Consider the following 71,499-nt stretch of genomic DNA (forward strand, 5'->3'; position numbering starts at 1 on the left):
TTTTGGCGTTGGTGAAAACTGTTGCAGTATCTCAGCACAAAAGATAACGAAAGAAATCTTTGTCAAGATTTGTTGGCAATGGAAAACACCGACTCAGACTTAAAAGTGCATGCGCTGCACTATGCAAATGAGCTACCCGTATGCGTCAGACTTTCCTATCAAAAACGTTGGCAGATTCGCCAAACAAGCAGAAACAATACGAAACTATCGAAAACAGATTTGGCTACGGTTAAGCATTGTTATAAGAAACTCACAGATTAGGTCCATTCCATAGTAGACAGTTGTCTTTCATAAGCTTTATTCATAAGTCAGAAGAAATGCACAAGCTTACGCATACAACTAGCGCGAGCAGATATAATTCATTCACAGCGCGAAGTCTTGTTTTTGACCCTAAAAAACTCACCTTTTCTATTAGCTCAGAACAAAAAATGCACAAAAAAGGTTGCTTATTCATATAGATTGAAGTTTACAAGCGCAATTTCCCCATATTAGTTGACCCCAGTCTCTTGCATCACACCTTTTTGCTCGCCGCCCTACAATCCGCCCTACATATAAGCGCCCTGGCTCTCATTCCCTACCATCGCTGTGAAAAATCCGCAAGAGAATCTCCCAACTCTCACCATTTGATCAAGCAACATGATAACATCCACGTGAGAGCCCATGTCTTGTGCGTGGATCCGCGAGTATACATATCGTCATGGTGGCGCAATTTGTTCTAAATAATGGTAATAGGACTGAGTGGAGTCCAATTCGGTCTGTAATCATACGAGTGATTAACAAAATCGCACGACCGCGAAGCGGGAGTCCGATTTGCTAATCACGAGTATGATTACAGACTTTATTAAATCCATTTTGAAATCACTGGTTATCCTTGCAATCTGATTGGCTCTCAGTGGTTCGATTTATTCACGAATCGCACTATTTTTTGCTCTAAATCGCATCTTTTTCTCAGCCCATGAGAATGGGCCAGTAAAACATAACAACCCATCAGATTTCAAGATTAGTTTACAGTAATCAATAAAATTTCTGGAAAATGAAAGGCAAAAAGCCACTGTGTGGAGAATTTTGCAAATACTATTGCCAAGACTTTGTTGTTATTGTAGCTTTTTTTCCAAAAAAATTGACAAATTTAATTAATTAGTTTCTGAATGACGATTATGAGCTCCTTTAGGCTGAAGACCTACTTTAATGGAAGTTCCCAGCTTTCAGTGTCCATTTTGACGAATATTTTGGCGATTTTTCTTCAACATCTGCTTAAGATCCGTATGATACTGAGTCCAGTAAAACATAAACAAACGAAAACCACACAACAACAAATTCAGAGTCATCTCAAGAAGGTAGATGTTTCCAGGTTTCCGGTAGTTTCAAACGAAGCAACAAAACAGCTCAACTCTGTTGCTGTGAATAAACATAGTCAACATACGCCACACTGCACAAGATAGTGAATGGACGAACGTCTTACGAAGCCGGTGCCAGTCCCGCCATCTTGGAAATATCTTTAGTTAAAACAAATGGCGCTGCCAGAACTTGACAAGGTCCTGAGTATTGAGTCCTACGCCGAGGTTACAAAAAGAAACGGAGATGATAACGAGCTGGACCCCTTAAAATCATACCATTGAACGGCATTTAAAAGAAAAAAAACGTACTGTCCACTTGGCATCGTACACTCGAGGGAGTTTCACAACTCAAAAGAAATCGATGGCAGAATTACACAAGATATGCACCTTCAAATTTCTTCTCCAAAGACAATGAAAAGTCGCAGCCTCAACCACAGAAGAAAGGTAGGCCTTCCATAATTGATTCAGGCGACAAGAATTGCACTTTTATACCTGAAGTAGACTATTTTCGACTTCAGATCAGAATTGCTTGTTTCTTTGTCATGCTCGAATGAGTTTTCGTCACATGACATCGTTTTCCATACTAAATTAGACGTAAAGGCGTTTCCGGTTCCGCTTTTTTTAACAAACCGGCTACTGGAACAATACACCAAAAATTTAAAAATTTAAGGCGATAAAATTATGCGATTTCAAAATGGATCTAATAAAGTGGCAATTGAACTTCGTGTCGTGCAATTTTGGTCTGAAATCATACTTGTGATTTCAAATCGAACTCGCGCTGCGCGTTCGTTCGATTTTGAAATCACGCGTATGATTTCAGACCAAATTGCACTCCACTCAGTTCAATTACCATTATGAATTGGACGACGCGAAGCCCTGTTACCAATTAATCAAAACTATGACAAAATCCGAGAAACGAACAAACCATCGATTGAGCGCTGAACGATTGAACGTCGTTATGAATACTGAAAAACACAGCAGTTTACTCAACAAAGTGCACCGCAACAGCGCGTGCAAAATGACGCGTACTGTCTAATTACAAGCATGACGCGCACACTGTCCAAATAATTCTCTAATCTAGCTGCTGATAGCCAATCACGTTCGAGAATTTTGTTACAGTTTTGATTAAAATAGAAAAATTATCTCATACCATAGGTGCGCGCGGATCCCAAGAACTACGGTGTCCGTCCTCGATTATGGCTCATATCAAGACTTAGAATTTGATGGGTCATGTTGCTGTCAATTTTGTAGGACAATAAGTTATCACAGCAACAATATAACCTGCTAACAACACACTTTATTTTAGCTATAAGCGCTTCTCACTCAAAAACAAGCTCGGTGACCAGCGTTTTTTTTTTTTTTTTTATCGAATTGTAATAGGCACAATAAGATGCAACTTTTTGCAAAGTTTATGGTGGCTCAAAACAGTAATATTTCAGTGAGAAGCCTGGGCTCTAACGCGGACTTCAGCGCGAGGCATCACGTCATCATCCGAGGGGTTGCGAGAGTGCGTGCAAGATTTAAAGTTTGCAAAACTCACAACAAACATGGCGGCGCGAGGTCTCCTTCGTAAAACTTTGTTTCCGCCAAATTTAGAGAGCTGTTTGCGATATCGCTTATTTTTTCCCTCGAAAACATCCATCTTGTAGACAATTTCAAATGAAAAAATCCTTTTTTCGTGATGTTGATGTAGCGATCGATCGAGCCGGCTTTCAATCTAAAAAACAGCAGGAAAGAACTACTCTTCAAGTTTTCTTCGTTCTTTTTACTAGGTCAGCCTCACCTTCGGGTATTTATGGTGCTCTTTTACTACCGCTTATGCTGCTAACGACAACAGCAAAAATGGAAACACTATTCGCGTGTATTCACTTTTATTCGCATGGAATTGCGGGCTTTGCTGAGCAGCGGACTGCCTTCACGCGTGCGCAAAGTACAATCTTGCAAAGTCGAGATTTTAATTTGCGCTTACAACGCGCGCTAAAAATTCCTTATATACAAAGCAAATATCTCAAAAACTGATCCTGTGACCCTACTTTTTTAATACAAAAATTATTCAATAGCAAAAGCGGAATGCATTTGTGAAATTGTAAAAAAAAAAAAACTGTGGAATGGAATTTTTTCAATCTTGGAATTTTTTTTTAATTTAAGCAAAGTCTACTTCACAGATTTTTTTCTATTTTTCCCTGTTTCTTCTTCTGTATATAATAAAAGATTTTTATAAAAAAATATGAGGTCACCAGCTTAGTTTTTGAAATAGATGCAATTGATGGTAGAAAGTGGGTCAAGTTTGTTGCTATGCAACAGAGCAGTGCAGCCTTAATTTATGACTTAAACACAATGAAAGGTACAGTGGAGAGTTACCTTAAAAAATAGCCCAATCATTCAAAACAGTACAGTTTCAAACCTGAAAAATCGCACCTAGTTCTAAAAGTCTCAAAAAAAAACAAACAGAAAACTGTTTTGAGCCACCTTAAAAAAATTCTGCTGAGTGGGCTCAGAGCCACCTTAACTTGTGTGAAGGTGGCTCTGAACCCACTCCGCAGAGTTTTGTATCTTATCGTGCTTACTACAATTCGATAACAGAAAATTGGGGTAACCTTGCTCGTTTTTGAGTTATAAGCGTTTAAAGCCAAAATTAAGGGTTTTTAGCATGTCACATTGTTGCTATGGTAACCTGTTATATTAAAAGGATGACCGCAACTTGTTTACTAATGATTGGGAATTTGTGTGAAACCATTATTGTAGTATAACTTTTTAAACAGTGGTAGTACTCATTCTTCAAAGTATAGCTGTTAGAAAAGTGCTGGAAACTATTGCCAGCCTTCCAAATCGGGCTTTGAACCCGGCACAGGAGCTCCGCTTTTATGCTTGGCTAAATCTATATATGATGAATGGTTTGGCACGAAGACTCGTTTTGACACGGAGGCAAAAGGTAACTCGAGGAAGTGGCCTATTGCGACTGAGTTCATAAAGGATTTTTTTATGCGAAACGAACATACAACTAACCATGGCGTCAATGCGGGTTCATTTAAAGCCTAACTATTAGAATTATTTTAGTATTTGTTGATTAATTTCGTTGTGCTCTCCCGATTAACATCAGTAAACTTTTGAAACTTTCGTTTTAAGTTTTTGGTTCAGGATTTTCCAAATCGAGATCGCGCAAACAGAACATCCAAATATTGAGAAAGAATAGTAACTTTTAGACTACTTTTTAGAGTTTTTAACTTAATTTTTAGAGTTGAAACAGACAAAAATAGCTCTACAAGTGGCCTAGCAATAAAGAATGTTCAAGAAGGAATATTAAGTAACCTGATGGTGGTAATGTGTACGTCGTCAAAATGTATAAATAATTAAACTGATAAACCACCAGTCGTTAATTTTAACCTAGGAAGTGGTCTTTTAACACAGTTGTATTGTACACTGAGAGATAAATAACCATTAAAGATTCTAATCAACATTTAATTGAATTTATGTCTGAATGTTTTCCGTTCTCCTACTCTATCAGTGATGGCTTTGACGTGTTATGAATGCAGGGGCACTCAAGATGGCTGTGCAAAGAGTACTCTGGAAGGCAACAAGGACGTGTATCTGAAAACGTGCCCAGTTGGAGCAGACAAGTGCATGAGGTCCTTTCTCAAGGAAGATAGAAAAATCCAAGTGATAAGCCACTGCACTAATGAGCTAGGCTGTGATTTTGCGCAAGCAGTAAAGTACAGTAAAGACGGTAAAGACTTGCAAAGTTGGCTGCTGTGACGACGACGCGTGCAACGTGGGCTCACATGTCTCCTTCAACGTCATCCTGTTGACCGTATGTTCTGCCCTGGGCCTGCCACTACCGGTGTAAGCCTCGGACCAAGCCCTTTTACTGTTTGATGTGTTCTCAACCTTGTTCGCATTAGAATTAAGAATAAAAGGTAACTAGTGTTGTTGTCATTAGAAACTGTATTTCGTTTAGGAAAACAATGTAAGTCAAGGAAGTTGTCAATAAATTGAAAAACAACAGCTTTTGTAGATTTTACTTCATTTCAGTTTGTAACTTTTTACAATTTCATTTAAAACTTCAAAAAAAAAAACTGAACATATTATTTAGCGTTGTCACTGAAAGAAGGTGGGTGATGCATACCTGGTTCCGCAGGGCTCCCGGTTTGAAAGATTTATCAAAAGAACTGAGTCGTTTTGCGACTAAACTGACTGGTGTTTAATGGCCCATTTATGAGATGTTAGTCCATCCATGGTTACCTTTAAGCGATTGGGCGGTACCCATCTATACACGAAGATGGGCACGGACAGAGGTAAGTGCCTTGCAGGACAACACAACAAAATGAACTTGGCCAGGATTACAACAAAAACCCTCTATTTCGAGACCGGCGCACTTAATATCGGGTGTTTCCCCGGGGAGGTGGGGGGGAGGTGATGGACTTTCCCGTATGAAAAAATTGGAAAATGGAAAATTTAAATTAAACCCCTGCTATTAAGAATACCACTTAAAACGGAGTAGGCTTGATTACCAACCGCTGTTCAGGACCGGAGCCTGCACTAGTAGCCCGGACTCGAGAAACCGGCGGAATTCGAGCCTAGAAACGTCATGAATACCCTAAGTGAGACCAGAAACGTTGATTTATACCCCTAAGCGAGACGAGAAGTTTGCATTAAAAGAGAGCTCATTTCCCAAATAATGAGAACTTTTTAAAGTTTGTCTAGGAATATCAATAGACCTTTCCCGCATTCCAACAAACAATGGCACCGAGTCGAAGTCAGGGTGGACAAAAATACTGTAAATGTATGAAAATGGCCACCCCAACCTCGCTGTGGTACTAATGTTCGAACGCCCTTAAGTGGAATGTGGTAATGGTCTACATATGCCGGACGCCGTAACGTCTGTGTGGACACTCTATAAGGCTGTGTAGCCACTCCTTTTATCCTTATCAGTACTCTCGGGTATGTAAAACATTGCTTATTCTTTATTTTAGAATATAGCTACGGAAGTTATAGAGCAAGTAAGTCTCAGAATTTCCGCCTTTCTGGCCTCTGCGATATGCTGGCGGAAGATTCTTTCAATATGTTTGCTATGTTGGCAGCCATTTGGGTTGACGCCGCTTCCTTTTGGGGAAGAGCGACAGTTTCAATGCATTGTGTAGAGAGCGACAGTTTCAGTACGATGTATTTAGGACACTAGTGCTAAATACATCGACACTTAAATAAAGTGATTATTATTGTAATGCACCGCGCTCTTTCGGCGTGCTTTTCTCTGGTGATTTTTCATGCACGTCTTTCTCGGTATTACCTGTGGTTGTTTTTCCACCGGCAACCTTTACAGTTTCTCTTTTTAGGGATTGAGGGGGATCTTTGGTCCCCACAGACTCCTTGTTAAGCGATTCAAGCAAGCGGAGCCGCCCGTTATCGTACCGAAGCTGTGGTGTTTTTCTCTTTGCTAAGCGTGGCATTCCACTCGCTAAACACGTCGCTCGGATCTGTTTCATTAATTGTGTGGTTGCTAGTACTTAATACGTTATCCGGCTCAACTGAATCCACTATAAAGTAAACGAATAAAGGTATTTCGTGAAGTATATTTCACTGTTCGGCGATAAGTGCTGCACTGCTTGGAGCATGCGCTTGCTATCCCATGGGATCACTCAGCATGGTAACGAGGTAGAGTCAGATTTCAAACTACAAAAAAAAACACTCGTTCGTGAGAGGTCACACTCTCTGGGTTTGGCTGAAGCTTCATTTGAAAAGGAGACATATTCGCAAGTTTCGAAAACAAGACATGCGCCGCTTATTTGTTTGTTACACTAACTCGCGATTGGGACGGTTTCCATGGAAACGTCGTTTACAGACTCTCGCACCCCTAGAATCGCTCCTGTGGCAAGAGCAAGCACCGGATCATGCTCGCTTGTTTTCCGCTATGTGAATAGGCGGTAATTTCTTACTACCAAATATCAAAGTCATTGCCCACAAAGTAGGACATTTGATATTGGTGACTCTTACATGAAGGTGGCACTATTGCGCATGCTCGGTGTGACCAAAATCCAAGGCAGCTCGTCCAAAAAGAGAATCGCGACCACCAAAGAGTTTTATCGACGAAGTTGAACAACCAAATCCTTGTGCTATGAAGATAAAAAGCCAAAAAGGAAAATAACCTCTATGATATTGAAGTGACCGAGGTGGACAAGCACAAAAAATGCACAAAGATACATTTTGTCAGCTAAGGAAATGAATTTGATGAGTGGCGTGGTTTCGAAATCGACAGTGAGCAGTTACCATTTGTCCGTCTCGAAAAAATTTATGTTCCAGACGAAGAATCGTTAGAAGACAGAAAGCAAATGTTTCACGGCAATTTATATAGAGCGATTAAGCGAAAACTGTGGTCTGGCAGCAAAGAAGGGCCAGGACGGCTGGAGTTCAGGATAGAATAAGAATTGCCAGTAGAACAGGATGTGTTTGACACTGGAGTTGGTCAGGCACAGGGTCCGAAATTGCGCTTTCCTGGTCGCCAATGCGACTAAAAATTTTGCACTGGCGACCAGAATTTCGCAGCTGGTCGCCAGCGGGCGATGAACTATTTCAAGCCACGATAATTACACAAACTTAGGTTTTCAGCCAAATCGATTAAAATAAAATTCAAAGCCGCCCGCCAATTGGTCACTTACTTTTTACCTTTCCGCTGCTTTTGAAGTATAAAACCGATTTTCCTGTCATTATAACTCTACCACAAGGTTCCACAGCTACGATCAGTGCGAAGCTTCGCCGCCATGTTTTTCCAGCGGTTTCCCATAACATACGTATTGCCGGCGCAGAAGGCCACGTGCGTTCTTTCGCCATGAATATTTATTCAGGCGATGTGGTGTCCAAAGACTGATGTCCTGAACTCTTTCCGTAATTTATTACAAAGTAGAGACGGACTGGAACAACTTTTTCTGTAATGTCGTTGAGCCCGAAGTACGCCACACTGAACAGCGGTATGCACCACTAAAATGTGTACTAGACGTATGCCGCACGATAACTAACAGACTCGATGTCCGGGATTTCTGGCCATGCTGTATGGCAAATGCCGCAATGACTTTGATATGATGACTCTCGCACCCCTGAATAGTTCCTGTGGCAAGAGCAAGCACCGGATCATGCTTGCCTTTGTTCCGCTATGTGTATAGGCGGTAATCATCCTGCTTCCAATGGCTTTGTGCCCTGTCAACCAATCAAAGTTGACCAAAAGAAATACATAAATACATTTACAAGTAGCTAGTAAATGTATTGGGAGTTGTCTGTTCATCTTGATACACTGAGCCAATTCTCATTAGCAACGAGGGAATCGAGGAACCACAATCATGGGCCGCTTTTTGCTGACAGTCGCTGTTTTTCTTGTGCTAGTAGCAGCAGGTGAGTAGTAATCTTGTCAGGATTCTTCAGCTGAGTGACTAGTCTTCTATGAATTGATCATGAATCTTATCGTAAGTTTGTCGAAGACCCTTGGACCTGGAAAAGCTCGTCAAAAAGCTTTCTTCTCGTAATGCCTTAATTATTCCAACTATAATCTTACATTATTTCAGATAAAGCAGGAACCGGTTAACTTTCATGGCACGAAAACTTTAGTGGTGCAATTACCAAGAATATGTTATTTTACGTTTGCAAATGATTTGGCAATGAATTGCTTTAATGATCAGTCAACAAACTAATTCGCCCGGATATCGCATGTCGTGTACTCTTTGTATCCACAAAGAATTTCTCTTGCCTGAGTCAAGATCGACATTATTGCCTGCTGCAAAATGCTGCCCAAAAATTCTGTCGCATTTCAAACGTCTGCTTCATTGGTGCGTAGTCAATGAAGAATAGAGAGTTCTAGCTTCGTTACTAAACAGAAATTGGCGCCAAATCATGAAAGCTACATTTCATTTTCTTGTATGCTTTAGAATTTATTAAACAACCAAAGGAGCATATCACTACCAAATGATCACCGTAGAGATAGTAATGTCTAACATAAACTTGACGTACACGATGTAAATAACTTATGTAAATGAGTTGGTGGGAAAAAATAAGCAAAATTGTTCCCAGCAGATCTGTTTGATGTTTGCCATATTTTAAGAAAGGTGAACTGTCTTTCCGGTCTCCAAAGAGGGCCTTACCCAATACTGTTGAACACAGAAAAAAGCACTGATTTAACCATAACCTGTGAAGTCCTGAAAGTTAGCGTAGCAGCTTTCATTTAGTTCAGACGATGGCTTCAATCTCGGCGAGTGTGATAGAAAAGAGTCAATTTGTAAATTGATAACTGTTCACGTCCTTGCCGTAAAACGTAGCGAAAGGTAGCCAAAACGCATAGGATTTGAACCAAATCTTTCCGCTATCCAATTAAGAGCATATATTGCTGCTAAGCAGCAGACGTGGGTTAAATCCTGGTGGAAAACCGTGTGTTTTGATATTTTTCGCTGCCTTTCACTACATTTTACAGCATAAACATCAACAATTATGAATTCACACTTAACAAATAAATATCTTACCAGTTTTTACAGAAGAAATGCATAACCGATCAAAAATCATAAAATCTGCCTCCAGCCGTGAGGGGTAATGACTTAAATTACTCCGCCATCGCAGACAGCGAAAGTAAGGTTACAAGAACATTATTAAACAAACTTCTGCATATAAAAGAGTCCATTTGAAATGTTATCGTCACTATGATAGAAACGCGATTTTATTTGCTAAATGAAGTCGTATTTCCGAATCGTGGCCATTTTCTCATAGATAATACAATCAAACCAAGTGAAGCGAACCCCTCAGGTTCTATTATTGAATTGATTATTTGAATATTGAACCCGCTTGTCGTTTCAAGGATGCAATAATGAGTTGATTATTGGAAAACTGGATTCACTAGTCGTTCCAAGAATACGGCTAATGGGTTTAATGTTCAAAAAAATCAATTTACTATTAATTTTTGAAAAGACTAATGAGTTCACTGATTCAAATAGTCAATTCATTATTGCATTCTTGAAGCGACTAGCGGGTTCAATATTCAAATAATCAGTTCATTAATGTAATCTTGAGGGGTACGTTTCACTTGGTTTGACTGTAATTATATTCCTTTGATAATCAAATGTCCAGGTCTGTAGTTGTTGCGCCGACATTTTGAACTCGGATTATTGCAATAAAGTTCAGACAAGAAATGCCTTGTTGCTGTTCAAAGATCGTCACTTAATTCAAGGTAAACTGTTTATGACAAATACATTCAATCGCGTGAGAGAGAAACAAACAGGTCACGCTCGGATTGCGGAGAAGCATCGTTGGTGTTTCAAGCGTGAAAGTCAAAAAAACCGTAACAACAACAACATCCAACCATTTTATTTTGCTTAATACAGATAATATCATATAGCAAAAGTATACATTAAACTTAAATAAGCAAAAAACTACTCAAAATAGTAAGAACTAAACGAGCTGAGTGGTTACAAGAATTTTTACGCTTTAAATCGGTTGTAGGAAAAATAAAGAAAAGAAGAGGTAAAAAGAAAGAAAAAAATATATATATAGATATAAATATAAAGAGAAATATAAGTAGTAACACTACCAGTTACAGACAGAGTATTGTTTAATTAAGAGCGATAGTAACTTAAAGAAAAATACTAACCCAGCATTAAGCATAAGAACTTAGAAATTGCTTAGTCAAGGTTTTTTTAAACGCAGAGATAAACTTTTTATCTCTTCATCCAAATTGCTCCGGATAGAAGGACCAGAGAAATGTACATTGAATTTACCATAATTAGTTCTAACCTGATCGATATAATATGAACACTTTGATTTGATTTTGACATGTCGATGATCTTTGGCAGCCGCCCGATGATCCGTAGGCTATCTGATTTTAAGCTTCCGCTACTCGGAAAGGAACTCTTGCCGTCAGAGTCCATTAAAGATCTTGGTGTAACATTCGACCCCACTCTGTCATTTGACAATCACATTTTAGCGACAGTTTCATCCTGTATAAGTAGATTAGCCCAGATTGATCGAGCAAAGCACGCATTTAACTCCGGCGTATTAGTGACTATCATCAACGCGCTCGTTTTCAGTAAGTTGTACTATTGCTCTACTGTATGGTCCAGTACCACTGCTTGTAATGTGCAAAAACTTCAACTCGTTCAGAACTTCGCTGCTCGGATAATTAGTGGTACATATAAAGCATATAACTCCATCACTCAAGAATTTGAGGTGGCTTCCCGTAAAAAAAGCAGCTTTACCTCCGAGACGCTGTTTCCGCTTTTAAGTGCATGACGGGCTGCGCCCCGACCTATCTGACATCACAATTTGTCAAAAGGCAACAAATATAAAGCAGAACCACAAGAAACTCACAACAACTGAATATTCCCCTGTGCAAAACCACTGCTGGTCAGAGATCTTTTTATTACAGAATAGTAAAACTATGGAACTCTTTAGACAAAGACTTAAAACTATGCGAGAGTCATGCAAATTTTAAGAAAACTCTGAAGACAAAGCTTCTCAGCGAGTTCTTAAATTAAATTTTTCTTATTTCTTTTATTTTTCTTCCTTTCTATTTTTTTAAATATAATTAGTGTACTTCATACATAATATATAACAAGTGTACTTTGTACTTATCTCACCTTATGTATTATATTGTTCACTGAAAAACCTTTTAAAGAGTGTACAATAAAATTTTATCCTTATCCGTAGCCACCAATCAGATGCGCGATAAATTCGCATTAACGGTGTCTCCATCAGTCGCAAAACCCCACTTCGATCGTTTTTCTTTCCAAAAAATGGCCGTTACCCTGTAGTTTTATAATTACCAATTTAACCTGTTCTATTTGTGTAAGCAAACTAGAAATTCGAGGGACTTTAAATGACGTGTGGAATTGCACGCGCGAAATTGCAGCCTAAGGCTACAAAATCAGACAGCTCTTCTATATTCAACTTCATCCGTTGCTATATTTGGCTAAAAATTAGCTCCAAACTAAAAAGATCAATCTTCATAGAAAGTGGGAAGGTTTAAAAATAAAAAAACCAGGGTAAGGAGCAAAATAAATAAAGAGCAGAATATTGTTTTTTGTAAACAATATGCAACTACAATACAGTACATTATTGTCCAACTGCAGCGAATACCGTCCAAATATCGCGCGAAACGAGTAAAATATAAATATGTCATTGCCGGCTGGGAGGTCAGTATAGTGAAAAACTGTGACCGAGGTCTTGAAAATGCTGCCCGAGGTCACAGTTTTTCGCTATACGGACCGACCCTAAGCCGGTAAATAACATGTTTATTTTTTTTTCCTGCAGTAAATTGGCTTTACAGATTACAAATGGGTTTGTTTACCAACTCTTGTCATTGAATCGGCTTGCGCGCCGTCTACTAACGATTTGTACAAAATCTCGGCAACGAGCGAGTAACTCAGATAGTAGACAAAGAAAAATGTATTAAAGAACAGATTTTTTTCGAACTACTTTAGGTTATAGTTGCATTTATTTCACCAGTTAAGTTCTCCTGAATTGTTTTTGCGGTGTGAAATTCCGTGCGAAGTTTGAAGTTTTACCACAAAAATAATTTCTCTCAGTCGTTGCTTTTAAAATTACTTGAAATCAGACTTTTCCATCGTAACTTGCATAGCAGAAAGCGAGGAAATTTGTTAAGTGTATTCCATGGAAATTCTCCTAAATACAGGAACGATCAGAGAGGTAAACTCGACTGAAATTGACTCAAATTTTACGGCGAGAGAAACACAGGATTACGCGCTATTACAGCGCCAAGCTACAAACAACCAAGCAAATTCTAACAACTTCAAAACACTCATGTGAATTTACTTACAGTGACTTTCCTTGCCATTTTAAAGTGAACAGAGATAAACTTGCGTTGACTGATCGTCGATGAACGTGTAAAAAAGGCAAAAGATTGACGATTCCCGCTAACTTTTAGGAGCGAAATTTAGGCAGCGAAGAAAACATCCGGCCCGTGGGCCGTATCGTAAAAATCTGGACCGGTCACGTGCTTATGATTAGCCAATCAAATTCGAGGATTTAGGAATCTGGCCCGCTCAGATGCTTGAGAAAAAACATAAACAGAGATATTGTACAGTTATTTGCACAATAGAAAACCTGTTTGCCGTACAGGTCGGCGCGCTCATGCAAAACTATCACACTCTTTCTCTTCCACTGATAAATTTATTGACTATAGCAACTGGATAATAAATCTCTTATTAGATGTTTTGATATGTAGTATCGCTGTATATTTTTACTCGTTGTCTGTATTTTGACTCGCCCTGTGGGCTCGTTAAAATACGGCACATCTCGTAAAACTATATTGAGGATATTACAAGGTGGCGAGAAGATATGAATTTTATGTTCTCGTGGCAAGAACAATATCTTACTCATTCGCTGCGCTCACTCGTGAGATCCTGTTGTTGTCACGAGAACATAAAATTTATATATCTTCGAGCTAACGTGTAATGTTCTTTTTATTATATAGGCGTACCGATGACGGCGTTTTTGACGATTTTCCGAAGATTTCCGACCACTTTTCGAAGATTTCCCGAGGGTTCTCCAAAACTTGTTCGAAGGTCACACGAACGTTGCCGAACATTTTCCAAACGTTTCCGAAGATTAACGAAGATTGCCGAAGACTTTCGAGGAAGACCTGAAGATGTTTTGATGATACACCAACGAATTTAAGTACAATTTAAGAGACAAACCTGATATCAGTGAAATCATCGATATCTTCACTAGTGAGGATATGGAATATACGCCACTCGAGTCCCGGATGTGGTTTCGTATGAATTTTACGAGTGGTGTATTTTCCAGTGAGACACTCGTGTCTATATAATAAAGAGCGATACTACATATCGAAATATCTAATTAACAAATAAAGAAACCTCGACTGTGCTCTGTTTTGTTGTAAAGCGCGCAGGAAGCGGTAGAGCACGAAAGAAGTGCTCTGTTCTGTTGTAAAGCACGGAGGAAGCGGTAGAGCACGAAAGAAGTGTTTTCCCCACTTCTTGAGTGCTCTACCGCTTCCTAAGTGCTTTACAACAGAACAGAGCACAGTCGAGGCTTCTTTATTTGTTTTATGATAAAGAGTCCAATAATTCCCCCACGCATTTGGAAGAATTTTCAAACCAAACTTTATTTTCCAAACGAACAGAAGTGGCGTCAACCGTGCACTGTTCTCTGATAAAGCACGCTAAAATAAGCCAATCACAATCCTTGTTAGAATTGTTCAAATAATTTGATCGGCTAACGAAGCGATAGCTGTCAATCACAAACTGGACTTCGGCTAAGCTCTCAGTTTCGAGTAGTTTGGGCGGCTTTTGAGAGAGGAACGATGCCTTAGAAGTTGGCTTTTAAGTTAATTTTTAAATACGGATCTAAAGGCATGCGAAGGTTTATAGTCCAGAGGAACCCGCTCGTATTGTGACCCATGGAAACGTGCACTTTTCCAGTGGAAATTACGAAACACGGAGCTCAAAGCTTGCGGATGAAAATGCGAAATGCCGAGTTGAATTTGAAAGGAGCTACAGTTATTTACGGCTTGTAGCCGCATGCAGCAAGACTGCCTGTACTAGCGTAAAAGTTAGAAAGACTAAACGGCTCCCACTGGTTCTACTCCGAGCACAGAACAGAATATCAGAGCAAGCTTTACACTGACCACTCGTCGGTTCACTTCGCTGAGATGACCGGAGAACGAGTGTTACTACACTGCATGGAAGTGTTATTTGAGCAATTGGGCATTTTTACAAAAATGAAGTTTCTCATCATAAACAGAGACAGTTCAATTGTTGTTTTCTATCGTTGTTTTACTTCTTAAGTATAATTTCTGCCTTCGTAACAAATATAATGTCTTTTATCGAAGCACTGTTTGGGTTGAGAATTTGTTTATTTCGTTACGTGTTTTGTCGGCGGGAATCTAGCAAAACTTGTTATTTTAGTACAGTTTTAACACTACTGTTGCTAACAATGGTCTCTGTGAGCCATATTTACTACAGACAAATAGCTCGTTTACATTGCGTTTGTCTGAATCACAGGGGATGTTTAATTTGGGGCAAATTTGTCAAAATTCCGACGCAAAAATTTGAAAGCCAACTTACCGTCATGAATCCGTGCTCTGTTCTCTGATAAAGCACGCACTTTCAGCCAATCAGAGCGCGCGTTATATGGAAACTATTTTATAATAAGATATATATATATATATATATATATATATATATATATATATATATATATATATATATATATATATATATATATACATATATATATAAAATCGTTACCAGAACTCTCAGGCCAACAAAGGTGTCACAGCGTCAGGAGGATCAGTGGATTCCCAGTCCAAACCTCGCAGCATAAACGAACGTAGACAACTCTGAGGAGATCGATAGGCTTCTAATTACAAAAGAGGCTTATTGGAGTGCTCAGCTGTTCTCTTTGGCACCCCATGGCTTGAATAAAAGAAAGGAATTTCATTCGAAAAATAGAATTTGTTATAATTAATTAAATCCTCTCCTGTATTGTACGTTATTGATTGATCGTTCAAAGGCCCTTTTCTTGGATTTTGTCAGCCGTTTAGGTGTTGATTAGACTCAAGGGCCCTATCAAGGGATCTTATTATGATAAATATTATTTAAGGGCCCCTCCAGGGATTTTGTTGCTAATTTGCCCTTTCAGGCTCCAAAGGCCTCGTTTTGGGATTTTGTTACAGTTGATGTTTTCAGTTATACGTAGGGGAGGGTTTCACTTTTTCCCATGCTTGCCGCGTTGCCTCTTCGGTTATTTTATTTGTTTTAGCCAGTTTGGTCTTTTAGTTTTTAGCTTTTATCTCTCAGACTCTGCCGATTATTTTCATAATAGTTTGTTTTTGACTTATTCAATGTTTTTGCGCTTTGTTGATTTTGTTTTTTGTTCTTCGTTAATTAACACCACTTCTTGCTCTTTCACGTGATTTTGTACTTTTATTAATTTTCACTTGTAATTACGTAATCACTAGCACCTTAATCTTATTTAAAGCTCGTTTTTATTCAAAAGTTGTAATAACTGAAGAAGGTCTCTGACCGAAACCTTTTTTATTAAATTTTTAAATCTTTTTTACGTCAGAAGTTGTCCGTCCTCACAATTTCTCAAGTCGCACTTTAGAAAACTAGGCTTCACACCTGATGCCAAAGTATATTACTTGAAGCAAAAGCCATCAAACATTTCTCACAGTAAAATCAATCATGCATATCACAAATACGATTGTTTGGCAGTAAAATCGTGAGGCCTTTGTAATGAATGAGAGTTTTTTGCAGTTCCTTTAATTTATCTTTTCTTTTAACTCCTTTAACTTTACAAAAAATCCATATAGGTGCTTTGCTTCTATTATAAACGAGTACATAGCAACAACACAAAGGAACAAACTACACCACATGAATTTCTCTAGAACAGCTCAACAACACGGTTTTCGGCAAAGAAATTACTGTAACGCTTAAGCTAGCCAAGACATGGATCCGCTATGGAAAATGCATTTTCGAGTGACTCGTCCAATGTTCGAAGGAGTTGTTCGGGTACAAAGAAGTAACCCTGTTGAAACTTGAAACAGTGGCTGCTTTGCAGTTTGCAGAACCGCATTTGGTGTCGGATGATATGAAAAGCGATGGATCAAGCTGTCTATGAAAATGAAATTCAAGCAAGTTGTTCGTCTGTCCGTTAATCAGATTTGTAGCACCGCTGCACATCGCTTTCAGTTGGCTTCCATTTCCTATTGGTCAGTTGTGTTCTCAAGTGTGGTGTAGACCATACTTGGCGGCGAGATTCGGCTTCTTTCAACTTCGTTTCCTCGGCTACTAAGTGAAGATGAAGTAATGGCAGAGTTCTATGTATTTTCCGAGAACGTGAACCACTAGGGCTAATTGTTCATACTGTCATGTGGAATTGAATCCCAGTATGTGCTGAGATATTTGAATAAATTCCATCGTTTTAGTCACAAACAATGCTGTCATTATGATACGAAACGTTAGTGGCTAAAATCTTCAAATAGTTAAATAAAGAGTAATATAGACACTTAGAAACTTGCGACTGAGTTCAGGGATTTTTCACGTAGAAGGACTTGCAACTCATCACTTAGACGTCAACATTGATGGTTCATTTAAGTGTAATCAGATTGGTATTCTTTTAGTATTCATTAGTCTCGTTGTACTATTCTGTAACATCAACACTTTTTCAATCTAATCTCAGTTCAACTTTTTCGTCAGGATTTTCCAAATCGAAATCATACAAACTTTTCTTGCAGCAGTAGCTGACAGAATATCGGAACATCGAGCTGAGAAAGATAAGTAACTTTAAGTCCACACTCACTAGCTATTAATAGTAGACACTGAGGCGTACATCAGCCGGGAATAACACTTTATTAAAGTGTCAATGTGTTTTAAAAGTGTTTTCTTGTTCCTCTTCTTCCTGATCAGTGGTGACTTTGGAGTGTTATCAATGCAGTGGTAGTGAAGATGACTGTAAAAAGAGCACTCTGCAAGGCAACAAGGACACGTATTTGATAACGTGCCCCTTTGGAGCAGACAAATGCATAAGAACTTTTCTCAAGAAAGATAACTCGACCGCAGTGTTGAACGACTGCACTAATCAGTTGGGCTGTGATTTGGCGCAAGCAGTTTGTGACAACTACGCTGACGACATAACTTGCAAAGTTGGCTGCTGTGACGAGGACGCATGCAACGTGGGCTCACATGTCTCTTTCAACGTCATCCTGTTGACTGTATGCTCCGCCCTGGGCCTGGCACTACTGATGTGAGCCGCGGACCAAGCCTTTTTGCTGCTTGATGTATTCACTGCCTTATTACATATATAGATTGCCATATTCGAACAAGAATTAAGGACAGCCAGTATTACTCATTGCACTTCTTAGTTGTTATAGAAGAACTGCATTTTGTTCGACAAAAAATTTCAGTCAAGGAAAGTTGTTACTAGAAAACATTTTTTTTTTGTAGCTTTAAGGTCATTTCAATTTGTAACTTTGTACAATTTCATTAAACATTTTCTTAAACTGAACATTTGTGTTAGCGTTTTCACTGAAAGAAGGTGGGCTATGCATACTTCGTAGAGGCTCCGATTGTGAGAGATTTACAAAAGAAGAGCCTTTTCAAAAGCTATACTGACCGGTGTTTGATGGCCCGTTTATGAAATGTCAGTCCTGATCCATGGTTACCTTTCAGCACTTGGGTGGTACCAGGAGCCATAATCGGGGACAGAGACCGTAAGCGCGCGCCATTTCAAGTATTGGGGTTGTCCCCATGATATGGGACAATAATTAATTCTATTTTTAGAACAGATTGCGCCCTCGCCTGCAGCACACGCGCGTACATGCTACGAGGATTTTTGCGGATATCGCGCGGGGGAAATGGCGTCCGAAATTCCCGACATTTTTCATGTTTTTGGCCCACAACTTAACGCGTTTACGTCTGTTGGAATTTTGCTTAATTAAGTATTTTCGTCGTAAGTTGCTCCAGTGTGAGCGATAGGGGTTGACACATTATGCCGACATAATTTCGAGCACAATACTATATGTGGAGCATCGAGCATAATGCCGACATAATAGTGCATTTTGCCGGCATAATAGTGCTTTTTTGGCGGCATAATAGTGCCATTTTGCAACATAACAGTTATTTCCTTTTTTAGAGCTACTATTGTCCATTTATTAAGTTAAAACTACAAAATTTCAAGCTATTTTAATGTTCTACATGGTTTCCATTACTATTATCGTACTTCACGGGGGTCCCGGAAAAAATTTTTACGGCACAATTATGACTCACCGGGCTCCGGGAAAAAAATTTTTACGGCATAATTATAACTCACCGGGGTCCGGGAAAAAAATTTTGCGGCATAATTACGATTACAATAGTTACAGTCGAGCATAATTTGGAGCATAATAGTCCGTTTTGGGGGCAGTGCCAAAAAGCATAATGCTCGATTTTAGGAGCATAATGTGTCAACCCCTAGTGAGCGAAGTAAGACAGTGTCGAATTTAGTTATGTTCCGCTTCAAGCTTATATATATCCCTGATCAAGTTGTGTTCCGACGGATGCTTCTTTTACATGAGCTGTACATTACTCCACTTTAAATTTCACATATGTTGAAGACTAACAGCTTTTACATTACACAGCGAAAAACTAGCTGGATATGTTCAGATATAGCAGAGCTTCAGGACTTCATAGTTTCCTAGCTCCTCTTACCACACGCTTGCGAGAAATTTGCCAGTCTATCGCGACCGAAAAGTAAAACAAAATAATTGCTATTTTGAGTTTCGTCTGAATTGTAAGCAACGCTTGATGTTTCATCAAGGCCCAATAACTTTACGTCCGTAGATACTGCTCAGTCTTATTTGTGTAAAAATCCAGTAAAGTCTCTGTTATCGATGAATGAGAGCGCCCGCCGATGCGTGTTTTGTACAATCAGTAAACATGACAAATTGTACTTTCGCCGCACTTTCGTGTGAAAGCGTACATCGAACTCAAACAATAACTTTATAGTTTTTAAATATGTTTAAGACTGATAAATGTTTGAGAACATATTAAAAGCTTAGCTGAAAATATGTGAATAAAGCAGAAATAATCAGCAAAGTTACGATGACGCTTTCTTTAATCAACTTCGAATAACGATTTCGATTTTGTTGATCGAGTTATCAAAACTCCTTGCCTATTTTCATTTTCGAAGTGTAAAACTTCACTATGCTTATGTTGAAGAAACACACGATGTTAGTAGCCTTTTTTGCGTTCGTGAAATTTGTTGCAGCATCTCAGCACAAACGATAACGAAAGAAATCTTTGTCAAGATTTGCTGACAATTGAAAATGTTACACTCTACTCAATCTCGCACAGGAACTACTACAAAACTACAATGACAACACGTTTTCTCATCGATCCTCGTTTCGTTTTCATTCTCGCCAACGCGTGGGATTTTCGATCCCATAATAATAAGTAACCTGGGGCTGGGCCCAGTCCCTTACGTTCTACTTGTAACACACTCCCCTCCAACAGAAATGTCGTCCCGACATTATAACAGGAAATACAAAACCAAAAAGAACAATGGTTAGGAGGGAGCGTCAGTTCTCATCATGTTTCAAACTGAATACTTATTGTGGCAGTTCCATTATCCGCAGGTTTTGTCTTTAACAGTTTGTAACTACAGGGAAAATCCAACACAAATTTCGCTTATGAGTTAAGTCACAGAAGGCGAGCAACAGGTCTGCTTGTCCATGGTTAATACTCGGAGTAATCAGTTGTGACTTCAGGAGTGTTCATTACTGGTTTGTCCATATGGGCTGTGGTATATACTGCAGCTGTGGAATAAATGGGATGTGCGGGGTGCAGTGAACACACCGGCAGTGAGGTACAAGCCAGTTGGCCATGACTTGGTAGGGAAGTATCACCTGAGGGCATTGAATTGCGTTTACTACTGGGTTTAAACGTTGGTACTCGGGTACCCCCATCTGACTGTAAGTCAGAATCCGAGGGGGTCGTCTCTCCCTTCTAGGTCGCGTAGCTCCCTCTAGGTGTTCCTCTGAATCTGAATTGTCACTTTCCTCAGGGGCCATATCAGTCACATCTAGAACGGATGAATTTGGCACTGATGGATCACCAGTGTCCACTTGTGGGTCAGGTTGGTCCCTGGTATCTGACATAGTGGCACAATCTTCATTATCACAGTGGTCCTGTGGGTCCATAGGAGGGGTGTCTACTTCCGCCGGAAAGGCTATTTCATGGGTGACTGGAGAGGACAGTGTGTTCATCTCATACTCATCATCGGAACTCTCTCCAATGTCTTCAGGCTGAGGTGGCACTCTAGGTCTTAGTTGGGTGGTCTTGGATGATGCTCTCGTTGGTTTAGGCAGTGGTAAAGCATCACAAGGAAGTAGCAAGTTACGGTGTAACACTCGTTGTTTCCCACGGCCAAGTTCTGGCTTTACTCGATAGACTGGACTATCAGATATGCGTTCCTCAACTACATAAATTTGCTCTTCCCAGTGTGAACGGAGCTTTCCAGGTCCTCCCCTTTCTGAAAGGTTTCTAACAAGTACGCGGTCGCCGGGGAGTAGGACTGCTGCGGAAGCCTTCTTGTCGTAATACACTTTACTCCTGGCTGACGATTTCTGGGTGTTCCTAGATGCTAGGTCGTAGGCCCGTCTCATATCTGCTTGCCACGTCTTTACATAGTCCTGGTAATCACCCTGTTGAAGGTCGTTGTCTAGGTCAAACAGCAAATCAACTGGTAATCGTGGGGAACGGCCAAACATCAGGTAAAATGGCGAGAACCCAGTCGTTTCGTGTCTTGTGCAGTTGTACGCATGTATAAGCTTGTTTAAGGAATCTTTCCAGTTCGATTTCTTTTCCTCCGGGAGGGTCCTTAGCATCGAGAGTAACGTTCGGTTCATGCGTTCTACCTGGCCATTGCCCTGTGGGTGGTATGGAGTGGTTCGCGAGCTGGTAACTCCACTGAGACGTTCTAGGTTGTGGAACAATTTGTTTTCAAACTCACCACCTTGGTCGTGATGTATTCGTGCTGGGAAACCGAACCTTGGGATAAACTCATTGTAGATCTTCTCAGCAGCAGTGCGGGCCGTCTTGTTGCGCGTTGCATAGGCTTGGGCATATTTGGTAAAGTTATCAACAATCAGCAGTACATATTCATATCCACCTTTGCTCTTGTCCAGATGCAGAAAATCAATGGAAACTACTTCAAAGGGTGCTGATGTCATCAGGTGCATCATAGGTGCTTTCGTGACTGTGTTTGGTTTCTTCTGTTTGATGCATCTGCAACGTTGTGTCACAAAATACTCTATGTCACGGTACATATGTGGCCAGTAGAAGCGGGACCTTGCAAGTTCTGCGACTCTCTCCACTCCAAGGTGTCCCATCTCTGTGTGTAGTTCTTTAAGTACCACTGGGATGAAGTTGTGTGGCAGAACTAATTGTATCTTAGAGCTTGTTCTTCGTCGCAGGATACCATGTTCATCAACTTCCAGTTTCTTCCATTCTCTCATAAGGTTGGTAACTCCATGGGGTGATGAACGCTGTTAGATGTCGGTGTTCTTCTGCTACGAATCCTTGATGATATGCCTTTCCTTGGTCTAACACTGAAAAGTAAGTGTTCCCACTGAGACTATTCAGGATGTCTTGGATGCGAGGGATGGGCTGGCGGTCATCCTCAGTTTTGCTGTTTAACTGCCTATAGTCAACACATAGTCTCAGACTGCCGTCTTTTTTTCTCACACACACCACTGGGGAAGAGTAGGGTGACTTTGAGTTGCTTATCCAACCACGATTGATCATATCCTGCAAGTGTGACTTTACCTCTTCGTACAAGGGCTTTGGAATTGAATTGTATGTTTTTTGTACTGGGACGTCATCTCTCAGGTTGATTTCCAATTTCAAATGTTCGGCACATCCAATGTCACCATCATCTATAGCGAAGGCCCCGGATTCTTCCCTCAACATCTCCTTGACAATCACCCGTTGCTCACTTGACAAATGGCTCAAGTCAACTGGGGGAGTCCACTTTGCTTTACTTTGTTCGGGCTGACTTGGCTCCCACTCATAACTGGTTGCCTCACTCCAAGTTTCACCTTCCTCTTTCTCTTGTTTCTGTTCAGCTTCGACTGGCAGTGGCGTGACGGACTGCACTAACTGTATAGTGCCCAGTTCTGTCCGCCTACGTAAGGTCATCTCTCGTTCGGTGTTGTTGCATACTGGAACATACATTCCGCTCGAAGACCTCGGGGAGTTTCGGTGGAGACAGCCCTGAACTTCTAGCCCCTCAGGCCACGCCCCTTCCTCTTTGGGTTCGAACACAACAGGCAAATCTTCTTCTAATAGTCCAAAGTGTACCTGACATTTGACTCTCACAGTCTCTCCTGGTGGGACACGTATGTCTTGTCTGCCGACTCTGAGCATACCGGTGTCAGCTTCATCATCCATACTTTGGATGAAATTAACCAGCGCTCTTGCTTCGCCCTCTTTCACAGATAGGAACGAGTCATTCACTATTCGGGGCAATAGGCTGGTTGTGTTGGGGCTACTACTCCTCTTAATGACCTCTTCAATGACATTAAAGCCGATGATGGGATACTCCTGATTATCTTCACTTCCTATTAGTATGGGTACTGTCAATGGCTCCGAGTACCCGTCCTCCCCAACCAACTGGAACTCTACCTCAATCCAGCCATCATATGCGATTTTTGTGCCGTTCACGGCCTGGAGATTTAATCCATCTTCCCCCAATAACTCGCTTATGTCTCTTACTGGCTCGTTTGGTAGGTTAATTTCTTTCCAATGTTTGGACACAACACAAACTTGAGCTCCGGTATCCCACAGGGCATCCACCTTTTCCCCTTGAATCAAGCAGGAAACCACACATTTTCTCCCCACTAATTTGGTGAGTTTAGAGCGTTGTCTCGCGGTTAGGTGGGAACTGAACGACGTTTTCAATGTTTCAACACTTGCCCTTTCCCTCAGTTCAACTTCGCTAATGGCTTGACATAGTTTCTTATGCTTCTCCCAATGTTCCCTTTGACAAACTTTTGAACAATAGTGGCTAGTATGGCACTGTGAACACCGCAAGTATTGATGTGCCCAATCCTCCCTCTTTCCACAGTTCATGCATTGTTGGGACTGCTCATGAATCGGGGGGGCTGCTCCTTGTCCCGTGGGGGCAACCCTTGTCTGTTTCCCTGGGGGCTTGCTGAGTTATAGCCCCTTCGGCTTGACCTTAGGCATTGGTAACTGAAGTGGCCGACATCACCACAGTTGAAACAATGGTTGCAACGGAAACCCCTTCCTTGTCTTTCACAATTCCAGCACCCTCTAGGGCGAACCCTCCCTTGCTCTACAGGGTTGTACTGTGGGTAAGGGCTAGCGCGGCTTTGTTGTTCCATGCCCTCCCGGATAGCAGCCAATTCCGCTTTCAACTCTCTAACTTCAGTAAGAAGGTTAACTTTTGGTGGCTTTTCTGGGGTTTTACCTTCAACTGAGGCATGGCTGTCGTCATGGGTGGCCAATTGAGCTACAAGCTGTGTGGGGGTTCGGTTTGTGAGCTGGTCATGACGGGAACCAAGCTTCTGCATTCTTTCTGTTTCATTACTAACTGCTGCATTCAATTTCTCAAAAAGTTCTTCATCTTCCACTTGGGTGTTTTGTAGGCATGGTTTTATCTCCATTTTAATGTTATCATTCCGTAACCCAGTTAATAATGAATGCAGAAACATGCACTGTACCAGCTTTGGGTCATACTTCAAATCAGATCCTGCTTCTTGAGATGCAAACAGTACTTTCTGCTTTAGATCAAGGAGGCGAACAAGAAAGTCCTGAGGGGTCTCCCCAGCTTCCTGTACTGCCGAACTGAGCAGCTGATACATTTCCGTAGCCCCCCTTTCTTGGTAATGTGACCGGAGTATTTTACGTAATCTGGCAAGATCTAGATCGGGCTTACCTTCCAAGTAGCTCCTCAATCTAAGGCCTGGATTGATGGCTCGAATAACGGCCTCGACAATTTCTTCTTCTTTATAGCCCCGTTTCAATCCAGCGTTAATTTGGTGAGCAAGACTGGTAAAGCTCAAGCGATCTTTCTGACGTGAATCTCCAATCTGTCCCGATATTTTAAATTCCTTCCTGAACGGTGGAATCGCTGTGGTTTCTTTAGGCGTAACTGCATTTGTGCTTGACTTGACAGCAGACTTCTGATCCACATGTTCGGTTTTCACACCACCCTCTTGTTCACTCTTCGCGTCCTTCGTTTCTTTTCTTTAATTGTTTCTCTGAGATTCGTTAGTGCTTCAGTTCCGAGTTCTTCGGCGTCTAAATATTTCGTTAAGATTTGTATTAACGCCAGACGTCCCGTATCTGTCTCTTTAACTTCGATATGTAGCCCCGCACAGATTTCTCGAAGACTCGCTTCGCTAAGCTGACAAATTGCTGTTCTCACCTCTATCTGAATCTCTTCGACGACTTCTATAGACATTTCGATGGTTTCTTTGTCACGTCGGGGTCACCAAATGTTACACTCTACTCAATCTCGCACAGGAACTACTACAAAACTACAATGACAACACGTTTTCTCATCGATCCTCGTTTCGTTTTCATTCTCGCCAACGCGTGGGATTTTCGATCCTATAATAATAAGTAACCTGGGGCTGGGCCCAGTCCCTCACGTTCTACTTGTAACAAAAACACCGAGTCGTACTTGAAAGTGCACGAGCTGCACTATGCAAATGAGCTAATTGTACGCGTCAGACTTTCCTTTCAAAAACTTTTGCAAACTCACCAAACAAGTAGAAACAATAAGAAACCATCAAAACAGGTTTTGGTTATGATTACCATTGTCTGAGAAACTCACAAATTAACTCGATACCAGAGTAGAGAGTTTTCTTGCTACATTCTTAAGTCAGAACAAACGCAAAAACATACACGTAAGCTTACAACTAGCGCGAGCAGACCTTATTATTCATTCCCAGCGCGAGATTGAAGTCTTGTTTTCGACCCAGGAAAAACCCACCTTTTCCGTTAGCTCAGAGCATAAAACTACATATAAGCGCCCTAGTTCGTATTCCCTGTCTTATTCCCTGCCATCGCTGTGAAAAATACTCAACTCTCACCATTTGATCACGCAACGTGACAACATCCACGCGAGAGCCCCCGACATGTGCGTGGATCCGCGCCGGATATATGACGTCAGGATGGCGCAATTTGTTCTAAAAATAGAAAAATTGTCCCATATCATAGGTGCGCGCGGATCCTAAGACTTACGGTCTCCGTCCCCGATTATGGCTCCTGGTGGTACCCATCTATACACGTACGTAGAGAGGGTCACAAAGGGATTTAAGTGTCTTGCCGTACAACACAATTCAATCATAATTATATAGAACAAGGTATACATGTATATTTACCTTGTTTGTTGTAGCAGTAGCCCGCGGTTGATATTTCTGTCGCTGCAAACGCGTCATTTTGTCGGTCACGCTTCAAGAACGAGGCATGCACATATACCTGCCTAGTTTGTTGGTGCCGTAGCCCCAGGTTGATAATTTCTTTTGATTCAAACGCTTCATGGCATGCAAGTTTGGGATGGTATTCGGACCATAAACTGCGGTTACGATCCCTTCAAACCGTACGGATCGACAAAGCGTTTCACCGCCTGGCTCAAGTATGGATGTCGTTTATATTCTAAATCCCCTTAATGAGATGCAATTTTGCGATCGTATACGGACCGAAAACAGTCTTTGACGATCTGTCAAGATGTGCGGATCGTAAAATTGTATTTTCAAACCCTTCCGATTTATTGAATATTGCATGGGCAAGACTGTGTTTTTACGAGATTTGAATCGCATCGGAACCGACCCTACCAAGTTCGACTTACATTTCCTGTGTTTTGAGGGTGTCAAAACAACTGTAAATGATGGGGCAGCGACAGGGTGCTCGTTTTTAGCGACACGGTCTTTGGAAGTCTGTGTCTGTGCCAGCAAAAGATACATGATGATCCAGGAAAAGGCCGTGCAGTTTCAAATTTTCTTCGACCCCGAGGATTCTGAACAGAATCAAACATGCACCCAATTCTTTGTCTTTCCAAAAGGTTGTAAGGGTGGGTTCTCGCCAGGCCCTCTCAAATAAACTTATTTGGCTTGACGCAATGTATGTTCATTGCTGTTGCCTTAATATGCCCCCTTCCCCCTCGAATATCCAGGCCAGGGCTTTGCAATCATTAGAAAACATGTTACCATAATTCTCTTTATATCACAAGTTGCCCTAACAATGGTATCACCTCTTAGGGTAATGGTAATGTCTGCATACGAGCCAAATAGCCCATCAGGCCGGAGCTTATCCCGGTTTCTGTAGCACGAAGCCACTAGGAGTATGTCTGCTATTCCCTGGATGGGATGCTAGTCCATCGCAGGGTTATCCCCAGCATTAAGTTTGTCTGTACCCATTTATACACCTGGTTGGAGAGAGGTACTGTGAGCGTTAAGTCCGCTAAATGGTTTCCATGCTTCTAAGAGTCTCCGGCAGACCGGGACTCAAACTTGGACCGCTCGATCCGGAGACGAGCACACTAACCATGAGGCCACCACGCCTCCCACATCACCTATTAGACACACCCTCGATGTTTGCTCTACGCTATATGAAGATCTTTATAGTACAGAAACGAAAACGCAAACGAAGCGAATCTTGGTCACATCACACTATGCTGACCCAAGTACAACAAAGCAATAGAAGGGGATAAAATTAACCTTCTTAGCTACATCAACACTTTTATGGAATTTAACACCTGTCATTATAAAATCCAGTGGGATACATCTGTAACAAGTGGGTAAAATCGATCAGCTTGCCTTTCACTACAAACCTTTGTCCATTTTTTAAGCAATGACGTATTGTGTGACGTCATCGCTTTATGCTGGCATGCATGTATTCCTTTGGATAGTGATTTCGCATAATTTGTCGCGGTTATGTCCGTGCGCAAATGTCGCACACGATTTATCCCCCTGTGGAAGCGAAACGCACTCTGGGAGTTCCTTTGCTGCTTTCCTTTGCTGTTTGTAGGTTCAGCGGAGTGCTTTTAATTGTAGCTTTTAAAAGAAGATTTAGGGGTGGATTTTGGTTTAAACAGTATCGGATAAATTTGCGTTCACCGGCAAACTCATACTGAATAAGAACATATCCTCTATACATACAAGTTTAGATAGACAAGTAAGTTGCACAGACGATAGGTGAAGGTTTTGCGGCTTTCCTTTGCTGTTTGTAGGATCAGCAGACTGCTTTTAATCGATATGACAAGTATACAGTTAAAACAACAAATTAATTTCCGGTGAGGTAATTAGTGTTGCCAAATATTCTTAAAGATAATATGGTGTCGATTTCTGAGAGAGGAACATTCCTTTGCGAGTTTCCTTTGCGGCTTTCCTTTGCTATTTGTAGGATCAGCGGAGTGCTTTTAATTTCAGCTGTTAAACGAAGATTTGGGGGTTGATTTTGGTTTATACAGTGTCGGATAAATTTGCGCTCACTGGCAAACTCGTAATAAGAACATATCGTCCATACATACAAAGTTAGATAGACAAGTAAGTCGCATACGCGATAGCTGAAGGGTTTACATAAAATTTACGGATTGGTAACGCAGCTGTCTTGAAGCGAATTGAATGAGTATTGCATGAGCACTGAAATATACAGTTTACAGTAGTGATAATGAAGTCAGGCTACGATTCATTTGCAGTTTTCAGTTTTTTATGAAGTTTTGGAAATGTGCTGTTTTATATTTTCCGTCAACGAAAGAGTGGTTGTGATTAAACAATCGATAATCGTTTTGTCAGGGTAAAGACAATACGAATGTTCATTGATGACAAGTATACGGTTAACAATAAATTAATTTTCTGTGAGGTAATAAGCGTTGCCAAAGATCTTTAAAAATAATAAGGTGTCGATTTCAGAGAGAGAAACTTGTACTTTGCGGCTTTCCTTTGCTGTTTGTAGGATCAGCGGAGTGCTTTCAATTTCAGCTTTTAAACGAAGATTTGGGGGTGGATTTCGGTTTATACAGTGTCGGATAAATTTGCGCTCACGGGTAAACGCATAATAACATATCTTCGATGCATACAATTTTAGATAGACAAGCGGGTCGCACACGCGATATGACAAGTCAAGAGAAAATGATTTTCTCTTGGACAAGTATATGGTTAAAACGACAAATTAATTTCCGGTGAGGTAATTAGCTTTGCCAAATATCTTTAAAGATAATAAGGTGTTGGTTTCAGAGAGAGGAACTTTTCAGCGGAGTGCTTTTTATTTGGGTTGGTACATTTCGCTGACCCCTAGCACATGGACTGACAAGATGGACCTGGTACATGAACAACTTGAATAAACCACCAATGGACTACCCTAAATGTAAACCCCTAAAATTTCTAACCCAAAAGTTTAAGAATCAGTTTGTCTGCTCATGTTCCAATCTTCTAGGAACAATTTTTAAACGTCATCGCTTCTGCATGCATTGCGTGCCGTTTATTATAAACATATGATACTACTTTTTGGGACCCTATCTCCAGGACGCCAGGAGTAGTTTGGCAGGCGATGCTGAAATTCCTCGTGTTTGATATAATTCCCTGACATGCCACTATCTTTAGCTTGTTCCTTAGGGAGATGTTGCGTCCCTTTGCGAGGAAGTGTCAATAATATAAGTCCTTGTGCTGGGGTAGAATAACATGAGTATGGAGTCAAAAATAAAACCGAAGGATTCTTTTTAAGGTTTTGTCGGCTGCAACACAGATTGTCGGCTGCAACACAGATTTCTACTTCTTAATAACAAAACCTAGTTTCTCAAAAAGGCATTTGGACTCCATATACTTGAGAGTGTGTCTCACACCTTCTCTAATGAGTGTCTGGCAGGCTGAAACAACTCTGTCCTGTTTTTGTCTGGTGTGAGGTATTAGGTACGTAATATATCTTCAAATGTAACTTAGATTATTCCAATAAGTGCTATTCTTAGAATTTCTAGAATTTCATGTTGTGCAAAAATGAGCACAGTGACCCCTACTTTTTATTGCATTTTTCTAATATAACGTGATTACCAACTCGATGGAGTTTGAGAATTTTTTTAATACTCCTTATTTTTAAGTGGAATCACCTAAAAGAGCTCAATAAACTATATCTGGTTCTTCGGCCAAGCCATTGGGCAGGCAAGTATACTGAAATAATATGCCTCTCAGCGCGAACTGCAAATAATCTCAGTGCTCAGATCAGATGGCTCATTGTAATAAGCATCTGTCAAGTCGATTGAGGACATGTGACAAATTTTTTCTCATTAATTATAAACACAGCACAGGATAAGCTCAACTTTTTGAAATGCGTAAATTCGATAAACTCATTTAAGCTTTTAAGATCAAGTAGTAATGGACGCTCATATAGGCAGTAACGGCCACAAATTTCAGCCAATCCGGAGCCGAATTAAGAAGTCAAGATGGCGGCGCCCGCGAAAGTCGGCCATGCTGGAAAACAGCCCACAAAGCCTCGACAGAGGACCTGGGATCGGTCTCACGGATTTCCATGGCAACACAAATCACGGCAAGGTCACGCCAAAAATGTCATGCAACTTCAAACTCGATACAGTGTCCTGTGGTCCTAAACGACAAAAGTCCTTCCGGCAAGCGGCCATGATGAAGACTGAGAGAGAATTGGGTCCGAGGTCTGACTATAGGGAGGCTAGTCCAAAGCATCATGGGACGATGATATCATCGGGAACCAATCAAAGGAAAGAAATCAGAATGAATCAAAGTACTTACAGCTGGGCTTCCCCAGTCCCCCTCTCTTAAGGAGAGTATTAAACCAAACATCACACAATGTCAAATGTCACGAACTTTAATATCAAAACTTTTACTTTTGCCATGATGATCGAGTAAAAAGACCGGTTTCTATCGTCATTGCACAATTTTTTAAATGAACCTTAATGTCCAAAACGTTTGCGCTAAAATTACAGAAAGCTGGTCATCGTGTCTCAAATAAGATAACACTACTAAAACAATGGAACAGAAATAACTTTATCTAGCGTGAATGCAATCCTTGACGGGTAACGAATAATAAGCGAAGGCAAAAATATATAGGGTAAAAGGTGAAAAGGAAAAAAATACAATTGAAATACTTCAAGTGGAAATGAATTGCCAATGGCAGTTTGCAATAAAATCTAAACTCCTTGATCTCGACTGTTCCCTTGTGAAAAGTATCATTCAAAGGAATCTTAATTGAACAAACAAAAGGCATTTTGGGCGACCATTGAAGAATTAACATAATTAGTCAGGGATGAAAGATAGAATAAATTAAAACCGGAAAGCACGTGTTTAGAGGCTGACATTATGTTAGACTGTATCTTAACCCTTGAGAATAACATCGAAGGAGTTTCAAACAAACATTTCGCGCTTGAAATAAAGATCTAACTTCATTTACAAACACTGCAAACTAAACGCTTCCAATAAAACAGCCGCTCGAATAATAAGTAGTTTTAGACAGGTATAAAATCACTTGCATTAACCATAGTCCTTTCCTCCAAAGCGTCGCACAGCTCTTGATCGCTTAGATCCATAATCGCCAAGACAAGAATGAGAATCTTAAGATGTGTCCAACTTTGTCACGAGTAAAATGACTTCTTTCAAAACTGTTTGACTTATAAACGGGTATTCACGAAAGAATAGACAATGTCACGTGGTTAACAACCAATGAGAAGACGAGAGATAGGGGGTACGCGATATCACGTGATTAAGAGTCAATGAGAATACGGGGATAGGCGGTATACCTCCAGTTATGTCATTAAATTGTTTAAAATTAAACAAAGAGTCTGGTGTTTACTTTATAACGTTTATTGAATAATAACAACTCCAAAGGGAGAATTGATTACAACTTACACTTTTTCTTTGCCTGTACAAATCTCTTCTGTCATGGTTTGAATCCTGGCTTCTCATCTACTTTCAAGGCTTCTCGCAAGTTGTTGTAGAACTAGTCTCGGCTGTTGGTATACCATTTTAGTCCATGATCAGACATCCTCTCTCTTTCTCCGATGCCAGCACGGGTATCCTTCGTACGTCAGGAGGTGACTAAATACGCGTTTCCTGTCATCACTGGCGGGATGTAAATCCAGGACCGTGTACCCAAACGGTCGTTCGGTCACTTTTTGATACACATCCATCATGTCTTGCCAGCAAGTGAGAAAAGCTTGAGGCAGTAAATTCTTCATCCCTAATTGATCTCTTGGATTTTTGAAGGCTACGATGTAGTGCGCGTTTCTGGAAATACTCTTGGCGTATTTCCCTGGTGGAGACATGTCTTGGCACAAGCACAACACGGTGATATTTTGATGATGAGAGTGTTTGGTAAATAAGTCCAGCAACTCTTTGTCCTCACCTCCCTCTGCCATCAGATCGTCTAACACGAGTAATCCACCCTTCGGAAACCATGACTTGAGATGACCTGACTCTGGAATCCCTTCGTGAAATCGCACACCAGCGTCTTTCATGTCTTGAAATCCATCTTGCCACGCCCCATAGCAATAATGAATCGTAGGGGGAGGGTCTACAAACAATTCTTCCAAGTGATCCAAGAGAAACGATTCACTAAAGCAAGTCTTTCCGCAGCCAGAGGGACCCACAATCAAAATACTGGAGGGTGTCTTAAAGCGAAACGCTTCTCCCATTTCTATTCCACTAGGGATCCCATGGTGCTTTTCGGTAGGAAATGGAATATTTGGCACATCTTCTCGTGCTTTTTTCTGATGCACTGCTTTGACAACTGTTTCTCATGACGAATTCTACTGTCTACACGAGAGAATAATCTATGACAATATCGGCAATAAATGGACATGACTCCTTGCTAGCTTGACTCAAAATGAATTGAGGCAGTTTAAGCTTTATTTTTATAGATGGTGGAGGATGGAATTGGTGGGTGTGGTGGAGGTGGTGGTGAATGTGGTGGCGGTGATGATGAATGTGGTGGTGGAGGTGGTGGTGGTGAATGTGGTGGAGGAGGTGGTGGTGGTGGAGGTGGTGGTGGTGAATGTGGGGGTGGAGGAGGTGGTGGTGGTGAATGAGGTGGTGTTGGGTGTGGTGGATATGGTGATGAATGTGGTGGTGGAGGTGGTGCTGGTGAATGTGGTGGCGAATGTGGTGGTGGAGGTGGTGGTAGTAGTAGTGGTTGTACAGGTGGTGGTGGTAAATGTGGTGGTGTTGGTGGTGGTGGTGGTGTTAGAGGCGTTGGCGGTGAATGTGGTGGATGTGGTGATGTTGTGATGTGGTGGCGTTCTTGGAAATACTAACAGCGTATTTCCAGAACTTGATATCACCACTACATCCACCACCATCGCCTCCACCACCACCACCACCACGTCCACCACCACATTTACCACCATCACCTGTACCACCACCACCGCTACCTCCACCTCCACCACCACGTTCACCACCACTACCTCTACCTCCACCACCACCACCATACCACCCCCACATTCACCACCATCGCCTCCACCAACACCACCACATTTACCACCATCACCTCCACCACCCCCATATTCACCAAAACCACCTCCACCACCACATTCATCACCACATTCACCACCACCACCTCCTCCACCCCCACATTCACCACCACCACCTCCACCACCATTACCACCACCACCACCTCCTCCACCACATTCACCACCACCACCTCCACCACCACCACCTCCACCACCACATTCATCATCACCGCCACCACATTCACCACCACCTCCACCACACCCACCAATTCCATCCTCCACCATCTATAAAAATAAAGCTTAAACTGCCTCAATTCATTTTGAGTCAAGCTAGCAAGGAGTCATGTCCATTTATTGCCGATATTGTCATAGATTATTCTCTCGTGTAGACAGTAGAATTCGTCATGAGAAACAGTTGTCAAAGCAGTGCATCAGAAAAAAGCACGAGAAGATGTGCCAAATATTCCATTTCCTACCGAAAAGCACCATGGGATCCCTAGTGGAATAGAAATGGGAGAAGCGTTTCGCTTTAAGACACCCTCCAGTATTTTGATCGTGGGTCCCTCTGGCTGCGGAAAGACTTGCTTTAGTGAATCGTTTCTCTTGGATCACTTGGAAGAATTGTTTGTAGACCCTCCCCCTACGATTCATTATTGCTATGGGGCGTGGCAAGATGGATTTCAAGACATGAAAGACGCTGGTGTGCGATTTCACGAAGGGATTCCAGAGTCAGGTCATCTCAAGTCATGGTTTCCGAAGGGTGGATTACTCGTGTTAGACGATCTGATGGCAGAGGGAGGTGAGGACAAAGAGTTGCTGGACTTATTTACCAAACACTCTCATCATCAAAATATCACCGTGTTGTGCTTGTGCCAAGACATGTCTCCACCAGGGAAATACGCCAAGAGTATTTCCAGAAACGCGCACTACATCGTAGCCTTCAAAAATCCAAGAGATCAATTAGGGATGAAGAATTTACTGCCTCAAGCTTTTCTCACTTGCTGGCAAGACATGATGGATGTGTATCAAAAAGTGACCGAACGACCGTTTGGGTACACGGTCCTGGATTTACATCCCGCCAGTGATGACAGGAAACGCGTATTTAGTCACCTCCTGACGTACGAAGGATACCCGTGCTGGCATCGGAGAAAGAGAGAGGATGTCTGATCATGGACTAAAATGGTATACCAACAGCCGAGACTAGTTCTACAACAACTTGCGAGAAGCCTTGAAAGTAGATGAGAAGCCAGGATTCAAACCATGACAGAAGAGATTTGTACAGGCAAAGAAAAAGTGTAAGTTGTAATCAATTCTCCCTTTGGAGTTGTTATTATTCAATAAACGTTATAAAGTAAACACCAGACTCTTTGTTTAATTTTAAACAATTTAATGACATAACTGGAGGTATACCGCCTATCCCCGTATTCTCATTGACTCTTAATCACGTGATATCGCGTACCCCCTATCTCTCGTCTTCTCATTGGTTGTTAACCACGTGACATTGTCTATTCTTTCGTGAATACCCGTTTATAAGTCAAACAGTTTTGAAAGAAGTCATTTTACTCGTGACAAAGTTGGACACATCTTAAGATTCTCATTCTTGTCTTGGCGATTATGGATCTAAGCGATCAAGAGCTGTGCGACGCTTTGGAGGAAAGGACTATGGTTAATGCAAGTGATTTTATACCTGTCTAAAACTACTTATTATTCGAGCGGCTGTTTTATTGGAAGCGTTTAGTTTGCAGTGTTTGTAAATGAAGTTAGATCTTTATTTCAAGCGCGAAATGTTTGTTTGAAACTCCTTCGATGTTATTCTCAAGGGTTAAGATACAGTCTAACATAATGTCAGCCTCTAAACACGTGCTTTCCGGTTTTAATTTATTCTATCTTTCATCCCTGACTAATTATGTTAATTCTTCAATGGTCGCCCAAAATGCCTTTTGTTTGTTCAATTAAGATTCCTTTGAATGATACTTTTCACAAGGGAACAGTCGAGATCAAGGAGTTTAGATTTTATTGCAAACTGCCATTGGCAATTCATTTCCACTTGAAGTATTTCAATTGTATTTTTTTCCTTTTCACCTTTTACCCTATATATTTTTGCCTTCGCTTATTATTCGTTACCCGTCAAGGATTGCATTCACGCTAGATAAAGTTATTTCTGTTCCATTGTTTTAGTAGTGTTATCTTATTTGAGACACGATGACCAGCTTTCTGTAATTTTAGCGCAAACGTTTTGGACATTAAGGTTCATTTAAAAAATTGTGCAATGACGATAGAAACCGGTCTTTTTACTCGATCATCATGGCAAAAGTAAAAGTTTTGATATTAAAGTTCGTGACATTTGACATTGTGTGATGTTTGGTTTAATACTCTCCTTAAGAGAGGGGGACTGGGGAAGCCCAGCTGTAAGTACTTTGATTCATTCTGATTTCTTTCCTTTGATTGGTTCCCGATGATATCATCGTCCCATGATGCTTTGGACTAGCCTCCCTATAGTCAGACCTAGGACCCAAGTCTCTCAGTCTTCATCATGGCCGCTTGCCGGATGGACTTTTGTCGTTTAGGACCACAGGACACTGTATCGAGTTTGAAGTTGCATGACATTTTTGGCGTGACCCTGGCGTGATTTGTGTCGCCATGGAAATCCGTGAGACCGATCCCAGGTCCTCTGTCGAGGCTGGTGGGCTGTTTTCCAACATGGCCGACTTTCGTGGGCGCCGCCATCTTGAATTTTTAATTCGGCTCCGGATTGGGTGAAATTTGTGACGGCCATCTTGGATTTGGAGAACGATAGAATCCATTGTCCTCCAAGCAATAGCCTATTGTCTTTCAATTCTCGGCCCCTGATTGAATAACCCTTCTTGAATAACCCTTTTCTGTAATAGAGCCTTAATCTCTTCATCAATAATTCTAACTTTCTTTGGATTGAATCTGATAAGTGGTAAATTATAATGGTGAAATTGGGTCTCAATAAACTTCAGGTACTAGTGCTACACCATGTCAAGAATCTTATCCGTTGTAATTAATTTTCACTCAGACAAAAAAAAAATGAGCCTGCCAGCAACTTTGATGGTGACTGAGTTATTGCACTCACCTTTGAATTTGGGTGTTGCGCACTTTTATAAGTCAAGACTGAGACTTCTGGACTTTTTTCTTCCCCTTCCCCTTGTATAGGGAGAGGCGATTGTAGTTTTTTTGTCCCAGAATAGCTCCTTCTCCTCTGAAATTTGTCATGGCGTTCATATTGCCAACCTCTTTTTTGACTCTTTTTCTTATCTCTTCGGAGTTTTGAGGTAATTCTGTTGGTGTCAGTTATTAGAGTTATATCCTTGACTACTTTTGGCAAATCGTCCCCAAATAATTCTGTGGCAATTGGATTTGAAGGTGCGCAGAGGTATCTGTAGCTGGCATGGGTTCTGGTCGAAGAGCTTCTCTGCTGCGACGAACGTTAAGCTCCATGTTAATAGCTAACAACAGCACTCCATCAATGACTGAGTGTGTTTACAACTTTGTCCTTTGGGGGCATTTCAGATGCAGTGATAAGAGATTATCAGCTGAACGTGCTTTCTGAGTGGTTATTCCATATTGGCAAGTTAGCTCTTGTTTCGGCTAATCGTTAGCAATTTTTTGGCAACGGGTAGCGTTTCTTTATTTCAGTTCACTTGTCTGCCTCGGGTTTCTCCTTGAGTTGTTTCGAAAAGATAGCAGCTAAATCGGTATTGATTTCAGCTCCTTTTTGTTCAGCTAAATCAAAATATTTTTTCAAGCTGACCTAAGATGGCTTAATTATCGGTAGTTTGACCCGCTCATCGCTTTTCCGTCTCTTTGCTGCTGTTTGTCTAGAACCGACAAATCCAACTCGCTACAACTGTCTTTCTTTTGACACTTGTCCAGGACGAACGTCTTGTCACATTTGCCCCAAGTTGTCAAATCCTTCGCTCATACTCTGCGATAGGCTGGCGAAACATTCCTTCAAAATGATTGTCATGTTGGCAGCCATTTGTAGTGACGCCACTTCCATTTGGTGAAGGGCGACAGTTGCAGTCCGTTCTGATGCACCGCGCTCTTTAGGCGCACGCGCTTTTCTCTGGTGATTTTTCATGCACGTCTTTCTTTGTATTACCTGTGGTTGTTTTTCCACCGGCAACCTTTACAGTTTCTCTTTTTAGGGATTGAGGGGGATCTCTGGTCTCCACAGACTCCTTGTTAAGCGATTCAAGCAAGCGGAATCTACCGCCCCCCGTTATCGTACCGAAGATGTGTTGTTTTTCTCTTTGCTAAGCTCGCCATTCCACTCGCTAAACAAGTCGCGCGGATGATCTGTTTCAGTAATTGTGTGGTTGTCAGTACCCAACCCGTTATCCGGCTCAACCGAATCCATGATGAAGTAAACGAATGAGGGTGTTTCGAGAAGTATATTTCACTGTTCGGCGACAAGCGCTGCACTGTCTGGCGCATGCGCTTGCTATCCCACGGATCACTCAGCATGGTAACGAGGTAGACTCAGATTTCAAACTACAACAAAGTCACTCGGTCGTTACAAGTCGAACTCTCTGGGTTTGGCCGTCGCTTGATTTGAGAACGAGACATATTCGCAAGTTTCGAAAACAAGACATGCACCGCTTATTTGTTTGTTACACTAACTCGCGATTGGGACGGTTTCTGTGGAAACGTCGTTTACAGACTCTCGTACCCCTGGAATCGCTCCTGTGGCAAGAGCACCGGATGATGCTTGCTTGTTTTTCGCTATGTGAATAGGCGGTAATTTCCTGCTACCATATCAAAGTCATAACCCACAAAGTAGGACATTTGATGTTGGTGACTCTTACATGAAGGTGGCACTATTGCGCTTGCTCGGCGTGACCAAAATTCAAGATGGCAGCTCGTCCAAAAAGAGAATCGCGACCACCAAAGAGTTTTATTGACGACGTTGAGCAACCAAAGCCTTGTGCGATGAAGAAAAAAAAGGCCAAAAAAGGACAGTAACCTCTACGATATTGAAGTGACCGAAGTGGACTAGGACAAACTGATGCACGAAGATACATTTTGTCGGCTATGGAAATGAATTTGATGGGTGGCGTGATTCCGAAATCGACAGTGATCAGTTACCATGTGTCCGCCTCGAAAAAATTTATGTTCCAGATAAAGTATCGTTAGAAGACAGAAAGCAATTGTTTCACGGCAATTTATATGGAGGAATTAAGCGAAAACTGTGGTCTGGCAGGAAAGAAGACCAGGACGGCCGGAGTTCAGAATAGAATAAGAATTGCCAGTAGAGCAGGATGTGTTTGACACTGGACTTGGTCAGGGAACGGGAAGTTACTCTGAGAGAGGAAATTTTAACAATTGAATGCTCGGAAAAAAAATGTAATAAATATTAAGAAGTTTAATTACTTGTTGATCTCGTAAGTATACGAAGGACTATTTTGCTGGCTGAATTTCGCGTTTGAATCGTCATTTTGACCTCCAGAATGATCACCTACTGCGGTCACCGTCGTGCAACACGCAAATACAACAAAGAAAAGAAGATAAAAGATTTTCGAAGTCCTTTTTCCATGCCGTAACCCCACGAATTACATATTAAAGTACGGCAACTTTATTCCTGTGTTTAAATTTGGTGGTACATTTATTATTCCAAGCATTCGCTGACGAACAAGCCCAGTTTTCCTCGGTGTAGTGGTTTCCCGGCGGGTCACGCTTTTAAAAATTTACATCAAGCCCACGTAGAAAGTGTAATAATGCCATGCCTTAATAACGACAAAATCTCGATAGTAGGTCACAATTTTTCAACTTATTTCTGGAGGTACATTTGAGAAAGAAATGCTACCTTGGGAAAAGGAAGGAATATTCCACCCAAAGAAGAGTGTTTTTGGAGCAATTTTACCGGATGTCGGGGTCACGCGGTACTCTGTATGGCATATGTCGCTATGATCGACATGGATATGACGACTCTCGCACCCCTGAATCGCTCCTGCTCCTATCGTAAGTTTGTTGAAGACCCTTGGATCTGGAGAAGCTCGTCAAAAAGCTTTTAGCTTGCGAACAGGCTCTCGGCGAGGACGGAAAAAAGTTTCGGCGAGCGCGAAACAGAAGCATTCGGAGAGCAAAGTCCGAGAGACTGCTCGCAGGCTAAAAAGCTTTTTTCTCGTAACGCCTTAGTTATTCCAGCTATAATCTTACATTATTTCAGTTAATTCCTAATCTAATTCGCCCGGATATCGGATGTCGTCTACACTTTGTATCTACCAAGAGAAATTCTCTTGCCTGAGTCAAGATCGATATTATTAACTGCTGCAAAATGCTGCCCAAAAATTCTGTCGCATTTCAAACGTCTGCTTCATTGGTGCGTAATCAGTATATAACAGAGGGTTCTAGCTTCATTACTAAACACATTCTCGTTCCCAGAGCCTCCGTTTCTTTCGATCACGTGGTCGAAGAAACGGAGGGGCTCTGGTAGCAGCCATTACCGGATGTCCGTAGATCACGGACATCCGGTAACGCATGCGTAATTTTGGCCTGCATATCTGCTCATGCTCAGAAACTAATCCCGAGGGAGGGGAGAGAGGAATAGTATATTCTTCAGATGTAAACAGATCGGAACGTTGACATGTGTTGTCACTTCGCTGAAGTTAGGTGAGTTAGAGTTAAAAAGAGAGTAGAAAGCGGCCTTAAATGCCGTCTCCGCTTCAAACACGATTGCAAGCTTGTGTAATATTTTACCAACGGGTTTCGCTGTGCATTTTGACGTGGACCGTCTAGAAAAATTCAGGGATCAATAGCTGTGTTCTTGTTGTTTCTTCTCTTCATATTCGATATACAGGAGAAGTTTAAAGAGCGAGCTGCAGTTGTTAAAGCTTTCAAGCAAAGTAATCAGGATATACGACATGTATTACGTCTACCGATGACACGGTAAAATTTGTCTATGGACACACGGAAGCGTTTGTGGAAATCAGCCGTGGAAATTGCGTCACAGACCAGAGGATTTAAATATAAGCCCTGCTGATAGACGAAGGGAAAATTTTTTAATTGTAAGAACTATTTACTTTCTTGTTGTTTACATAGGTTTGTAAGCTGCAGCAAAATTAAAATCTGTTGAACTCAGGAAAGTTTTGTTGTATTGGAGTTTTGCTCATCTTTCCTTTCAAGGAATGTAATAAAGGTACTCACTTTCATATGATCTTTCGTATCCTCACTTTTTCAAGTAACCCCATTCTGTTTTTTTTTTTACAAAAAAGGGTCTTACACAATCAACAGATCATTAAACTGTCAAATTAAAAAAATGGATCAATCAACTTTTATTGTGCATTATTTACAGAATTAATTTACATCAGTATTATGATTAAATAAATATGAGAAGAGAAATCTATTTTGCATACGGCTATGGAAAGAATAATAACTTGGGCCGCCCGCATAGGTATTTTAAACGGTATTTTAAACGGTATTTTAACGGTTTAAAAAGCATTTAATGAAACTGTAAAAGGTTACAAATAGAAATGAAGCGGGAAAATCTACAAAAAGTTTTTAATCGACAACCCTCCTTGACTGAAATTATTTCCTCAGCAAAATGCAGTTCTACTAAGAAGTGTCCTTAATTCTTGTTCGAATATGGCAATCTACGTAATCAGTAAGGCAGTGAATACACCAAACAGCAAAAAGGCTTGCTCCGCAGCTTACATCAGTAGTACCAGGCTCAGGGCAGAGCATGCGGTCAACAGGAAGACGCTGAAGGAGACATGTGAGCCCACGTTGCATCCGTCCTCGTCACAGCAGCTAACCTTGCAAGTCACGTCGTTATACAGACCACAGTTGATTATCTCCCTATAACAGTCCAACTGGTTACTACAGAAGTTCGATACAAAGTCGCACTATCCTTCTTGACAAAGCTCCCACACATTTGTCATTTCCCGCACCGCAGTCTCTCAAATACTTGCCCTTGTCGCCTTCAAGAGTACCCTTTTTACAGTCATCTTCAGTGCCACGGCATATATAACACTTCAAAGCCGTCACTGATCAATTAGAAGACAAACAAGAAAATACATTCAAAACACCTTCACACTTCAATGTTTATTACAATATTAATTCCTTATTCCTTATTGTTGATTTATTCCTCTCTGAAGTACAACCAAGTGTCGGTCAAGGGCCGAGCCAGGTTCATCTCAGTAATTTCTTCCGTTTTAAACGTAGCAGTTGATCCATGGCCTATGGACCAACATCATTATCCGAGTTCAGTGGCTCACAGCCACTTTGATTATAATGAAAGTGACACGCTGAGATTAACACAAATAGACCATAATAAGGACACAGCCAGGCTGATTGAGAGTCACTCCGGAAGAAATGTACTTTGACAAACTTTTGACAAAACAGTTGAAAACTTAGTAAAATATAAAACTTGAGTCTTAAATATTCATAGCTTTTTGTTTTGGCTTAGCCCTGTGCTTTCCTTGCTTTTTTTCTTGAAACAATACTCAGTTCTATGCCAGAAACAATCCAGTCCAGCGAATTCTCACTCGAAAAATATAAAGTGCTAAAGCAGCAATTTTCCAAAATAGCGGATGCTGGTAAAATAGAAGCCCCCCGAATCTTCTTCTTTAACTCCTACTACTGCATGATAATTTTGAAAAATTTGGCCTAAGTGATTCAAAATTAAATCGGTGTATTTTTACAAGAAAAATAAGAGATATTTAGAGGGCTTTTCGAGATATTTAGAAAATGTTTTGTGATATTTAGAAGATTTTTTGAGAATCTCCGGAAGGATATTTGGGCGACTTGTGGAAAGGCCTGAGACTTGCATTACAGCATATCCAAATTTGGTAACTGACTCACAAAAGTACTGAAAATTACGTGATTTCTGAGAAAAAGAGCCACACTGCTATTTGTGTTTCTCGGAAAGTTGCTGGGCCTGTTTCTGGGTACCTCTGCAGGTAACTTGCCATTTATCACATTTTCTTGCATAACAACTTGGAGTAACTCTGTTGGCTTTCCCTTGTGGCTGTTCGGTGGTAGCATCTCAACTTCAATCTTTGATTCTCTAAACAGCGGACGTGTCACAGGATTATGGTGCTGTTTAGGTGGAATATTGCACCTTCCTTACGCTTTCTCATCGCATTCATGACAAAAATATCCGCAAACAAGCAACGATGTTCTTCGATGAACATGTGCCCCAGTGACAGGTTCCTTTTTTTTCTCTGAAATCGCGTGATCCGGAAGGCTTCCATACTTTTCCGTAATTACGAGATGATTTTAGCCAAGTGAATTCCTCGTTGGCTATCAATCATTTCATCTTCAACACGTGCTGACCCCGTCCTCATGGAATAATTGCTAAATATCGCTGTCTCACACTGGTATATCGATTCGATTCTTTAAACCACATTCTGTAAACTAAAAGTGAACTTACTACGGCCGGATTGACTATTCCACACAACAAAAATACTCGTCACGAGGGCTGCTGGAATCGTACCGAAATAAATGTCTCGAATGTCTCCCTCAAATGCATGCACTTCAGTGTTCAACAAAACGTTCCTGACACCCCAACATAGCAACCTGTTTTCAGAGTGCTCAATAATAAATAGAGCATGTTTATAACAGATGACGAACTGATCAACTGTGGATTCGACGGGAAAATAAGCAATTCTATTGGATACGGTTAATTAGATTTTAAATTTCACCAAAATATCACTCGGCCGTGTAAGGTCAAACTCTTTGGGCCAGAAAAGGAAAGGTCAAATTCTCTGGGTTTGGTCATCCCTTGATTTGAGAACGACAAATGTTCGCAAATTTCGAAAACATGACATGCTGCCCTTCTGTTTGTTACACTAATTCACCAGTGGGAAAGTTTATATATTCCTGGAATCGCTTCAGTGACAAGAGCATGCAACGAATCATGCCCCGGAGCTTACATGCTTCTTTTTTTTTCCGCTTTTTGTGTAAGCGGTTATTTCTTGCTACCAGTGACGTAGTGGTCTGTCAACCAATCAAAGTTGATCAAAAGAATCGGAACAGGTTGTAAACTGGATATTGCAAGTAGCTAATAAATGTATTTGGGAGTTGTCTGCTCATCTTGATACACTGAGCCACATCTTGTAGGCAACGAAGGAATCGAGGAACCACAATCATGGGCCGCTTTTTGCTGACAATCACTGTTTTTCTTGTGCTAGTAGCAGCAGGTGAGTTCTTCTCGAAGTTTGCAACAGACTCTTAAACTTGGATGCGGAAGATCTCGTCAAGAACAGCTTTCTTCTCCGTAATGCCTTAGTTATTCCAGCTATAACCTTCGTCACATGAAAGTTAGTGCTGCAATCATCAGGACTTTATTATTTTACGTTCATAAACCATTGCAAATGACTTCAGTTTCTACCAAGTTGTATGTGTTTCTCATAGCTTTAAATCACCAGTCAACAGACTCCGCGCCCATATTTCCATCCGATGCGTAATCAATCAAGAACAGACAGTTTGAGCTTCTTTACTCAACAGGAATCATGAAAACTTCGCCTCATTTTCCAAATTTTTATACGTTTTAGAACAAAAGGGGTGTCAGGAACGTTTTGTTGAACACTGAAGTGCATGCATTTGAGGGAGACATTCGAGATATTTATTTCGGTACGATTCCAGCAGCCCTCGTGACCAGTATTTATGTTGTGTGGAATAGTCAATCCGGCCGTAGTAAGTTCACTTTTAGTTTACAGAATGTGGTTTAAAGAATCGAATCGATATACCAGTGTGAGACAGCGATATTTAGCAATTATTCCATGAGGACGGGGTCAGCACGTGTTGAAGATGAAATGATTGATAGCCAACGAGGAATTCACTTGGCTAAAATCATCTCGTAATTACGGAAAAGTATGGAAGCCTTCCGGATCACGCGATTTCAGAGAAAAAAAAGGAACCTGTCACTGGGGCACATGTTCATCGAAGAACATCGTTGCTTGTTTGCGGATATTTTTGTCATGAATGCGATGAGAAAGCGTAAGGAAGGTGCAATATTCCACCTAAACAGCACCATAATCCTGTGACACGTCCGCTGTTTAGAGAATCAAAGATTGAAGTTGAGATGCTACCACCGAACAGCCACAAGGGAAAGCCAACAGAGTTATTCCAAGTTGTTATGCAAGAAAATGTGATAAAATGGCAAGTTACTTGCAGAGGTACCCAGAAACAGGCCCAGCAACTTTCCGAGAAACACAAATAGCAGTGTGGCTCTTTTTCTCAGAAATCACGTAATTTTCAGTACTTTTGTGAGTCAGCTACCAAATTTGGATACGCTGTAATGAAAGTCTCAGGCCTTTCCACAAGTCGCCCAAATATCCTTCCGGAGATTCTCAAAAAATCTTCTAAATATCACAAAACATTTTCTAAATATCGCGAAAAGCCCTCTAAATATCTCTTATTTTTCTTGTAAAAATACACCGATTTAATTTTGAATCACTTAGGCCAAATTTTTCAAAATTATCATGCAGTAGTAGGAGTTAAAGAAGAAGATTCGGGGGGTTTCTATTTTACCAGCATCCGCTATTTTGGAAAATTGCTGCTTTAGCACTTTATATTTTTCGAGTGAGAATTCGCTGGACTGGATTGTTTCTGGCATAGAACTGAGTATTGTTTCAAGAAAAAAGCAAGGAAAACAGAGGGCTAAGCCAAAACAAAAAGCTATGAATATTTAAGCAATAGACTACAAGTTTATGGTTTATAGGCTGATAAACCACGCGGGAAGTTGGAAGAACACGAGAAGAATTCGTAAATCACGAGGCGCAGGCAAGTGATTTACGAATTCTTCGAGTGAGTAAACTGAGTAAAAAAAAAAAGCCATGAGAAAAACATAAACCGGGCCCGGCCCTACGACCCTAAAAGTCCCGGGGATAAAAGCATTTGGCTACTGGGCTGTGAAGACTCAAGTTTTATATTTTACTAAGTTTTCAACTGTTTTGTCAAAAGTTTGTCAAAGTACATTTCTTCCGGAGTGACTCTCAATCAGCCTGGCTGTGTTCTTAATATGGTCTATTTGTGTTAATCTCAGCGTGTCACTTTCATTATAATCAAAGTGGCTGTGAGCCACTGAACTCGGATAATGATGCTAGTCCATAGGCCATGGATCAACTGCTACGTTCAAAACGGAAGAAATTACTGAGATGAACCTGGCTCGGCCCTTGACCGACACTTGGTTGTACTTCAGAGAGGAATAAATCAACAATAAGGAATAAGGAATTAATAGCGGAGCTCCGGCGGCCCGAAGGGCCGCCAAGCGGAGCCCCATACTCATATGGGAAAGAAAAGGAAACCCATGAGTTGATTTTCTCATTGTTACCATGGCTAGCGGTATTGCTCGTGGGCGCGTACGCACGACGACGACGACGACGACGACGACGACGGCGACGGCGACGGCGACGGCGGAGTTGCCCAACATGGCGGCCATACTCCAAATAATAGGTTGACAGAGACATGCATCCTTGGTTTACCGTGTGCTTCCTTGACATTGGACATCCATGTTATGATCAATTGACACCTGTCAATACAAGGTATCCGCTGACCAGTATCACGTGACCATATCGCGGGCTCAGGTTTACAGCTCCTCGAGGTCACGTGTTTTCTTGAAGTTGACCGCTGACCAAGCGCTGGTTATCGATTGGATCGCGGGCTCATATTGGGTTAGCTTGTTGGAAACAGGGCAGGATTGCTCGGAAGCCAGTTTATGCTAACCCAGGATTAAAAGTTAATCGAATTATAACTTTTTCTTCTATACAAATGTGTTTTGCTGTTTTGTTTTGCGTATATGGTGATTATTAAAACTCAAAACAGAAGGCCAAACAATACACAGAAACCTCACCGCAAAGTTACAAAACTTGAATCAAAATTCTACCTTTTTCTGGGTTAGCTTAATCGGGCTTTGAACAACCCGGCCCAGGAGCTACGCTTTTAGGCTGGCCTAAATCTATATATTATTGTAATAAACGTTAAAGTGTGAAAGTGTTTTGAATGTATTTTCTTGTTTGTCTTCTAATTGATCAGTGACGGCTTTGAAGTGTTATATATGCCGTGGCACTGAAGATGACTGTAAAAAGAGCGACAAGGGCAAGTATTTGAGAGACTGCGGTGAGGGAAATGACAAATGTATGAGGAGCTTTGTCGAGAAGGATAGTGCGACCTTGGTGACGAACTCCTGTAGTAACCAGTTGGACTGTTATAGCGAGATAATCAACTGTGGTCTGTATAACGATGTGACTTGCAAGGTTAGCTGCTGTGACGAGAACGCATGCAACATGGGTTCGCATGTCTTCTTCAGCGTTTTCGTGTTGACCGCATGCTCTGCCCTGGGCCTGGTACTACTGATGTAAGCTGCGGAGCAAGCCTTTTTGCTGTTTGGTGTATTCACTGCCTTACTGATTACATAGATTGTCACATTCGAACAAGAATTAAGGACACTTCTTAGTAGAACTGCATTTTGCTGAGGAAAAAATTTCAGTCAAGGAAGGTTGTCGATTAAAAACGTTTTGCAGATTTTCCTTCATTTCTATTTGTAATCTTTTACAGTTTCATTAAATGCTTTTTTAAACCGTTAAAATACCGTTTAAAATACCGTTGTATTTTGATTAGGACGTTTTCACTGAAAGACGATGGGTTATGCATATTCCGTAGGCTTTATATTGGACGAATGGTGAGAGAAACAGGTAAAATCGGCTTTTGGACCTGCCTTTTACAGGAAATAAGGTTAGAACATTTCGAAATTATCAGCTCTGTGTCTATTTCAACTTAATATAGGTCAAGACATGTGGCGCATGCTAAAATATATGTCTACCCCGTCAATTGAAAGTTCACGACGGGAGGTCCAGTATTTGTACTTTTAACGTACTTTGGAAAGCTCTCGCGATCTCGCGTCGCTTACAATCATTTGCCCAAAGAATTTTTACAGGAAACTGTAGACCATCCTTCTACAACTCAACCACCAGAAGCTTAATCCATTTGAAGGATTTGTCTGATTTCTTAGGCAGGTCTTAGAAGCATGATTCTTGGCCACCAAGCGTAGCTTGAATGTCACTAAATCGTCACTACCTCTAATTCGGCCGTCTGCTAACCTCCTACGCAGACGCTCTTTGGGTTCGTCACGCAATCTCCCTCTCACACATCTGCTGCAACGGCAGGTATATTTTGCAGGTTGCAGGTTGCAGGTTGTAGGGTGAAATTTAAGTATAAGTGGAAAACCGCTGGCACTTAAAAGAAACGTGCAGGTGGTAGACTTACCGTGACTGTTACATGACGCTGTTTACAATCGCTCGGAAAGGTGGCTTCCACCTAAGTGCCAAACCGGCCGAAGCGATGGGAGGAGAGTATATTCCTATGATTTTAAGCCTGCAATGTTAATTATTGTTTTTGAAAAAACATCTAAAATATCATCTGAAATATCTGCTGAATTTGGTTTCTTCCCTGTGAATACCAAAATGAAAGCACACTGAGCTTGTGCTAGTATATTCCGTCGGTTAAAATCTTATATTATTGTTATTTTCAGATAAATTTTGCTTTCAACTTTTCCAACCTAGCGGTATGTTTTCAGAGTGCTCAATAATAAACTAGAGCGTGATTATAATAGATGACGAACTGATCAACTGTGGATTCGATGGGAAAATAAGCAATTCTATTGGATACGGTTAATTAGATTTTAAATTTCAACAAAATGTCACTCGGCCGGGTAAGGTCAAACTCTCTGGGCCAAAAAAGAAGAGGTCAAACTCTCTGGGTTTGGTCATCCCTTGATTTGAGAACGAGAAATGTTCGCAAATTCTGTTTGTTACACTTATTCACTAGTGGGTAGGTTTATATATTCCTGGGATCGCTTCAGTGACAAGAGCATGCAACGAATCATGCCCCAAAGCTTGCATCCTTCTTTTTCAGTTTCCGCTTTTTGTGTAAGCGGTTATTTCTAGCTACCAATGACGTAGTGGTCTGTCAACCAATCAAAGTTGATCAAAAGAATCGAAACAGGTTGTAAACTGGATATTGCAAGTAGCTAATAAATGTATTTGGGAGTTGTCTGCTCATCTTGATACACTGAGCCACATCTTGTAGGCAACGAAGGAATCGAGGAACCACAATCATGGGCCGCTTTTTGCTGACAATCACTGTTTTTCTTGTACTAGTAGCAGCAGGTGAGTTCTTCTCGAAGTTTGCAACAGACTCTTAAACTTGGATGCGGAAGATCTCATCAAGAACAGCTTTCTTCTCCGTAATGCCTTAGTTATTCCAGCTATAACCTTCGTCACATGAAAGTTAGTGCTGCAATCATCAGGACTTTATTATTTTACGTTCATAAAACATAGCAAATGACTTCAGTTTCTACCAAGTTGTATGTGTTTCTCCTAACTTTAAATCATCAGTCAACAGACTCCGCGCCCATATTTCCATCCGATGCGTAATCAATCAAGAACAGGCAGTTTGAGCTTCTTTACTCGACAGGAATCATGAAAACTTCGCCTCATTTTCCAAATTTTTATACGTTTTAGAACAAAAGGGGTGTCAGGAACGTTTTGTTGAACACTGAAGTGCATGCATTTGAGGGAGACATTCGAGATATTTATTTCGGTACGATTCCAGCAGCCCTCGTGACCAGTATTTATGTTGTGTGGAATAGTCAATCCGGCCGTAGTAAGTTCACTTTTAGTTTACAGAATGTGGTTTAAAGAATCGAATCGATATACCAGAGTGAGAAGACGATATTTAGCAATTATTTCATGAGCACAGGGTCAGCACGTGTTGAAGATGAAATGATTGATAGCCAACGAGGAATTGACTTGGCTATAATCATCTCGTAGTAACGGAAAAGTATGGAAGCCTTCCGGATCACGCGATTTCAAAGAAAAAAGGAAACCTGTGGTAGAGGAGCCCAGAAACAGGTCCAGCAACTTTCCGACAAGCGCAAATAGCAAAAACATCACTTCGACTGTAACTCTTTTTCTCAGAAATCACGTGATTTTCAGTACTTTTGTGAGTTAGTGACCATATTTGGATACGCTGTAACGCAAGTCTCAGGCCTTTCCACAAGACGCCCAAATATCTCTCCGGAAATTCTCAAAAACCTTTCTAAATATCACAAAACATTTTCTAAATATCTCGAAAAACCCTCTAAATATCTCTTATTTTTCTTGTAAAAATACAGCGATTTTGAATTACTCAGGCCAAACGTTTCAAAATTATCATGCAGTAGTAGGAGTTAAAGAAGAAGATTCAGGGGATTCGATTTTACCAGCATCCGCTATTTTGGAAAATTACTGCTTTAACACTTTATATGTTTCGATGGGAATTCGCTGGACTGGATTGTTTCTGGCATAGAACTGAGTATTGTTTCAAGAAAAAAACAAGGAAAACATAGGGCTTAGCCAAAACAAAAAGCTATGAATATTTAAGCAATAGACTACAAGTTTTTATGGTTTATAGGCTGATAAACCACGTGGGATGTTGGAAGAACACGAGAAGAATTCGCAAATCAAGAGCCGCAGGCGAGTGATTTACGAATTCTTTACTGGCACAATAAACCGTAGCTGATCGACCAATCAGAGCGCGTGCATTCATTTAATTATTATATAATTCTAAATATCTTAATATTTTCTAATTATCTCGGGGACTTTTAAATATCCCAAAAAACATCCGGGTATCCCGGGTATCCCTGATTTTCAATCCCGGTCAACTTGGACCGCCCGGAGAGGTCTCGTTCCACTTACGTACGTACAAAACGAAAGAAATTTAATGAACTTGGCTTGGCCCTATTGCTGACCCGGTTAAAAAAAGCCACGGCCCTATGCCCTATGCTCGACCCTATTCCGTACAATGCCGTACCGAACCAGAGCCGCTTGTCTCTTTACCCCGCCGGTAAACCCATGAGTAAAAAAAAAAACATGAGATAAACATAAACCGGGCCCGGCCCTACGACCCTAAAAGTCCCGGGGATAAAAGCATTTGGCTACTGGGCTGTGAAGACTCAAGTTTTATATTTTACTAAGTTTTCAACTGTTTTGTCAAAAGTTTGTCAAAGTACATTTCCTCCGGAGTGACTCTCAATCAGCCTGGCTGTGTTCTTAATATGGTCTATTTGTGTCAATCTCAGCGTGTCACTTTCATTATAATCAAAGTGGCTGTGAGCCACTGAACTCGGATAATGATGCTAGTCCATAAGCCATGGATCAACTGCTACGTTCAAAACGGAAGAAATTACTGAAATGCACCTGGCTCGGCCTTTGACCGACACTTGTACTTCAGAGAGGAATAAATCAACAATAAGGAATAAGGAATTAATATTGTAATAAACGTTAAAGTGTGAACGTGTTTTGAATGTATTTTCTTGTTTCTCTTCTAATTGATCAGTGACGGCTTTGAAGTGTTATATATGCAGTTGCACTGAAGATGACTGTAAAAAGAGCACTCTGGAAGGCGACAAAGGCAAGTATTTGAAAGACTGCGGTGCGGGAGATGACAAATGTGTGAGGAGCTTTGTCAAGAAGGATAGTGCGAGCTTTGTATGGAACTCCTGTAGTAACCAGTAGGACTGTTACAGCGAGATAATCAACTGCATGTGGTTTGTATAACGACGTGACTTGCAAGGTTAGCTGCTGTGACGAGGACGGATGCAACATGGGCTCACATATCTCCTTCAGCGTCTTCCTGTTGACCGCATGCTCTGCCCTGGGCCTGGCATTACTCATATAAGCCGCGGACCAAGCCTTTTTGCTGCTTTTTGCCTGATTGATTACCATATTCGAACAAGAATTAAGGACAGCCAGTATTACTCACTACACTTCTTAGTTGTTGGACTAGAACTGCAGTTTGTTCAGAAAAAAGTCTGAATCAAGCAACATTGTCAGTGAAAAGTTTTTTGTGATTTTCCTTCATTTCAATTTGTAACCTTTTACAGTCTGATTAAACTTTTTTAAAATCTTTGTATTTTAATGAGCGTTTTCACTGGAAGACGATGGCTTATGAACATTCTGTAGCGCTCTGGTTTAGAGAGATTTAACAACTCAATTTTCCTCAGGACTAACCTAAGAGACTGATGTTGATGAGCAGTTAATGAGTTGTAACTCCATCCATGGTTACTGTTCAACACTTTGACTGGACACACTGATACACGGGAAAGGAGTGGGGCGCTTTCTTGCCGAATAACACAACACTATGACCCCAACTAGCAAGGGCTCGAGCACAAATATCTGTATCTCGAGTGCAAAACGGTGTTTTCATGGTGTTTCCATGTTGATATGCTTAATCAAGAAGAGATATCTACGTTGAAAATTGTTTGGGAATTTCAGTGCGCCTGTCGTGGGAGCCTGGATCGAGCGGTCTGCGTTGGAGGCATGGCCGTTTCATGCTACAGAAACCAAAGATAAGTGCCGGCCTGATGGGCCACTTGGCTCTTATGCAGACTTAACCTTCCTTCACCCTACCTTTTTTTTAACTTTTTACTTTCACACACTTTCACACATACAGAAACACCGAGGAGCCGTCACGCTAACCTTTTAAGAAGAGGTCACTATTATTACCTGACTATTGAAACAAATTAATTTTATGCCATCTTAGGCAGAAACTCAATTTTTCTTTTCATGCCTAAATGGAATTTACATTTCGTTATGAGACTACAAAGCAATAATGAGGAAAAAAGCCCAGTTGACGTTTTAAGAAATGGTCGATCCACGCTATTTTTGTCAGTAACATCCGAGTGAAATCCTAGTCTATGTATGTCTTTTTTCCATGTCGGGGGCGGGGGGGGGGGGGGTGACACTCTACCTGGTAACAGGAGTACAGTGGACTGATGTTTTCATCCTGGGAAATTATGATTGGTACCGCTTGGCGTTTGTTATTCAGCCATTTTCCAAGGCTAAATTTTTACATGCATGTTACTCAGTCCTCGTATAGGTTTACAAAGTCGTGAAGAAACAGGACCTAAAGTTGCATTGAATTACAGTGATCGTTTTTGTCAAGGAAGCGCAGTTCTTGGCCAGCAAGCGTAGCTTCACTATCACTCAATTGCCATCGTCGTTGTACCTCTTATACGTCTACAAAGTCGTACAAACGCAGGACCTCAAGTTACATTTAAAAGTAATCCTTTTCGTCTTAAGAGGAGCACAGTGGACTGATGCTTTTCATCCCTTTAGTCTGTATACGAGCCAAGTGGCCCATCAGGCCGGAGCTTATCGCGGTTTCCGTAGCATGAAGCGACTAGCAGTATTCGTACTCCCCCCTTGATGGGATGCTAGTCCATTGCAGGGTTACCCCCAGCATTAAGTTCGCCGGTACCCATTTATACACCTCGGTAGAGAGAGGCACCGTGAGAGTAAAGTGTCTTGCCCAACTACACAAAACAATGACCACAGCTAGGGCTCAAACTTGGACCGCTCGATCCGGAGACGAGCGCACTAACCATGAGGCCACCGCGTCTTCCATCCCTTTACTGCTGGGAAATTATTGTACCGCCTGAAGTTTTTTTATTCAGCCATTTTTTAGAGTTAAAGTGCTACATGCATGTTACTCAGTCCTCTTATAGGTTTACAAAGTCGTGAAGAAACAGGACCTAAATTACCAATTATAACATAGCGTGCGCGCTACTCCTGCCTAATTCCTCTTGAGCCATCATGAGCAAGCGAGTTGCGTAAACAGAGTGCTCAACAAAATAAAATGCTAAAAACAGCCTGTCACAAATAGGTCTGCATCCCAGTCCCCTTTGTAATTTAAATAAACTGGTTTCATAGTGGAAGTGAAGTGCTGCCCCATGTAGAAAGATGGTGGGGGTGAGACGTGAAGATATCTCATGGTGTTGGAGATCGTTGGAAAAATATAGTAAATTAAGGTCGTAGAAATAAGCAAGTTTGAAATTGAATTCTAATTAAAAAAATTGCCAATAATATAATTCTTCTTCTTCTTCTGAGAAACTGCTATCGAAAAGTGATAGATATTTTAGTTGAAACAATCATGTAACATGAACAGTAACAAACGGGTGGAACCGCGCCTTACGACCACCCCGTTAATACGATCACCTCGTTATTACGGCCACTTTACTCTGGCCCGAAAAAAAGCTCAGTCAGTCATTTTCTTATTTAAAGAACCCCTCTAATACGACCACTCCGTTAATACGACCAATTTTCCTTGGGCCGAAGGTGGTCGTATTAACGGAGTTCCACTCTGTGTTGACAAAAAAATAACAGTGTAGATGTCTACTACTTGCAATTAATGCTGACGAAATAAGTTTCAATAGTAATAAATTATTATTCTTTATAACCTGCTATCAAAACGTGATAGATATTTTGTTTTTACAAAAACGGTAAGTTACTCAGTAGCTTGTCATGTCAGGTGTAAATTTAAGTTTTATTTTTCCGTTTGTTTGCCTCGGTAGGTAATTTGCTCGTTTCATTCGCCTCGTTGGGCAAATTAGAATTCAGTTTGTTCGCCTCGCAGGGCAATTCACTTGTTTTCTTCGTCTCGTTTGGCAAATTAGAATTCAGTTTGTTCACCTCGCTGGGCAGTTCACTTGTGTATTCGCCTCGTTGGGCAAATTATAATTCAGTCTGTATACCTCGCTGGGCAATACTCATGGAACAACAGCGCGCGGTGAGACTCAAGAAAGAATATCGTCTGTTACGAGTATCGTCATGTGTAGAGCAGGGTCGTTTCCAGACAGAACTCAGGATCGCTGGTAACAGTAACAACCTCAGGGGTGGATCCAGGATTTTACATGAGTGATTCGCACTAATTTAACTAGGGGGGTTTGAGGCTGATGCTCCCCTAAGAAAATTTGAAATTTAGTTCTCTCAGAATTTTCCTGCATTCTGAGAGGTTTGGAAACACTTGAGTGATTTCTGGAAATCACTTGAACTACTATGGATTCACCCCTGAAACTAATTTATTTCCGTAAGGAAACTTCGCGAATTTACAGCACTAAGCTTCTTCAAATTTGTCTGTCGCTGTCGCCTCTAAATTCAACAAGTTCTTTGCAACCATTGGATGTCGCATTGCCAAAAAATTGTTTTTCATATCAAAGGATGCCTAGAAGAAATACGAATCTGCTGTCCAAACTGATGATGAAAATCTATGCGAACTTCATTGCGTCAGTTCTAAAGTTGTTTCTAAGATTTTGCACTTATTGAAGGTCAACAAGGCAGCTTGACTAGACAAAATACCAGCAAGGTTAGTGAGAGATGCCGAAGCGGAGCTTGCTCCGTCAATAACATATCTCATTAATAAATCGATCACAGATGCAACTGTTCCTGCCTTGTGGAAGGTCGCACGTGTAACCCCTCTGTATAAAGCTGAAGACAAACTTTTGGTTAAAAACTATAGGCCTATTTCTGTGTTGCCGGTTCTAAGTCAAGTTTTGGAGAGAGTGATACACACACAAATGAGTGCTTAACTAGATCACCTTGGCTGGTTATACAAACATCAGTATGGATTTAGACGTGGGCGTAGTACGGCACAATCGGTGGGTCAACTGAACAACTCTGTACTTGATGCCATGGATGGAAGAAAAGTCGCTGGTATGCTATTTCTCGATATATCCAAGACATTCGACTCTACAAATCACAAGATACTCCTGGGAAAGCTTGAACACATAGGGCTAGCAGCAAGGAGTCTGACATGGTTTAAATCGTATCTTGCAGACAGACGGCAATGCGTGTGTATAAACGGGGAGATATCAGAGACTCGCCCTATTGACCTGGGTGTGCCACAAGGAAGTATCCTAGGCCCGCTTCTATTTAATGTTTACGTTAACAGCTTGTCAGCTGCTGTAACGAAGAGTGAACTCATATTGTATGCGGATGATGTTGTTTTAACAGTTGCTGCGTCGACACCCCAAGAGCTTAATGATGCCCTTCGACATGACTTCACCCTAATCTCCGACTGGTATACCAACAACAAATTAACGCTTAATGTGAAGAAGACTAAATTGATGCTTTCGGGTAGCAAGACAATGTTGTCTCCATTTAATGACTTTCAGTTTTCTACTGACGAAGGGCAAATAATCGTGTTTCATCTTTTAAGTATCTAGGCGTATTATTGGATGAGAAATGGAAATGGAAGATGCACGTCAATAGCCTCTTACAAAAATTAGGACATCGCCTGTCAGTCTTCAATCGAAACTATCATATGCTGGATCAGAAAAGTCTCACATCATATTTTAATGGCCTTGTCCTACCACACCTAGATTATGCAGATATTGTCTGGGGTGACCAGCCTGGTCTTACAACACAAATGAAACAATTACAACATTTTCAAAATCGCTTTGCGAAGAAGATCGTTAAGTCGAAAATGTCATCAGCAGAGGCTCTGACGTCGTTGCGGTGGGTGTCTTTACATGCGAGGCGGTTCGGTCATTGGTGTTGTGTTGTGCAAGATGCAATGAAAGATAGCATCCCCGAACATTTCGGTGTATTCAGATCCACCATGAACCAACAACACGGTTATAATACCAGAAATGGCTACATGCCCAAAGTCAGTAGACCAAGAACGAAATGGGGAAAAAGCAAAACATATTATAAAGCCATTAACGACTGGGCCACACTACCAAGTGCTTTAAAGAAACTGATACCGAAAACTATTTTTAAATACAAACTGAAACAGTTTTTCTTGAACCATTTTAACCTTAGTTAGTAGTATTTTAATTCTTGTTTTAGTTTTTAATCTCAGTTAGCTTACCGCATAGTTTTTTTGTCCTTTTTATTGTATCTTAGATTTTAATGTATTTTCAAGGTTTAACATTTATTTTCTCAGAGGACCCTCCTGAAAACCACCTTATGGTGATTGGAGGCCTCCTCTTAAAATATTATTTATCATTATTTTAATCAATCTCTCTTACAGAAGAAACTCTCGCTCTAATATACATGAGGCTTTAAGTTCTAGAAACTTCTATTAAGAGCTGAATTTAGTAGTTTGACACAGCTTCTAATCTGAGTAATTAAATAAGGATCAGAATGTTCTGGAATGTTCTTACACAAATTGGTCACGGCTGAATGACTTCCGGTTCTAGATTGTTCTAGAACTTGACTTAGACAGTTTTTCGTAGCATCGTCATCCCCTCGATTCATCACTAAAACGTTCCCTACCCTCAGGAATACTTCCCCAAGTACTTAAATTTACACCTGACATGACAAGCTACTGAGTAACTTACCGTTTTAGTAAAAAGCTTTCTTTCCCATCAAGAGATGACAAATGTACAAGGTACTCAACAAACGCAAGGTACGAACGATCAAAGATTCGCAGACTGTCTTCGCAGTGGGGCCTGGGAACTGCTAACAAACAAATAACCTCAAGTCGAGATATCAAACTTTGTTACAGAGTTTTTAATCACAGAGATTCATCCGAGAAATTATTTGTGATATCCAAAGGAGCAAGAGCAAGCAGTGTAAAGAGCGCGCCAGAAACGGTGAAAAGTTGGAACGCCCGCAGACACATCAAATGTTGCGTACCTAGTGCAGCGAACTCGGAGCGTTGTGCGCTAGGATCGCTGAGTGTCAACCACAGTGCAGGAACGTTAAGCTAGGTAAACTTTTATTGGGATCAACTTGACTAAGTCTCGCACACCTCCGGTGAAAACTACACAGCAATTGTGATTGCGTAATCAATAAATTCAGCCAAGAATTACAAGCAAAAGAACCAAATCAAGGTAAGACAAAAGAGCGAATATGTACAAGCGTGACTTACGTCTGATCCTGTCTAAGGGCTTAAAGAATTTGACTCCGATAACTCCGATGTAAGTCCGATTAACAGGTAACTCCTAGTAAGCTCCAAAAGACCTTCTATCTCACTCAATCTCTTATTAAGCTCTGACGCATTTTTCTTTTACTAAAAGGGGCATGCCCTGAAGGATGACAGATGTATAATTTTTAACCGATAAAAAAACAGAATGTGCCAGATAAACGATTAAGACCACGAACAATAACATTACCAAAGCGGGTGTAGCTGAATGATGAAAGGGAACTATAATAAAGAAAACAAACGAAGCTGTATTACTCCAGGTTGTACAGTGGAATCCCGTTAATACGACCACCTTCGGGCGATGGAAAATTGGTCGCTTTAACGGGGTGGTCGTATAAAAGGGGTTCTTTAAATAAGAAAATGACTGACTGAGCTTTTTTGGGGCTAGAATAAAGTGGCCGTAATAACGAGGTGGTCGTATTAACGGGGTGTTCGTAAGGTGGGGTTCCACTGTATCAACAAAAAGATCTCCTAAAAAAATTTCTCTTTTTGTGTATTAGCTGTTCATCACATCAAAAATCGTTGCAATTAGATGGCTTCTTCGCAGGTCCTCCTTCCACGACTTTTTAGGGTGTGTTGCTTAACGAAGTGTTCGTTTTCGCCTCAGTACTTGTCATCGTGCGAAGACACCGTCGGGTGATTTTTAAGACCCTTCTTGAAAGGACGGCAAAATAAACAATTCTAAACGATACGTTTAATTAGAAGTCACTCGTCACTTTGACGGCTAGTCCAGTTGGGCGCGTGCGATGGCGGGAAAAAATCATTTTTTACCCGGTCCATCTGACGCGTTTTACAGTTATTTCAATGCAAACGAGGAATATGAGCGGCGTTTTTATTCAAATTCTTATGACTCGTACCCTGGATCTGTTTACTACTGGTAGCAATTTGAAGAGATGGCGAGACAATCTTCTTCGATCGCAAGTGGCGCAGGCAACAACACAAACGCCAAGCAGAGCAAAACTGCTCGTCCAATTATGGGCCGGAATTCACGAGTCACTGTATAGCGGAGAGTCAACACAAGCACGCGTGGATAAAATTCTGCGAAGAGTTAAACTCTCGCATGATTACTAATTGAGAACTACAGATCTTGTTACGTATATTTCAATCACTAACGTTTTGGTTCCAGCATGTTGGCCTAATGCGACCACTGCCAAAATTTGAAACTTGCGGAATTTTTGCCAATTTTGTTCCTCGCCAAAAATTGGAAATATTTTAAGCAAACAAAATTGGCTCTAGTGCGACCCGGGCCTTAGTTAGTAAAACCAGAAAATTATTTGCATCATTTTGCTTGTTTTATTTTTCTACCCGGTGACATAAAACGTGACATTCCCCACGCTGTATTTGTGCCAATCAGTTCAGGTTTCAAAAGGTCGAGTGCAAAACAACATGCGAAATGAATTTCTATTGTAAATACAAGTTTTCCTTATTCCGTTTTCTGTTTCTTTAGCCCTTCCTTACCATCCGGATGTCAGTTTTGTTTTGTGATTTACAGTGCGATCCCTCTCTACTGGCATTTTCTTTTCCTCTAAGCGTAACTGAAATCTGTTTGCATTCTGTGGAATGAAAATCCGCAGAATGAAAGTTTTCGACCTTTCAGAATCTTTCTAGCAAGGAGCTGATTTTATACTGACGGTGAACTTGGACCACCCTCAGAGGTATCGTTCTGCCACGTACAAAACAAAATAAATCAAATGAACCTGGCTCGGCCCTAGGCCAATAGACACTTGAACGTAAATCAGAGAGGAATAATTAAGAAACAGAAAACACATTCCATGTTTCTATCGAATTTTACTTTAAATCTACTAGCGTTCTATCACGAATGCCGTTCTCTGATTGGCTACGCTACTCACTATTTATTCTGTGATAGACAGCGTGTAGCAGTGTGCCCTTGTTAACAAAATGACGGCCGCTTCTTGGCGTTTACGAAGTGTCTGTGAACAGGATTTAGATAAAGTTTTGAACGACTAGTAGATTTATACGAAAACCATTAGATTATTCGCTCTCGATTTCTATGCGTGATAGTTGACTCAGGCTGCGACCTCGTCAACGATCACGCGATAGACATCTCGAGCTCGTAATCTAATTGTTTAATAGAAACACGAATGGAAGTTTGGGAAGACAAGAAATGCTGTGGGCACACGAGCCGTAGGCGAGTGTTTCCACAGCTTTTTCGAGTTCTCCCAAACTTTCACGAGTGTTTCTATAACTCGATAGAAACATGGAGAACATGTTTTCTACTTCTTTTAGAAAACAACTTGTTAACTTTGAGTATCAAAGTGTAAATTCTCTTTGCTCACACCATCATTAGATCAACAGCTCCTGCTAGTTCTGTGTTTCTATGGAGTTATAGAAACACGATTTTTAAGCAATCAGCGCGCGTATTTTCTTAGGACTTTTTTTGTAAATCAAGAATAAAGAATATTAAAGGAATAAAGAATGTAATAAACATTTAAGTTTCAATGTGTTTTGAATGTGTTTTCTTGTTTCTCTTCTAATTGATCAGTGACGGCTTTGAAGTGTTATATATGCAGTGGCACTGAAGATGACTGTAAAAAGAGCACTCTGGAAGGCGACAAGAGCAAGTATTTGATAGACTGCGGTTCGTCATATGACAAATGTATGAGGAGGTTTCGCAAGAAGGATAGCGCGACCTTGGTGTCGAACTCCTGTACTAACCAGGTGGGCTGCAATACGGCGATAATCGGCTGTGGTGAGTATAACGGCGTGACTTGCAAGGTTAGCTGCTGTGACGAGGACGAATGCAACGTGGGCTCACATGTCTCCTTGAACGTCATCCTGTTGACCGCATGCTCTGCCCTGGGTCTGGCACTAATGGTGTAAGCCGCGGACCAAGCCTTTTTGCTGTTTGGTGTATTCACTGCCTTATTGATTTCATAGACTCAATGCAACTCTTAGATGTTTTACCAGAACTGCATTTTGTTCAGGAAAAAATTTCAGTCCAGGAAAGTTGTTAATCAAAAAAGTCTTGCAGATCTTCATTCATTTCCATTTGTAACCTTTTTACAGTTTCATTAAACCTTTTTTTTTTAATTGTTGTATTTTAATGAGCGTTTTCACTGAAAGATGAAAGGCTATGAGCATTCCCTAGGGCTCTGGCTTTTAGAGATTTAAATCAACTAAATTTTTTCAGGACTAATCATATATTTGTAAAACCTGATGAATTTTTTACCGTGTCTAAAGAGGACTTAAGATTAAAGATTATAGATTAAAGAAAGCTTGACTGACCGGAGTTGATCAACTACTTCATCTTAAACGATAGTGAAGTCTTAAATGGAAAATCCCAAACCAGGACCTTGCCGTATTGTCGGAGCAATAGGGACCTTAAGATACGAGGACGGGAAGGCCAGGACGGGAACGGCAGTGGACGCGGGAAACTTTCGCGGGTCCCCTCGTGTCACCAAAAACAAAATGCTTAAGATGTGTATTTTCGCAAAGGACGGCGACGTCAATAATTCAAACATCCTTTGGACTATAAAAAAGATGGTAGAAATCTTATCCTATTAAGCTTAAACGATAGTGAACAGCGATGCTGAATTTATTTTTCTTTATAAGCGAAGCAAACATCTGTCAATATTTTAATTGAGAAACCTGAATTTCCAAATGAAAAAATTAAACGAACAATCTGATCGACCTCCTTCAGATGGCGGCTTTTTACCACCGGAGCGTTGGAGAATTCTGTCACCGAAGAATCCTGACTTTTGCTGAACATTTCAATTTCCATCTGTAATTGTAACAGGCATTATGAAAATAAAACAAACGTTGCATCAAGTTCCGGGTAGTATAAAAAAACAACAACTAAACATCACTTTGAAAATAAGTATTCTATTTGTTCGATAGATGCTCCATGGCATTCAATATTACAACATTTTATCGACTGTACTTACACTGATGTATTCTCAATGCATACAGTTAGTATTGAGCTTGCACACTCGTAGCGGTGACTGAACAGTGACTGAAACACAAACGAACAGACGAGGAATATTTTTATTCACATTTTTTTTCGTATCTCAGCGTAGTATTCTACACTACAATCACGTAAAATGTGAACCTTATAAACATTCTTATCATATAACTGAAAATAAGGTCGATTGTAACATTTATCGGGGCAAAACAAGTGCAAAATACTCACGTTTTCGATACGACGGCTAGGACGGCAGAGCGATTAGTCGAGAGTTCTTGTGCGCATGCCCGGTTGAGTAAATTTACTTCCGGTAGCCGTCCTAGCTCGTCCCGTCCTGGTATCTTAAGGTGCCTAATCGCGAGGTCAATACGGCAAGGCCGAGGTTTGAAATTTTCCCGTAAAGACCGAACGTCCGAGGTAAATAAGTTGTTTATTATATGACTTTTTGCTTTGTGCCCCACAACAAGAGACTAGAATTAGCCTAGAATTAGCCAATCAGGGCACGCGTTAAATCGGCTACAAAGGCAAGCCATACAATAAGAGCCGTTGATGAGTTTTCAGTCCATCAATGGTTACCGTTCAACACTGACAGTACCCACCAACACACGGGGATGGAGAGAGGCGCTTTCTTGTCGAATAACACAACACCATGACCCCAAATAGGGCTCGAGCACAAACCTCTCTATTTCGAGTGTTGATCAGTTCTTTAAACGCCCAGTGGCGCATAGGGCATCAACAAGTCGCCTCCATTCCTGTCGGTCCGTTGCAAGCCGTGAGGCTTGCCCCCAGGTAAGGTTTAGAGCCTGAAGTTCTGCTTCTGCGGTTCTTCTCCAGGTGGATTTTGGTCGGCCTCTTTTTCTTTTACCCTCTGGTGTCCATCTGAGAGCAACTTTAGAAATGCCGGTAGATTCTCTGCGGAGCACATGACCAACCCAACTCCATCGTTTCCGTGTAAGAACAATACTCATGTCCTCCTGTTCTGTCAATTTAAAGAGCTCATTCTTGGAGATCTTTTTTGGCCAAAAGATGTGCAAGATTTTTCGGAGAGAAGATGTGTGAAAGCTTTGCAGCTTTCTCAAGTCATGCACAGTCATTCTCCAACATTCAGATCCGTAGAGTAGTCATCTCTCTGGTGATCTGCGTGAGCCTTCCTGTGCTAAACATTGTTCTTACATTCCAGAATCCCAATCTTGTCTTTGTCTTGGTGCTCAGGGCTCCCAGTCTCGCAGCGACAGCTTCCTGTTGGCTTTCACTGCCGCTGGTCATTCTAGCCCGTGAAGGCTAGAAGTTCCCTTGGTGACCAAAAGGTTGAGGATTTCTTGTTGGTGTTTCCGTGACAAAATCTTTCTTACAGAGTGAGGTTGTCAACCTTACGCCTAACCCCCAACCTGGAGGGCCAGGAGGCTGGTTTTAGTCAGGACCCTTCCATAATGGCCTGTCCGGCAAGGTTGAACCTGCCAGGAGTATAACTCCCACCGGCATAGCCCATTAAGCCTCGCAAGCCATCCCACCACGTCAAGGGAGCAGCCTCAAAAGGGATGGTTATTTCGAGTGTAAAACGGGGTTTTTTATGGAAGCCATGACAATGCTCAAACAAGAGGAGATGTTTGCGTTAAAAGAGAGTTCATTTCCCAGAGGGAATAACTTTTCAAAATTTTGGGGAATTTTAATGTGTTGTGTGTTAGTTGTGGGAATCCGGATCGAGCGGTCTGGGCTCGAGCCATGGCCGCTTCATGCAACAGAAACTAGAGATCTGAGCGCCGGCCTGATGGGCCACTTGGCTCATATGCAGACTGTACCTTCATTTACCTTACCTTTTTTGACTTTTTACCTTCTCACACTGTCGTATGCGGAAACGCCGAAGAGCCGTCACACTAACATTTTTCAAAGAGGTCACCATCATTACTTGATTATTAAATCATATTCTATGCTAATTTCAGGCGGAAATTCCATGTTTCATTTCATGTCTCTGATATGGAATTTACATTTAGTTATCAGACTGCGAGGCAATGATGAGGAAGAAGGTCCAGTTGACGTCTTAAGAAATGGTTGATCCACGCTATTTTGTCAATAACATCCGAGTGAAACCCTAGTCCATACTCTACTTGGTAACAGGAGTCCACTGGACTGATGCTTTTTCTCCCTTTAGGGCTGGGAAATTATGCTTGGTACCGCTGTTCCATTCATCCATTTTCCAAAGTTAAATTGCTACTTGCATGTTACTCAGTCCTCGTATAGGTTCACAAAGTCGTGAAGAAACAGGACCTAAAGTTGCATTAAATTACAGTAATCGTTTTTGTCAAGGAAGCGCCGTTCTTGGCCAGTAGGCATAGCTTCACTATCGCTTAATTGCCACCGTCGTTGTACCTCTTATACGTCGACTAAGTCGTGCAAACGCAGGACCTTAAGTTGCATTTAAAAGTACTCGCTTTTGTCAAGGAAGCGTGGTTATTGGCCAGCAACCGTAGCTTCAATATCGCTACTTGTTCTGATTGTCAGTAGTGATATCGTTAGTTATCGTCTGAAAACTGAAAATTTAGCTGTCCGAGGGCAGCAAATAACGCCAATCATACATTCCATCGTAAATCCTGCCGTGTACCTAAAAATCATCGATAAATTATTATTTAATAATAATAATAATAATAATTATAATACTTAAAAAGTTTTCGAATTTCTTTCAACTTCCTTTACATCCGGGGTAATACAGAGGAAAGGTTTGAATAACAATCATATGAAAGTGAGCTACGTACGGACGGCGTATCTTGCAAAAATTGGCCAATGTTTTCAAGTTTGGCCGTTCATAATCAGTCTTGATCTTGTTCAATTCGTAGTCAGGCGTAATTGTTATTATTAGCTAAATTTTGCCTTCAATGTATCCAAGCTAGCAAACCTATATATATATATGTTATTGTAAGGCTTCCTGCGAATTGAAAGTAATTTGTGACTGATCATAAATGTAGCTCTTTATGTACATATGAGAAAACGTTATAGGGAAACAACTTTGATTTCTTATCAGATCGCTCGATGATATTTACCTAACATTTTCACTTTTGTGATATTTTTTTCTACGCTAATAATTCGAACTTGCCAACTGGCAAGCTTAGTTCAAGTGAACGCTCGGTCTTTTCATTTTAGTTTTTCAGAAAGTAATTAAAAGCTCGTATAAGACCATCGCCAGTGAAGAGAATCTATTGAAACCTGTTGGGGATTTGATTTTACACATCTCTCTTTTAGTAGTCATGACCAGATTTTTGTGTTAGAATTTTCCATTCGATTTTGCCATGACAATTGGCAATTCAGACCCCTTGTTCCTTTGAATTCTATAGCTAGTGCTTCTCCTCAGTTCCACTCATTCACAGGAATGAATAATGAGAATAAAATAAAGCAGACTAATTTCAATTTAAGGGTCAGTAGCGCAGCTGAACTGAGCTCGAGTAATTTTAATATAGTTCAGCGTATCAGTGAACAACGCGGGGTTCTTGCAGCTCAAGCAAGTTGATAAACCTAACCTGTATATGATTATTAGCAGTTCACAGTTAATACAAGTTTTCTGGCACAAACAATACTGAAAGATTCATGCTTAGCGGAATTTCTCGCCCCAGACCCTGGAACACAGGTACTACTCTTACTTGTATAGTCATCCTGACTCTGAGATGCACCCATATATTTCACGAAATTCGTCGTTAATTTTTTAACCGTTTGCAGCTGGGTGGCTATATTGAAGATATCGTGAAACATGCCTGGTGCAATGCACCGATCGATCGAATTGCTCCCCTACCACTCTGGAAATTTTTTCATTTATTCCTTAGGTTACTTATGTGCGCTCGACTTAATTTTCGCAATTTCCGCGATTGATGAAAAAAAACACAGAAGAATTAAAACCCGTCATGGAAAAAGTTAACGCGAAAATTAATGTCGCGCAATGTAAGACTCCACTTCATAACACCCTTTTACTGATTAGTTGTGCTTACGTTGTTGTTCTCCGGTCTCTAAAACTGTACAGCCTCGACTTGTTGAAGCGACCTTTGGGGAAATTAGCCGATCACTTCAACACTCTTTGTTTGGTTGCTTCTCTTTTTATTTCCCCTATTGATGACTTCGGTACAATACTCACAACGTTCTCTTACTGCTACTAGATCTTGACTGGTTACAGCAATTGTCACAGCTACGAGGAGCTAACTCGTCACGTTCCTTTTAAAGGGACAACCACGTCATCCATCAAATCAATGTCAATCTGTCAATTAGGCTAACGTAATGTCATGCGCAGTTCGAATAAGGTTCTATTGCGACTGCGCACAAAACTACTTAGCATATTTTCCTTTGAGGTTATCGAGGTTGACTAAAACATTTTCTACCTTGATTTTAATCGACTATTCTTAAGTGGTTGACCTAAATAACGTAACGTGAGCAATATGAAAGTTGCAATCTTCGTTCTTACCGATTGAAAGTTTAGGATAACACTAAGTTAAAAGATAAAAGTTGTTGTTAAATATTTCATACAACATAAGTGTTACAAGGAATGGGTTTGCAAACTCCCAGCTTCGTGGGGGGATTTCCAGTTAAAACTATCCATCTCAATAACTGGGCGTGCTCTTGGTACAAACATCCTCTAACGAGGTGCCGCTGCTATTGTAAGGAATCTTTTCTTGATTTATTTGGGTCGAAGTGTGAACTAGGAATAAATTAATTAAACATCGCTATCAAACTCCTTAAAAAGGTCAGTAAAAAGGGCAAGGTTTGACTGAAAAATTGGACAGGGGACTAAAAATAAGTTAAGGAGTCTAACGCGGCTAATTCCAAAAAGAGCGCTTTCAAAATCTAGATTTCAATTTTTATTTCATTTTCTCGATCGACACCTGCGAGTAAACAAACGAGTTGCTGGACAACGCAGCTGAACCGAAAACATGTAGTGCAGCAGCGATGCTCGCAGAACATGAATGTACCAAGGCATCCTACCAAGAATCGGCTAACAAATTATTTAAGGAGATACTACATTCGAAATAGTTAGATTACATGGCACTATTTTCAGTGTGACTACAGTCAAGCAATTTACACATATTTCGCTGAAGAACTAGTTCCTAAGAAACGCAGCACCCGCGTACACATCAACAACGATAAGAAAGGCAACACTTTTAGACACCTAAAATATTCCAATATTATATTTCGAATGACCCAACACCTATTTCTTAAAACATTACCATTAACTTTTTACTCATTATTACAACGAATAAATATGGTTGGGAATTTATATCTTGCTTGCATTTTTATTGTTTTACAGATTACAGGACTCGAGAAAGCGGTGGAAATCGATCCTAAACAACGTACAGAGAGAAGTTACGTCGCACATGCTGACCTGTGTACTAAAAGTTGCACGAGCCTGCATGACTAACAGCGATTTTTTTGTTTTATTACGGATCTGTTTAACGTCCCGTTCACACTACGCCGGAGAAATTTGAAAACCGTGCTTTTTACTCTGAAAACGTATCAAATGTTTTCTGTCCACACAACACCAGAATATTTGAAAACGGCGTTTTCGTGCTGGAAACGCGTCAAATCTTTTCCGTCCACACTACGCTGGAGAAATTTCAAAACTCAACAATCACCAGTCATTTTGGATTTGTCTTTGAGGAAAACTTGTGCAGGGGAATCACGTCACTATCGTAATGTCATAGTTTTCGAAAAGCTCCTTTTTCAAAATATTTTCCGTCCAACCTAGATAAACATAAGATATTGGGCAAACTGGCCTGTACTTGATGAACAGAATTGAAAAGCATTCAGAATGGTTTCTAAGGTGGTCCGTAATTCTGAGGGGGACTGCTCTGGTTTGCCGATTTTCTCAGTACTTATCAGTTTTAAATGACGCACCGCATGCATACATCTAGATAATAAATTCATTGCTTCCATCGATGTTGTGGTACTCAGCCGTCGTGTTCGCTAAGCTCCCTTTTTTTCGTCCTTTTCCTGCTTGAATGAGGGAGTCTCATAAGAGCTTTGCCTAGACTCACCTCAGTTAGACGTATTATACATCCCCCTACGCCAATATGGCCACGCCCGAAACCTCTCCCAAATGCACCTTGTTGTAGCCCTAGCTTCTTGTTGGTTTTCATGAAAAAGATTTCAGCCAGTTACAGACCAACAACTACACGTACCCATGATTCATCGACATTAAACAAATACTTGTTTGCAATAGACCAAGCAATGACAAAACCGAAATAGGAATGTCGCCATACATATTAAACTTATTTCCGCGTCAGACGTAATATAATAGTAAGAAAAGGTTAAAAAACGTAAACTGTGTCGTGAACGGCTAGCGTTTGTGGATGAATCTCGTTCACTTTTTTTTTTTCCTTGTAGCGATTGTTCTGTTTTGGTCGGTTTTGTTGGTTTCCATATGATAAAATCACGGATAACAACGGCTTTTGCCAATCAATATTTATTAGGCCGTTATGTAGATTACAGGCAAAAAAGTCATATTTTAATCCGTCTAATTGCAATGAGTATCTGGAAGCGAGATGCAGTTTGTAATGCTAATAGATTTTTTCAGCAGAAAGGTTTTCAATTCCTTTTCATAGAAACGCTACTTTTCTTTAAGTCTGTTTTTACTAATGGCGCGAGCATGAGCACAAGCAAAACCTTTAACAAGTGTTTTGCGCAACTACATGCTAGTTATATGTAGAATTTAACATAGTTAGTAAAATCAGAAAATTATTTGCATCACTTAGCTTGTTTTAATTTTTTGTCCAGTGACATAAAACGTGACATTTCCCAAGCAATATGCCATTTGCGCCAATCAGTTCAGGTTTCAAAAGGTCGAATGCAAAATAACATACGAAATGAATTTCTCTTGTAAATAAAAGTTTTCCTTTTTCCGTTTTCTGTTTCTTTAGCTCTTCCTTACCATCCAGATGTCAGTTTTGTTTTGTGATTTGCAGTCGGCGATCCCTCTCTACTGGTATTCTCTTTTCCTCTACGCGTAGCTGAAATCTGTTTGCATTCTGTGGAATGAAAATCCGCAGAATAAAAGTTTCCGACCCCCCAGAATCTTTCAAGCAAGGAGCTGATTTTATACTCACGGTGAACTTGGGCCGCCCTCAGAGGTCTGTTCTGCCACGTACAAAACAAAATAAATCAAATGAACCTGGCTCGGCCGTAGGTCAATAGACACTTAGACGTCAATCAGAGAGGAATAAATCAAGAATAAACAATATTGAAGGAACCAAGATTGTAATTAACACTGTTAAAGCGTCAATGTGTTTTGAATGCGTTTTCTTGTTTCTCTTCTAATTGATCAGTGACGGCTTTGAAGTGTTATGTATGCAGTGGCACTGAGGATGACTGTAAAAAGAGCACTGTGGAAGCCGACAAAGGCAAGTGTTTGAAAGACTGCGGTGCGGAAAATGACAAATGTATGAGGAGCTTTCTCAAGAAGGATAGCGCGACCTTGGTGTCGAACTCCTGTACTGACCAGCTGGGCTGTAATCATGCGATAATCGGCTGTGGTGAGTATAACGACGTGACTTGCAAGGATAGCTGCTGTGACGAGGACGCGTGCAACGTGGGCTCACATGTCTCCTTGAACGTCATCCTGTTGACCACATGCTCTGCCCTGGGCCTGGCACTACTGATATAAGCTGCTAACCAAGCCTTTTTGCTGTTTGTTGTATTCACTGCCTTATTGATTACATAGACTCAATGCACTTCTTAGATGTTGTACCAGAACTGCTTTTCGTTCAGGAAAAGATTTCAGTCCAGGAAAGTTGTCAATCAAAAACCTCTTGTAGATTTTCCTTCATTTCAATTTGTAACCTTTTTACAGTTTCGTTTAACTTTTTCTTTTAATTGTTCTATTTTAATTAGCGTTTTCACTTAAAGACGATGTGTTATATACGTGAAGTTTTTACCGTGTCTAAAGGATGATTTAAGAATAAAGATTGCAGATTATAGAAAGATTGACTGACCGGAGTCGGTTAACGACTTCATCTTACCCTGCATCCCCGGAATCGCTTCAGTAACAAGACTATGCACCGAATCATGCATCGGAGCAGGAGGAGCTTTTTCCGCTTTGTACGTGTGTGTAAGCGGTTATTTTTAGCTACCAGTGACGTAGTGGTCTGTCAACCAATCAAAGTTGATCAAAAGAATCCAAACAGGTTTGTAAACTGGATATTACAAGATGTGAATGTATTTGGGAGTTGTCTGCTCATCTTGACAAACTGAACCATAGCTCGTAAGCAACGAAGGAATCGAGCAACCTCAAGCATGGGTCGCTTTTTGCTGACAGTCGCTGTTTTTCTTGTGCTGGTAGCAGCAGGTGAGTAGTAATATTGCCAGGAGTCCTCAGTTGAGTCGGCACTAGTCGTTTTCAAAGAAGTCTAGTCGAAGTTTGCTTGGATGAGGAAGAGCTCCTCAAGAACAGCTTTCTTCTCGCAATGCCTCAGTTATTCCAGCTATAACCTTCATCACATGAAATGTTAGTGCTGCAATCCGGCCACAAATTAATTATTTAACGTTCACAAGCCAATGCAAATGACTCACTTTCTACAAAGTTGTAGGAGTTTACCATTACTTTTAAATATCAGTCAAGAGAATTCGCATTATTCAAACGTTTGTTCCATCCGATGCGAAGGCAATCAAGAGCAGACGGTTTGAGCTTCTTTACTAAACAGGAATCATGAAAATTTCGCCTCATTTTCCTAATCTTTATACGCTTTAGAAAGAAAGAAAGTTTTGAACAAATGATTGATCATCGCAGTTATACACACAACTTAAGCAGCTGTGAAATTACACCCCCGTTCAAGCCTGAATTTTTTTCAGGCTTTAATTTCACAGCTGCTTAAGTTGTGTGTATAACTGCGATGATCAATCATTTGTTCATATCTTTCTCGGCAGTTCAAATATATGATCTTCCTTACATTCACTTGAAAGAAAGTTTTGTTGAGCACTGAAGTGCATGTTATTTGAGGGAAGCATTCGAGATATTTATTTCGGTACGATTCCCGAAGCCCTCGTGACGAGTATTTATGCTGTGTGGAATAGTCAATCCGGCCTACTGATGTAAGTTCACTTTTAGTTTACAGAATGTGGTCCAAAGAATCGAATCGATATACCAGTGTGAGAAAACGATATTTAGCAGTTATTCCATGTGCGCACGTGTTGAAGATGAAATGATTGATCGCCTGAACGAGAAGTTGACTTGGCCATAATCATCTTATAATCGCACGATTTCTGAGAAAAAAAGAGCCTATCACGCGGGCATATGTTCATCGAAAAACATCGTTACTTGTTTGTGGATTTCTTCGTCATGAATTCGACGAGAAACCCTAAGGAGGGCGCAACAATCCATCTAAACAGCACTATAATCCTGTGACACATCAGCGGTTTAGAGAATCAAAGATTCAAGTTGAGATGCTATCACCGAACCCGACAGATCAGTTATTCCAAGCTGTTATGCAAGGAAATGTGATAAAATGGCAAGTTCTTGGTAGAAAAGCCCAGGAACAGGTCAGGCAACTTTCTAAGAACAAACACTTCGACTGTGACTCTTTTTCTCAGAAATCACGTGATTTTCAGTACCTTTGTGAGTTAGTTACCAAATATGGATACGCTGTAATGCAAGCCTTCCTTCAGTGCTCCATACGAAAATAACTTTCAATATGTGGAATTTAACATAGTTAGTAAAATCAGAAAATTATTTGCATCACTTTGCTGGTTTTAAATTTTTGTCCTTTGACATAAAACTGACATGACATTCCCCAAGCTATATGCGATTTGTGCCAATCAGTTCATGTTTCAAAAGATCGAGTGCAAAATAACATACGAAATGAATTTCTATTGTAAATACAAGTTTTCCTTTTTCCGTTTTCTGTTTCTTTAGCTCTTCCTTACCATCCAGATGTCAGTTTTGTTTTGTGATTTGCAGTCGGCGATCCCTCCCGACTGTCACTCTCTTTTCCTCTAAGGGTAACTGGAATCTGTTTGCATTCTGTGGAATGAAAATCCGCAGAATAAAAGTTTCCGACCCTCCAGAATCTTTCAAGCAAGGAGCTGATTTTATACTCACGGTGAACTTGGGCCGCCCTCAGAGGTCTCGTTCTGCCACAGACAAAACAAAATAAATCAAATGAACCTGGCTCGGCCCTAGGTCGATAGACACTTAGACGTCAATCAGAGAGGAATAAATCAAGAATAAACAGTATTGAAGGAACGAAGATTGTAATAAACACTGTTAAAGCGTCAATGTGTTTTGAATGCGTTTTCTTGTTTCTCTTCTTCTTGATCAGTGACGGCTTTGAAGTGTTATGTATGCAGTGGCACTGAGGATGACTGTGAAAAGAGCACTCTGGAAGGCGACATAGGCAAGTATTTGAAAGACTGCGGTGGGGGAAATGACAAATGTATGAGGAGCTTTCTCAAGAAGGATAGCGCGACCTTGGTGTCGAACTCCTGTACTAACGAGCTGGGTTGTAATACGGCGATACTCAGCTGTGGTCAGTATAACGACGTGACTTGCAAGGTTAGCTGCTGTGACGAGGACGCGTGCAA

The 71,499-nt window shown here is 40.9% G+C and overlaps 7 protein-coding genes and 1 long non-coding RNA gene across 12 annotated transcripts in view; 6 read left to right on the forward strand and 2 right to left on the reverse strand.

Annotated features, from left to right (window-relative positions):
- Positions 1–5,150, forward strand: part of LOC149118821 (uncharacterized) — an 11,666-nt gene extending 6,516 nt beyond the window's left edge. The window contains exons 3-4 of the mRNA XM_089291611.1: positions 3,240–3,267; positions 4,839–5,150. Of these exons, the coding sequence (XP_089147737.1) occupies positions 3,240–3,267; positions 4,839–5,090 (280 nt within the window). The 3' untranslated portion in view covers positions 5,091–5,150. The remainder of the gene's footprint in view (positions 1–3,239; positions 3,268–4,838) is intronic.
- A 3,426-nt stretch (positions 5,151–8,576) lies between these two features.
- On the forward strand, positions 8,577–60,270 carry LOC149118822 (uncharacterized). 4 transcript variants are annotated; one of them, XM_089273217.1, is made up of 2 exons: positions 8,577–8,714; positions 17,753–18,350. In XM_089273217.1, exons 1-2 carry the CDS (start codon positions 8,663–8,665, stop codon positions 18,091–18,093), a joined length of 393 nt encoding a protein of 130 aa, XP_089129343.1. In that variant the 5' UTR covers positions 8,577–8,662; the 3' UTR covers positions 18,094–18,350. The 4 variants fall into 4 exon arrangements, with proteins under 4 accessions (XP_089129343.1, XP_089129350.1, XP_089129353.1 ...); XM_089273224.1 differs by lacking the exon at positions 17,753–18,350 and adding an exon at positions 59,539–60,270 and having other exon boundaries at positions 8,611–8,714; XM_089273227.1 differs by lacking the exons at positions 8,577–8,714; positions 17,753–18,350 and adding exons at positions 43,357–43,486; positions 59,539–60,270.
- On the reverse strand, positions 31,526–32,507 carry LOC149118823 (uncharacterized). The gene has a single exon (XM_089273212.1). It carries the CDS (start codon positions 32,505–32,507, stop codon positions 31,851–31,853), a length of 657 nt encoding a protein of 218 aa, XP_089129338.1. The 3' UTR covers positions 31,526–31,850.
- LOC149118824 (uncharacterized) lies at positions 32,727–33,605 on the reverse strand. The gene is made up of 2 exons (XM_089273200.1): positions 33,527–33,605; positions 32,727–33,457 (listed from the first exon to the last, which is right to left on the reverse strand). The coding sequence occupies exons 1-2, from the start codon at positions 33,603–33,605 to the stop codon at positions 32,727–32,729; spliced, it is 810 nt and encodes a 269-aa protein (XP_089129326.1).
- Positions 33,732–34,812, forward strand: LOC110065458 (uncharacterized). Its single transcript, XM_020772596.2, has one exon. The coding sequence runs from the start codon at positions 33,831–33,833 to the stop codon at positions 34,485–34,487; it is 657 nt and encodes a 218-aa protein (XP_020628255.2). The 5' UTR covers positions 33,732–33,830; the 3' UTR covers positions 34,488–34,812.
- Positions 48,342–50,857, forward strand: LOC149118825 (uncharacterized). Its single transcript, XR_016201943.1, has 2 exons — positions 48,342–48,454; positions 50,664–50,857. It is a non-coding gene; the product is annotated as an uncharacterized LOC149118825 (long non-coding RNA).
- A 7,520-nt stretch (positions 60,271–67,790) lies between the features above and the next one.
- On the forward strand, positions 67,791–69,141 carry LOC149118826 (uncharacterized). The gene is made up of 2 exons (XM_089291681.1): positions 67,791–67,803; positions 68,250–69,141. Exons 1-2 carry the CDS (start codon positions 67,791–67,793, stop codon positions 68,585–68,587), a joined length of 351 nt encoding a protein of 116 aa, XP_089147807.1. The 3' UTR covers positions 68,588–69,141.
- Positions 69,139–71,499, forward strand: part of LOC110054220 (uncharacterized) — a 9,243-nt gene continuing 6,882 nt past the window's right edge. Inside the window, exons 1-2 of one of the 2 annotated variants that reach the window (XM_089273238.1) lie at positions 69,139–69,268; positions 71,238–71,499. The exon at positions 71,238–71,499 is cut by the window's right edge and continues 692 nt beyond it. In XM_089273238.1, the coding sequence (XP_089129364.1) occupies positions 69,217–69,268; positions 71,238–71,499 (314 nt within the window). In that variant the 5' untranslated portion in view covers positions 69,139–69,216. The remainder of the gene's footprint in view (positions 69,269–71,237) is intronic. The other variant, XM_089273246.1, reaches the window with a different exon arrangement.

The sequence above is a fragment of the Orbicella faveolata genome, unplaced genomic scaffold, assembly GCF_042242905.1.
Source record: "Orbicella faveolata isolate gen_17 unplaced genomic scaffold, um_ofav_v1 contig_1, whole genome shotgun sequence".
Classification (NCBI taxonomy): domain Eukaryota; kingdom Metazoa; phylum Cnidaria; class Anthozoa; order Scleractinia; family Merulinidae; genus Orbicella; species Orbicella faveolata.

Excerpts from the sequence above, each read along its gene's own strand:
- LOC149118822 (XM_089273217.1), top strand. The coding sequence starts at position 8,663 with ATGGGCCGCTTTTTGCTGACAGTCGCTGTTTTTCTTGTGCTAGTAGCA. Across the intron at positions 8,715-17,752 it reads TCTTGTGCTAGTAGCAGCAG|TGGTGACTTTGGAGTGTTAT; the intron begins GTGAGTAGTAAT and ends CTTCCTGATCAG.
- LOC149118824 (XM_089273200.1), bottom strand. The coding sequence starts at position 33,605 with ATGGTGGAGGATGGAATTGGTGGGTGTGGTGGAGGTGGTGGTGAATGT. Across the intron at positions 33,458-33,526 it reads TGATGAATGTGGTGGTGGAG|GTGGTGGTGGTGAATGTGGG; the intron begins GTGGTGGTGGTG and ends ATGGTGGTGGAG.
- LOC149118823 (XM_089273212.1), bottom strand. The coding sequence starts at position 32,507 with ATGGGAGAAGCGTTTCGCTTTAAGACACCCTCCAGTATTTTGATTGTG.
- LOC110065458 (XM_020772596.2), top strand. The coding sequence starts at position 33,831 with ATGGGAGAAGCGTTTCGCTTTAAGACACCCTCCAGTATTTTGATCGTG.